This window comes from Prionailurus viverrinus, chromosome D1, assembly GCF_022837055.1.
Source record: "Prionailurus viverrinus isolate Anna chromosome D1, UM_Priviv_1.0, whole genome shotgun sequence".
NCBI lineage: Eukaryota > Metazoa > Chordata > Mammalia > Carnivora > Felidae > Prionailurus > Prionailurus viverrinus.
Window position 1 is genome coordinate 21588752 of NC_062570.1, and position 72089 is coordinate 21660840.

The following is a 72089-nucleotide window of genomic DNA, read 5'->3' on the forward strand; positions in this document are numbered from 1 at the left end:
GTAGAATTAACCAATGAAGCCATTGGGGGCTGACGATGTGAGTGTGTGTGTGTGTGTGTGTGTGTGTGTGTGTGTAAAGGATTACTTACTTAATTCAATTTGTCTAACAGATTTAGGACTCCTCATATAATCTATTTTGACCTAGTAATTCCTTACACTCTTCAGATCTTCATTCCCAAAAGAAAACATCTATATTTTATATGACAGTGTAGTTATTTACAAGGTGGCCATCTTGAAAAATAGCAATAGTCATAATTATCCTATTTTCAGTATTCTGATAATTTTTTGAATATTTACTTTTTCTTAGAGAACACAAATTTAAATGATGACCAATAGTGTTTTTAACAAAACTAAAACCAAAATAATCTTTCTGAGTTCTCTGAGAAGTGAACCATCTTCAAATCAATACAATACAGCTCTTTGACATATACAGAATTTCAAAGATAATATTTCTGAAAGGACTTCCAGGAATCCAAAAAAAAATGGCAGCTGCCTAGGTCTGCACCTGCCAATATGTCTGGTAAAGGTAACACACAACATTAAGAAGAACAAATAAAACACCATAAAAACAATATAGTCATAGCATTATCCAGAGATAGGAAATACCCAAACTTCAAAATAACTGTAAATTTGAAAAAGATGAAACTACAGTTCCCAGGGAGCAGTCTCTCTGAGTCCTACTCTGCTTCAAGCTTTTGCAATGAGCAAGGGCAGGTAGGGAAAAAAAAACTGGGGAAGAGAGAAGAGGGCAGTTGTGATGGATCTAATTGGATCTTTAACCACAGTCAGAAAGAGTAAGTGCACACTAATTCTGAGAAAGAAAAAAATGTGCCTTAATAGATCAGAGCAAGATATACAGGAAAGGAATGAAAAGGATATGCAATTTGATGTGGTACCTCTTGGTACTTCCAGAGAAGAAAAATAAAATAAAATTCTTAAGGTACCCTGTCTGGAGTAAAGAAATAATAGACGTTAGTAAGTAGACAAGTCAAATAACAAAATAAAATTTGTATTTTAATGGTTTACAAAAAATAAAAATCTTAAAGATTAGAACAAGGGAAAGGAGGAAAATAGGTAAAATCAAGAAAAGAGTAGGATTCCTCACTGGATTTGGCTCTCTCCATTTTTTACCTGAGAACAATATTCTATTGAAATCCCTCCCAGAGTTGTGCAGTGGAGGGTGGGTTCATTTTCTTGGTGTCAATCACACTTTAAAGATTCATCTTTTTCAACAGAAGACTTAAATTAAAAGTATAGGCATTGAGCAGCAGATATAGATGTTTTTTTCTTTTTCTCACTTTTCATTTTCCGCCCTCATTTTGGACTCCCAAAGCCCCAAATACCTCAGGGATAGTCTTGGATGAAGAGTGTTAAAGTTGATGCCCTGCCACATGTTGACAACTGGAAGTTACAAAAGTAGGTACCCAGATAAGAGCTACTCTCTTTTGTGGGATCTGAGTAGATGGGCAAGGGTCATAAAGCCCCAGAACACAGGCTAGTCTAATACAGTCTCTTGGTAAGCCATTTTCCCTTGAGTTGTGCCCCAACTCTTAGTAAGGTCTATTTTGAAATTTTAGCTAATATAAGATCAAGTAAAGGAACGATCTATTAATGACTTGAGTCAGAGTAATAAAAACAAAGATATAGTCAGGAGGAGCCAAGTGGAGTCTTCTTGTCTATACATGGAGAAAGTCTTTCCGAGAAGAAAGCCACGTAGAACCAAGCACATTCAAGAAACTGAAAGAGAGAGATACAACCTCTGTGACCCCTTGCATCTAGTCAAGTCTGAAGTAAAATGCATCCCTGGACTTACCAGTTAAATGAACTTTTTTTGTTTGAGTAAAGTTGATTTTACTTAAAATGAAAAGTAATTATCATAATGAAAAGGTTTTTAATCAATACTTGTCACTACTGTACCTTGTGTAGACTTCTATGACAGTGCTTACTCTTTTCTCCTGCATAGCATCGTAAGAGAAATTAATCTTACATTATGAAAGATCTGTATTTGAGTCCTGGCTCTGCCATTAGTTGTTGTGACTTTGGCAAAAATCATTTAACCCTACCTTTGGTTTCTTCACATGTGAAACAGAGACGCCTGTCTCAGGTAGTTGTGAACATTATAAAGGGCAAGTTAATAAAAGAATTTAGTATTGTGACTAACACCTGTTATCCATAAATTACACAATTCTCAGTTGCTTCTCTAATCAAACTGAGAGAACCAAGGGGCAGGATCTGTATCTTACTGCTTTTTGTGCTCCAAGTACCTTGCAACTTAAACCCTCTAAGAGATGTTTCTTGAATGAAATGAATCAGTAAAGTTCTAAAATAATCAGTTGACTTGTGTGTGGAGGAGTTTAAACCTCAGGGCCAATACCTTCTCTAAGCAGGGACACAGGTGCTTTTTGCCCATGGAATTATGCAGCCTTTGTATGCTCCCAGACATCACCTTAGGAATTCAACCTAATACTTACATAGCACTTTCCATATACCAATAGGGCTCCTGATTAGAGGTAGCAGATTGAGCCTATGTATTTAACCACTCTTACTTTCTGAAAACCCACTGGAATGATAATAAAGGCATTAGAAATGAGAAGCACAAGTATGTTACATAAACCCACTGGGACAAGGAAAACCGTAGGGGGAAGAAGGGTAGGAAGACATTTGGAAAGCTGGAAAGCAGAAGAATGATCAGTAACTGACTCAGTAATCCCCAGGAAGCTCAATTCTAAGCTGCATGGTAGAAACAAATATGATATGCTACGTCATCTTCCATATGCTCAGGAATGTGGTGGCACAAATCACCTCCGATGGTAGAGGTGAAGGAAAAGGTAAAAATAGGAGAGCTCCATGAAAGTCTTTAAAAAAAATAGTCAGATCCCCACGTGAATGCTTCTCACCAATCAAGAAGCAACTACATGCTATTTAGAAATACAGAGTTAAAGATGAGAGGAAAAGAAAAGGAGAGAAAAGAAAAAGGAAGGAAAGGGGAGGAAGGGAGGAAGGAAGGAAGGGGAAGAAAGAGATCTGCTAATAGCAGCATGGATAAAAATGAGTAAGATTGAACCCTTGCCCTCAGGAATGTACAGTCCAAGTGTAACGAAGGTACACGGGTGAGCTCGCTGTGTGTAAGTGAGGGCATGCACAAGCCGCCTCAGCAGCACACAGAGAAAGCACCTGAGATGCTGAGAGTGGGGACAGGGGAAGAGGTCAGAAAGGTTCTATCAGAAATGATGCCAGGCCTGAGTCTTGGAGAATAAGTAAATGGTATTCAAGTGAAGAAGAAGGGAGAAGGCATGTCAGGCAGAAACAACATGGAGTCAAGAAATCATCAGAATGTATGAGAGGAACTTGAGACGCCTCAGTATTACTGGAGAGTACAATCCAAGGAGTGGAGACATGGCAGATAAAGCTGTGGACACAGTTAGGAAGCGGACTCTAGAGAGCTCTCTGTGACGGGCTGAGAGGTTTGCACTTGTGTTGGGAAACAAGCGGAAGGGTTTTAGGCAAGGGAATGTTGCATTCTCTATAGGTAATTCTATATAAAATGTAGGAATAGATATCCAGAGAAGATGGTGTGGTCAGCAGAATTCTAAAACATGTCTCCCTAATGACTTTTTCCCTTGTATAATCCTCTCTCCTTTGAGTGTGGGTGGAACTTGTAAGTATAATGAGATATCACTCTAGTGACTGTGCCATAGTATATGGTATAGCTGACCTTAAAATAGAGAGATTACCAGGGTAGGCCTAATCTAACCACACAAACATTTTGAAGGCAGAGAGTATTTATCAAGCTAGTGGCAGAAGGGGATATATCAGAGAGAGAGTCAAAGCACAAGATGGATTCCTGTGTTAATTTATTGCTGGGTTGAAAAAGAGGGGGCTAGAGGACAAAGAACGCAGGCAGCCTCTAGAAGCTGAGGGTGACCCCCAGCGGACAGCCAGCAAGGATGTGGAGACCTCAAGAAGCTGAATTCTGCCAACAACCTGAGTGAGCTTAGAAGCAGCCTTCCCCAGAGCCCCGAGGAGGAAATGCAGTCCTGCCCACATACTGATTTCAGCCTGGGCAGAGAATCAAGCATGACATTCTTTTTTATTTTCTTTCTATAATTTATTTAATTTTTATAATTTACATCCAAGCTAGTTACCACATGGTACAACAATCATTTCAGGAATAGATTCCTTAAGCCCCTTACCCATTTAGCCCATCCCCCCCCACAACCCCTCCAGCAACCCTCAGTTTGTTCTCCATATTTATGAGTCTCTTCTGTTTTGTCCCCCTCCTGTTTTTATTTTTTATTTTTTGCTTCCCTTCCCATATGTTCATCTGTTTTGTATCTTAAAGTCCTCATATGAGTGAAGTCATATGATATTTGTCTTTCTCTGACTGACTGATTTCCCTTAGCATAATACCCTCTAGTTCTATCCATGTAGTTACAAATGGCTTCATTCTTTTTGATTGTGGAGTAATACTCCAGTGTGTGTGTGTGTGTGTGTGTGTGTGTGTGTGTGTGTGTGTGTGTATATATATATATATATATATGTATATATGTATATATATATATATATATATATATATATATATATATATACCACATCTTCTTTATCCATCAGTCGATGGGTATTTGGGCTCTTTCCATACTTTGGCTATTGTTGATAGTGCTGCTATAAACATTGGGGTGCCTGTACCCCTTTGATACAGCATACCTGTATCCCTTGGATAAATAACTAGTAGTGCAATTTCTGGGTCATAAGGTAGTTCTATTTTTAATTTTTTGAGGAACCTCCATGCTGTTTTTCAGAGTGGCTGCACCAGTTTGCATTCTCACCACCAGTGCAAAAGAGACCTTCTTTCTCTGCATCCTTGCCAACATCTATTGTTGCCTGAGTTGTTAATGTTAGCCATTCTGACAGGTGTAAGGTGGTATCTCATTATGGTTTTGATTTGTATTTCCCTGATGATGAGTGATGTTGAGCACTTTTTCATGTGCCTGTTCACCATCTGGATGTCTTCTTTGGAGAAATATCTATTCATGTCTTTTGTCCATTTTTTTCACTAGATTATTTGTTTTTTGGGTGTTGAGTTTGATAAGTTCTCTATAGATTTTGGATATTAACCCTTTATCTGCTATGTCGTTTGCAAACATCTTCTCCCATTCTGTCGGTTGCCTTGTAGTTTTGCTGATTGTTTCCTTCACTGTGCAAAAGTTTTTAATTTGATGAGGTCCCAGTAGTTCATTTTTGCTTTGGTTTCTCTTGCCTCCAGAGATGTGTTGAGTAAAAAGTTTCTGCAGCCAAGGTCAAAGAGTTTTATGCCTGCTTTCTCCTCGAGGATTTTGATGGCTTCCTGTCTTGCATTGAGGTCTTTCATCCATTTTGAGTTATTTTTGTGTATTGTGTAAGAAAGTGTTCCAGGTTCGCTCTTCTGCATGTCGCTGTGCAGTTTTCCTAGCACCACTTGCTGAAGAGACTGTCTTTATTCCATTGGATATTCTTTCCTGCTTTGTCAAAGATTAGTTGGCCATACGTGTGTGGGTCCATTTCTGGGTTCTCTATTCTGTTCCATTGATCTGAGTGTCCGTTTTTGTGCTGGGACCATACTGTCCCAGCTTGATGATTACAGCTTTGTGATACATCTTGAAGTCTGGGATTATGATGCCTCCCACTTTGGTTTTCTTTTTCAAGATTGCTTTGGCTATTCGGGTCTTTTCTGGTTCCATACAAATTTTAGGATTGTTTGTTCTAGCTCTGTGAAGAATGCTGGTGTTATTTTGATAGGTATTGCACTGAATATGTAGATTGCTTTGGGTAGTATTGACATTTTAACAATATTTGTTCTTCCTACCCAGGAACATGGAATATTTTTCCATTTTTTTGTATCTTCTTCAATTTCTTTCATAAGCTTTCTATAGTTTTCAGTGTATAGATTTTCCACCTCTCTGGTTAGATTTATTCCTAGGTATTTTATGGTTTTGGGTGTAATTGTAAAAAGCATGACATTCTATACCAGACGTCTCACCTACTACTGAACCGTGACTAATAAGTGGGTGTTCTTTTAAGCCACTAAGTTTGTGGTAATTTATTATACGACAATAACAAGCTAATATATAGGGTGATGGTGTGACCCCAGGTTAAGAAAACTTTTAGAATATTCCAGACTTGAGGGAAGAGAGCTGTATCAGAGGCAATGCAGTGAACAGGAGGGGTAAGAAACCAGGAATTTTAAGGAAATAGAATTATGTAAACTTTGAAGATAAGATGGTAATGGTTAGTGGGAATGAGGAGCCCTGAATAATAACCCATTTCTAGGTTAGCTAACTCGGTAAAGGATGGTGCCATTAACATATAAAAGGATAGCAAGAGGAGACCACAAGGGACCACAAGGAGATGGTGAACTCAGTTTAGTGGGGATGTCTAGTAAATAGTTGGGTACCTTGGGGAAGAGGACCATGCTATAGATATAGATAAGGATAAAGAGAAAGGCAACCTAATACTTACTTAGGACTTACCCTATACCAAGAATTTCCCTAAAATGTGCTAGAGATTATGCATTTAATCCTCAAACAATCTAGGAGGAGGAAGGTAGGAATTATTATTAAACTTATAATGTAATGAGGTAAAAAAGCCTCAGAGTGATTAAGTAATCTTTCCAAGATCACACACATACCAAGTGGAAGAATTTGAATTCAAGCCTGATTAATTTGACTCTAGATCTCATTCTTTTAACATTTCTCTATTACACTTTTCTAGAGATGTGAAAGACACCAAAAGTATTAGAGCTATGACACATACTATATCAATCAGAGAACAATAACAAAAAAAAGTATTGGGAATGGCAATGTCTCTGCCCCTGAACACTCCTCTTTTATAATTGAGCACGAGCTCTAGGATAACTAGGAGCACAAAGGAGGCTACTTCCTCCCTGCATGGAAAATTTGAAATTCTTAATGTGAGCTGATAACGTGGAGAACGTTGAGTCTCAAAGGAACCAGTGTTAATATATTGACAAAGGATGTAAACATAGGCTCAATAATTTCTTCCCTCAGGAGCCTGGTCAAACTTTGATGCTAAATGAGCCTTGTTTTCCAAGCTTCTAAACAAGTTGCTGAGATCCATGGAGAATAAGATAAATTCACAATATTAGCCGGCTGATGATTTGGAGACATAAAGTTGATGCATTTGCCTTGCCCCAAAGACATTTTATGCAAATCCACAAGCAAGGGATATTGGCTTCTCCATTTTCAGAGGCTTTGTCTCCTTCAGGAAAGTGAAAGGAAAACACTTAGGTTTCTAGCAGTAGTGAGGTCTCCAGGCAGAAGGAAGTTGGGCAGCTGAGTCTTTCTGTTCTCATGTTTTCATTCTCACAGCTGCAGCAGTAAAGAGGTGTGGGGAGACCACCTGTCCTTCCTGAACAATTTATTGTGATTTTGAGGTAAGACCAGATGAAGGGAATGGGTAGGAGACGTTCAGGACGATAGGGGAATTCAAATTCCTCCAGTTACTATGTGTGTGATCTTGGACAAGTTACTTAACCTCTCTGAGCCTTTTTACCTCTTAGCACTTTCATTAAGCCAGGTACTGAGTTTCTGAAAGGTAAAAGGGAGAAAGTGGGTTGAACAGTGCATGCAGTGGGTATCATAGTGACTTTACTGTCTCAGAGCCTCAAGAATTTTCATAGGAAGTGGTCCCACGTCCAACTGTCGCCTCCTTTGTTCTCTGTCTGTATGGCCTTGACCAGCCTATTCATCTCGTCAAGATACTGCTTTCACATGTGACCATCACTTCATCCTGGTTTGTGTCAGCCCAGGGGAGGTTAGGAGTTATGGGTGAGATCTGAAAACATGGAAGAAAAGGACAAATGAGAAAAGAAAAGTTAAAGGTGGAGAATCCTTGCCCTGGCTCTTCTTCCAGGGTGCTGTCACTACAGCCAGACTCAAGCTCCCGTAGAACAAAGCCTTATTCTAGAAACAAAGGATCTGAATCCTCTCCTGATGTGACACCCCTCTCCTTTTCTCACAGATCACACCCTGGCAGGTAATGGCTATGGAAAATGACTCTTCAGTGACAGAGTTCATCCTGGTAGGATTTACAGACCGACCTCAGCTCCAGTTACCCCTTTTCTTTCTCTTTTTACTGAACTATGTGGTCACTATGGTAGGAAATTTGAGCCTAGTTAATCTAATATGCCTGAATTCTCACCTGCACACTCCCATGTACTTTTTCATCTTCAACTTATCCTTCATAGATTTCTGCCACTCTTTGGTCATTACCCCTAAAATGCTGATGAGCTTTGTCTCAGAGAAGAACATCATTTCCTTTACAGAATGCATGACTCAGCTGTTTTTCTTCTGTTTCTTTGTGCATTCTGAGTGCTATGTGTTGACAGCCATGGCCTATGATCGCTATGTGGCCATCTGTAAACCTCTGGTATACACGGTCACCATGTCCCCTCAGGTCTGTTCTCTGCTCATGTTTGGTTCTTACGTGATGGGGTTTGCTGGTGCCATGATCCACACAGGGGACATGGTCAGATTGTCCTTTTGTGATTCTAACATCATCAACCATTACATGTGTGACATCTTCCCCCTCCTCCAGCTCTCCTGCAGTGGCACCTATGCCAGTGAGTTGCTGAATTCCATTATTGTGAGCACAGTTGTCATAATATCCGGCTTCATTATTTTCATTTCTTATGCTTTGGTCCTGTCCAATGTCCTCCGTGTCTCATCAGCTCAGGGTTTGCCCAAAGCCTTCAGCACCTGTGGCTCCCACATAGTAACTGTGGGTCTGTTCTATGGGTCTGGGTTGTTCACACATCTCAAGACCTCTCCTTCTGATTCTGTGGACCAGGGGAAGTTCTTCTCAGTATTTTACACCAATGTAATACCCATGTTGAACCCCCTCATCTATAGTCTAAGGAACAAGGATGTCAAATGTGCTCTGAAAAAAACCCTGAAGAGAATTGCAAACTAAGCAGAATCAATGTTTCTGAGTTGTTGGTGTGTGTTGTTTCTGAGTTGTTGTTGTTGTGTGTGTGTGTGTGTGTGTGTGTGTGTGTGTGTGTGTGTGCGCACATGTCCTCATAATTTTTTTCAGAACAAGTTTTTTTGTTTTAAATACTTAATCCTCTGTAAACATGTCAATTAAACGTGCAAACATTATTGAATTTCATGGTTACTCTCAGTCCCATACTGACTTGAACTTTATTCTTAACATCATGTTCTAAGACTCAGCCCAATCCATACTTCCTTTTTAAACCACCTCCCACTTTGCTTCTTTCTATGTACTTTTCATATATAAGCAAACATTATAGCGGTATGCTCTCTGATTAGGTCACCCCTCTTTGTTTTCCCTAAAAACAATTGCATATGGCCCTTCTGTTTTTCAGCATTTGGGGAATGTTTACTGTGTAAGTTATAAATTTCCCTGAATTTCAGAGTTCTTTTTATCCTGGTTTCTATACTGGATTTCCTAACCCACAGAGGAGATAGAAAAAGATTCCTTGTTGAGCTTTTGGTTTTTAAAAATGTTTATTCCTGAGGATGGCTAAGAATGGTCTAGGCTCACCAACCTTCCCACCTTCTTCAAACCCACCAGTGATAAAAATTACAGACATTTCTTTAGAAACATGGGTATGTTTCATAACATTGAGAAAATGGTTTGATATAATAGAGAGAAGGTTGCCACTGCCCTGGCTGCTGATCAGCTTTTTTCTCCTAATATTTTCATAATTCTTAAAAAATATTTTGACCATAATGAATGAAACAGAATTCATAGCTTAAGGAGTGTCCTTGGCCACAAAATAAAGTGTCAGGTTCAACATGAGGCTTCTCTGCCCAGATGCACAAAAAGAATTCCCCTTTGCAAAGGTTGGAAGCCTTTCTTATTCTGTTCAAGACCTACAAACAAGAATGAGCAGACCCTTCCCATGGAGGGCTTCATGCTTTCAATTTGTAACTTTCACTTTGGAGGAGACAGAATTAACATTTATGGAGTTCTTAAAAGGAGTTGTCTCTTTTCAAATGCTATCATAATCCAAGTCTTAATGCCCTGTTTTATAGATGGAGAAACTGAGATTCAGAGATTCAGTTCAATTAGTTCAGAGCAGAGCCCAGACTTCCACCTAAGTCATCTAACAACAAACCCTGTATTCTTTCCATATTATCATTTTGCCTCTCAGGGTGGAATTGAAGGAGAAAAATAGGAAGTATAAGAAAAGGGAGATGAAAATCTGGAGAATTATTTTAGAATCAGCTAGAAAGGGTAGGAATGACAGACACCCTTAGCCAAAAATCCCTATAGTGGAAGAATGATCCATTAAGGCTTTAACACCAAGCTGGAGAAATGCTTATGCTTCTAGAAATATTTAATATGAATTTTTATGATTTTATAGCATAATACTGATGAGGCATGACTGAATCTCTGTAAATACTTTCAAAATGAGACAACTAATTACAATAGTTTACATTTGAAAAAAGGGGAAAATGTAGTGTTTTCATACTACAAAATATCAAAAATTGAGCTCTACCAAATTTCTTGTTTTGTGTGAATACAGAGATACAATACTAATTTATTTTCCTTAATGATTCTCAGTGGGGCCAAAGAAAGACACTCCATACATGCTATATCAGTGACTATGGTATGCTCAACAAAGTTTCAGTAATATCTGTGAGATACTTATGCTTAGTCAAAGGGATTGCAAGTATTAGCTTATAAGTACCACAAAAAAAAAGAAAGAAAAAAAAGAATAAGTATGACATATGTTAATACCAGTTAGAAACTGAGAAAAATGAACCTAATTAACTTAAGTTGATTTAATCTGACTTGTTATAATAGCATTGGATATAAGATTTATAAATATAGATGATATAGATAGATACAGATATAGATATATAGATATAGATATATCAGACTGTCATGATTTTGTTTATATCTCTGTCTAATCAAATAGAATTTGACCACCTAATCTTCTTTCTTTCTCCTATGCATGGTTAGACTAAAATCTGGCAAAATAAATATTTATGTAATTAAATTTACATAGCTCTCTGATATGAATTTTTCTCTAAGGCAAATTAAAAGTTTATGTTAATAAAAACTTTAATTTTTTTTCCATAAAATTAGTTTTCTCTAAACCCATGGCTATAAATCTTCAAGACCAAAAAAAAAAGAGTCTGGTTTGATACAATGGAAAGAAATGCCATTCTTTCTGTTATAACACACGCGTCTTTCAAATTGGCTGATGTTCTAGGTAACCAGCACTCCCCACTTGCAAAATAACTTGTTTCTTCTGAAGTACTTGGAGCTCCTTTGAAACAAAAAAAGGAACTGTTTCATTGGATTACAGCACAAATTAGGAAAAGCATGCAATTTTACCTTCAGAAAAAAATGAAATAGGGTTTTGTTGTACTATTTATTATATATGTGAAATTTAAAACCTGTCTCCAAAATGCAACCTATGTCTATGTCAGTAGGAGCTAACAAAAGCAAGTGAATAAATTAGCTGTGTATGCAAAGTGGCTGTGGAATTTTTATATCACGAAAATTCATCATGGTAGATAAAATTTTGTCTCAGGGTGGCAGCAGAAACACAGTATGGACATCTGTGCTGTTTTTCACAGTCCTCAGGCCTGGCTTGAACCATGGTAAAAATTGATTGCATTTTAGTGTCCTCATTAGGACTGGCAGTTACCTTGCCCTAAATCCTAGGCTATTCGAATGCTAGGTATCAGATACCACACCAGGAAAGCAATGTCATTATTGGCTTTACCAGCAATGAGTCCTCTTTCATGTAACACCAACCTCATTTGCTACAGTAATGGGTTTTTGCCACTAAAAGCTATTAGAGGTAAGTTACATACAAATTTTGCTTCTATTCAAAACTGTAAGTTATTCTGGGGTGCCTGGTTGGCTCAGTTCATTAAGCGTCCGACTTTGGCTCAGGTCATGATCTTGCAGTTTGTGGGTTCAAGCCCTGCGTCATGCTCTGTGCTGATAGTTCAGAGCCTGGAGCCTGCTCTGGATTCTGTGTCTCCCTTGCTCTCTGCCCCTCCCCCGGTTGTGCTCTATCTCTCTCCCTCTCTCTCAAAAACAACTAAGCATTAAAAAAATATTTTTAAACTATAGAGAAGACAGGATTGAAAGGACTTAGTTTACCTAGATTATCTAATTTAGGCTACATCCAAACCATATTCTCAGGATATTTGGTGATAATATCATCATGGCAAGTTGATACCAGGCTAAATTCAACATAATGTTAATTTCACTCACTATGGACTCTGGAACCTACAACATTTGTTTAGGATTAAAAGTAGAATAAAAGAGAATTAATCAATAAGACAGCATGTGCCAGATAATGCTCATTGTCTTTCAGCTCTATACTCTTCTCTCTCCTGTGTATCTCCAAGGTTAGAAACCTGCTGCCTGCATATCAGAAACACTCCCACAATCTTTTTTTTTAATGTTTATTTATTTTTGAGAGATAGAGACATCATGAGCAGGAGAGGGCAGAGAGACAGAGGAGGCCCAGAATATGAAGCAGGCTCAAGGCTCTGAGCTGTCAGCACAGAGGCCGACGTGGAGCTCGAAACCACGAGCCGTGAGATCATGACCTGGGCTGAAGTCGGACGCTCAACCAACTGAGCCACCCAGGTGCCCACTCCCACAATCTTGATACAGCAATGAATAATTTGTCCCTTGTCTTTTAAGAGCTTAAAGTCTATACTAGAGTCTGACAAGCAGTTTTACACTTACAGTGAGGACAACAGGTACAATAGTGCCCAGCCATATGAAGTTGGTTTAGGAGGCTGGAAGATTTAATAGAGAAAGTAATGTTTAAAAGAAAACAGAGGAAGGACATGAGTTAACTGAACAAAGACAGAAATGAGCATTGTCTGATGAGAAGCCGGGTGGGAGCGTGGCAGGGAGGATGTATTCTAGAAGAACAGTATGAGGAAAGGGCCAAAGGTGATAGAGCATGACGCATTCCAGGAGGAGCCCAAGCATGCAAATGGAAGCGTACGTGGTGATTACAAATTAGGGCTGTAAAGAAATACAGCAAAATGTTAAATAGTGGCTGATTCTGGGTGATGTCTGAGGTGTGGCCTGGGATCTACAGTGAGGATTTAGTCAATCCAAGCAGAGGCTGGAATGTCATCAGGTTTCCAAGACTAAGGCTGGGCACTAATAGAGGAGCTGGGGGAGGTTGCAACAGGCCAAGGAGGATGCATATGCCCACCAAATACTGAGTTTAGGAATGCAAGCTAAGGCCCCTGAGAGATGGGCATAGGTATCCATATTGCCCATCTTGGTTATTTTCAGCTCAAACATGAATATGGATGAACCAACAGAACACAAACCTCAGAACTTGAGACTGTATATAACTGGGTCAGCATGGAGAGACTCCTTCCTCTCCAAGGTCACCAGCCTGAGAAATTCTTGTTGTGTACTCCTTAGCTCTGTTATTTAGAAATAGGACACTAAGAGAATTCACTGTTCTGACCTTTCTTGCAGGGATGACTCTCCTAAATTGCCTAAAGTAATAGTGGTTATCCTCTTGAGTTATTCATCCAGTCATTCCACAAAAATTTTTTTGAATACCTATCATAGTAGGTGCTGTGCTTGGGATATAATATAGAATAAAACAGAGTCCCCTACATTTGTGGAACTCACTCATACTGTGGTATAGAATGGTGGCTATGACCAGGTAGAAAAAATGTCCGATTTCCCTCAGTTTTGAGATGAAATATCAAACAGAGCAATAGGTTAAAAAATGTGGTTAAGAGAAATCAACCCAGAAGGGTGCCTGTACTCAGGTTAAGCATTCACCTCTTTGATTTAGGCTCAGGTCATGATCTCACAGTTTGTGAGATTGAGCCTCACATTGCAGAGCCTGTTTGGGATTCTCTCTCTCTCCCTCTCTTTCTGTCCCTCCCCTGTTTGTGCTCTCTCTCTTTCTCTCTCTCTCTCTCTCTCTCTCTCTCTCTCTCTCTCTCTCCCTCAAAATAAATGAATAAACTTAAAAAAAGAGAAATAAAGAAAAATCAACCCATGAAGAGAATAATGTGTGCAGCTGTGCATTTGAGTTCACTCAGAGGAAAATGACCCTTTTTCATTTGTGATTAATACTGTTCCTTTCTTTTCTTTCTTCAAATTTTTATTTAAATTACAGTTAGTTAACATGTAGTGTAATATTAGTTTCAGGTATAGAATTTAGTGTTTCATCACTTGTATACAACACCCAGTGCTCATCACAACAAATGCCCTCCTTAATACCCATCACTCACCTACCCTCATCCCCTGCCCACCTCCCCTCCAGCAACCCTCAGTTTGTTCTCTATAGTTAAGAATCTGTTTCCTGGTTTGCCTCTCTTTCTTCCCCCTACTAAATTCCACATATGAGTGAAATCGTATGGTATTTGTCTTTCTCTGACTGACTTGTTTCACTTAGCATAATACTTTCTAGCTCTATCCACATCATTGCAAATGATAAGATTTCATTCTTTATGATGGTGAGTAATATTCCACTGTGTGTGTATATATATATATATATATATATACATATACATATACGTATATGTATATATATATATACATACATACACACACACTACCTCTTCTTTATCCACTCATCAGTCAATGAATATTTGGGCTCTTTCCATAATTTGGCTCTTATTGATAATGCTGCTATACACATTGGGGTACATGTGCCCCTTTGAATCTGTATTTTTGTATCCTTTGGATAAATACCTAGTAGTGCAATTGCTGGGTTGTAGAGTAGTTCTATTTTTAACTTCTTGAGGAACCCTGATGCTATTTTCCAGAGTGGCTATACCAGTTTGCATTTCCACCAACAGTGTAAGAGAGTTCCCCTTTCTCTTCATCCTCACCAACATCTGTTGTTTCCTGAGTTGTTAATTTTAGCCATTCCGACTGATGTGAAATGACATCTCATTGTAGTTTTGATTTAATACAGTCCTTTTTTAATGGAGAGAATTTTTTTTTGTATATTACCCAATCTTTCCCAAATATCATCTGTTTACAATTGTGATCAGCAAAAGAAAACCACCAGATGGTTGATTTCATTATGAAAGCAATGATAATGGATGTTTGCCCTATGGAATTTGTGGTGGGATTTACCCTGACTCAGAGTCTCCTCATGACCATAGAAGAAAGTAAAACTCAGCTAATATCACCAAGAATACCTGCCTAGAAGAAAATTTTGATCTTCAGCCGTTTCTTTTATTTTTAAGATTTTAAAAAATTTAAATCCAAGTTAGTTAACATATAGTTAATAATGGTTTCAGGAGAAGAATTTAGCGATTCATCATTTACATATAACACCCAGGGCTCATCCCAACAAGTGCCCTCCTTAATGCTCAGCACCCATTTAGCCCATCCCCCCACCAATATCCCTCCAGTAACCTTCAATTTGTTCTCTGTATCTAGGAGTCTCTATGGTTTGCCTCCCTCTGTTTTTATCTTATTTTTCCTTCCCTTCCTCTATGTTCATCTGTTTTGTTTCTTAAATTCCACATATGAGTGAAATCACGTTTGTCTTTCTCTGACTGACTTATTTCGCTTAGCATAATACACTTTAGTTCCATCCATGTTGTTGCAAATGGCAAGACTTCATTCTTTTTGATCGCCAAGTAGTGATCTATCGTATGTATATACCACATCTTTATCCATTCATCAGCTGATAGACATTTGTTCTAGCCACTGTTTCTAAAACTTTCTCTCCTAAGTAGGATGGACAGAGTTGGAAGCAAAAACAAAAACCCAATAGTTTTAAGTTTGTTTAGTTGGTTGAAAGAACACGGATTTTGAGAAAATTTTCAGGATCTAGAGCTAGACATATATGTTTAAGACTTGACATCAAAGGCACAATCCATAAAAGGAAAAGCTTGTAAATTTAACCTCACCAAAATTAAATGTTTTAGTTCTGTCAAAGATTCTAGTAAGAGGATAAAAAGAGAAGATACAGAAGAGGGAGATATTTGCAAGCATATATCTGACAGAGAACTATTATCAAGAATATATAAAGAACTCTCAAATCTCAACAGTTAAAAAAAATAAAGGGGCACCTGGGTGACTCAGTCGGTTAAGTGTCCAACTTTGACTCAGGTCATGATCTTACGGTTCGTGGGTTCAAGACCCACGTCAGGCTCTTTGCTAACAACTCAGAGCCTGGAGCCTGTTTCAGATTCTGTCTGCTATTCCCCTGCGCACTCTCTCTCTCTCTCTCTCAAACATAACATAAAACATTAAAAAAATTTTTTTAAAAGAAAAGAGCAGTAAGTTAGAAAAAGACATGAACAAACATGTTACTGAAGAGGGCAGGCAGATGACAAATAAACACATGAAAAGATATTCAATATCATTAGGGAAACACAATTAAAACCACAATGAAATAACACTGCAAATCTCTCAGAATGGCTAAAATAAAAAAATAGTGACAGTACCAAATGCTGGCAATGATATAGAAAAACTGAATCACTCAAAAATCACTGCTGGGAATGTAAAATGTTACAATCTCTCTGGTAGAGTTTTCAGTTACTTAGCAATTGCACTCTGGAACATACATCTCCAAGCAAGGAAAATTTATTCTCACACAAAAACTATACACAAATCTTCATAGCAGCTCTATTTGTAATAGCCCAAAACTGGAAACAACCCCAATATCCTTCAGTAGGTTAATGATTAAACTGCGTATGTCTGGATATCATGTTTTCACTCTTATCTGGATCCTGAGAAACTTAATAGAAGACCATGGGGGAGGGGAAGGAGAAAAAAAAAGGGAGGGAGCCAAACCATAAGAGACTCTTAAAAAATGAGAACAATCTGAGGGTTGATGGGGTGGGAGGGAGGGAAGGGTGGGTGATATTGAGGAGGGCACCTGTTGGGATGAGCACTGGGTGTTGTATGGAAACCAGTTTGGCAATAAATTTCATATTAAAAAGTAAATAAACTGCATATGTCTGTCCACATCATGGAATACTATTCAGTAATAAAGAAGGAATGAACTATAGGCACATGCAACAACCTAGGTGAATTTCAAGGAAATTATACTGAGTCATGGACTATATTATTCCATTTATATAATATTAATTAAATGAAATAATTTTAGTGTTAGAGAGTAGATTATTTGTTGCCAATGTTTAAAGATGAAAGTGAAGTTTAAGGAGGGAGATGGATGTGATTAGAAAAAGACATGAGAGGTCTTTACGGTGAAACCGTTCTATATCTTGACTGTGATAGGTGACTACACAAGCCTACACATGTGATAAAGTTGTATATAACTAAACACACATACACACACACACACATACACACACAAATGAGAAAAAGTAAAACTGGGAAAATCTAAATAAAACCAATAGATTATATGAGTATCAATAATAGTTGAGATTTTATACTATAGTCTTAAAATGTTGCCATTGAGGGAAACTGAATAAAAGATACACAGTATTTCTCTGCATTTTTATAACTTCATGTGAATCTACAATTAAAATCAAAATTAAATTTTAGTTTTTTAAAAAAGATAAAGAGGGCCCCTGGGTGGCTCAGTTAGTTAAGCATCTGACTTCAGTGTATCCTTAATACATATTGTTTTGGGGCATCGTATGTGCATTCTATTCCTACCTACATGAATTTCCCCCACCAATAGAGCCACCCAACATACCAAGGGATTCCCAAGATTCAAACTGGGCCCACTAGAAATATATGTGTTAAATGCATATTTTGTCCCACATCAGTTCAGATTGATGAAAATTAAGTTATAGTCAAGCAGTTTAGGCTCAATATGTAGAAGCAAAAAATTGATCAAATATCCCTAATCTCTGTACATTTGTATTCTCTTTGGATGAATGAGTCATCCACACCCAACACAGCCCAAATCCACCTTTCTTCCCCACCTCCTTCCACTACTTCTGTATCCAGATATCTATTTTAGCTCTTCTGCATCTGAACTACCCTCCAGAAACTTTTCTTCAATTCTCTTCATCCCCAAAAGCATCTACATTCTTCCTTTCCAGGAAGCATTCATTTGATTGGGACTTCTGCCAGCTTTATAGCAACTAAAGCTTCATAAAATCCTAGGCATAACGGTAAAAAGGAAGACCAAGGCTGCAAAATATTCAGTTTCTGAACTTACTAAAGATTTAGGAACTCTATCATCTACATAGTCTGAAAGAGAGGGAGAGAAAGAGAAACAGAGAGAGAGAGAGAGAGAGAGAGAGAGGAAGGAAGGAAGGAAGGAAAGAAAGTGTACATATATTTTAACATGGTATGGAGAATATGTTTATAATCTGATTCACTCAGACTTTTATTGTTGTTGCTCTTGTTATTTAGATGAAACCTACAATTTCATCCAAAACTCAATGAAGATTCTGCTATATACTAAAGGTAGTAAAATAAATACTTTTTAAAAAGGAGTCCAGATAAGCCTAACAGAGGTTCATAGTGTCTGATGAAGTGGTGGGCTTCACTAATTAATGGTGAAATTACCTGTCTTGGGTCTGGATTTATTTGTTCGGATGTATGCTCCATGGTGTAGTGCTGTATCCCCAGTGCCAAATGCAGGGCCCAGTACATTATAGATGCTCATTTAAATGTTTCTTACATCAATATGTGCAAAAGGAAAAAAGCAATGGGAGTGGCCACCATCCAGAGCAGCAGATGTGTGTGGGAAGTGGGGAAATGGGGGATGAAGGCAGTAGAATTCTATGTCAGGAGCTGGTAACAGAGCTTCAGAGAATGTGTCTGTACTCCCATGGACTATTCTCTGAGCTCTGGCGAGAGGGGCAACAGACAAATGTGACAGAAACTCGGGGGCACAAGCAGCTGTTCTTTTCCTTAGAGAAGAACAAAAAGAGCAACATATCCTCTGATTAGTAAAGAGGGAGGTGGCAGGAGAGAGTAGTGTGCTGCCAGTGAGATGTCTGGTTCTTGAGCACAGCAAGATCTTTCTGGAGACTCCCAGAAATTCTTTTTTTTTTAAGTTTATTTATTTATTTGAAGAGCGAAAAGGAGGGAAGGAGAGAATCCCAAGCAAACTCTGTGCTGTCAGTGCAGAGCCTGACCTGGAGCTTGATCTTATGAACCCTGAGATCATATCTGAGCCAAAATCAAGAGTTAGATACTTAACCAACTGAGCTACCCAGGTCCCCCTCCCAGAAATTCTTGGGGGAATTTCATAAGACCTGAATTCTTACATTAGTTAGTGGAAGTACAAGCAGGTGAAAATTATCTATTTTAATATATCATTAATAGTTTTTAAATCTTAGAATTAGAGGTCTTCTAGTGCAACCACCCCTATCTGTGGTGAAATAGCTTTTCAGACGTTTCATTCAGCTTCTCAGATATTTGTAGCCATGGTCACTTGAAGGAAGAGCCGTCTCCAGCACCACAGATTATCAATGTCATGGATCCAACAAAAGTATTTTCCCCAGGCTCTGTTGAATGGGCACCATCACCTGGAAAGCCACAAACTTTTCAAAATGTTATAAACAAGCAAAACAAAAATTGCTTTTAATTCACAAAATATTAAATTCCTATAGGGATAAGTATTATATTTAAGAAGTGTACAATACTCTTCTTACCCGCTAGACATCAATTAACTTTGAAGGGAGACAAATCTTCTAGTCACATTGTTATTAGAGGACTAGTACAAACAGTATTTTGAAGCATCTACATTTGTTCAGCAAAAAGTTCTGTGAATTTTAATTACAATCGTTATAAAATCCTTATGTGATTTTTAAGTACAGAAGAAACTATTAAAAAGAAAGAAAACCCCAGAAAAGAAAGAAAATGGAATGGAGACAGAACTCACAAGAGAAATTTTAAACGCTAAACCAGGCAGTTCATGGAAACAGCCACCAGGCTGTGCTGGTGATTCAATGATGTCATTTAAACAAGCAAAAAAAAAAAAAAAAAAAAAAAAAGAATTTTACTTATAATTTATATTTTACATTTTTCTTAGGCCTCTAAATCTATTGCCATGGATTTTACATAACTCTAAATAAAAATTTCAACTCATTATTAAAACACATAAACTTTTAAAAAAGATGTTCTTGAGGGAAAAATTTAAACAGATTGAATATATTCAATTTTTAAAACTTACTGGGCACTTACAATGTCGTGTGATGAGGAGAGAATGGATAAGACATGGCGATCACACTATAAATAATATACACAAATATAAACAAAATGGTTCAGTAGAATGTTAGCTGCAAGCATCATTTTCGTTATTTTGCTTACTGCTCGATCCCCAACACCTAGAATATAATGCAAGTACAAAAAGAAATAGCTGTTGAGTAAATGAAAGATTTAATGAATCAATGATTATATAACAGATGTTTGTAGAAAGTGCTATGGATATAAAAATTAGTTATTGTATTCTCTAGTTTTAAATGCTTACCAATATAACATATGGTCCAATTTTATTCCTGTAAAACAGTGTTTTAACTATCTTAAGAGCATTTGATGAAAATTTAAATTTTGCAAATCCCTAAGATATACCACAAAGGGATAGCCTCATTTGCTATTCTCTAGAATAAATGGTGTCAAGAAGATAAATTCTATCTTTTGTGTAATAGCACCAGAATTTTTTGTATCACTAAATTGCATTACAAAGTTATTTGTCCTTATTTTAATTTTAATATACAAAATTATATGGCAATAAATCTTTTTTTTTAACCAAACACAATGTCCCTGAAAATTCTGACATATTCCCAGACTGAAGTTGATCTACCCCTAATCTTGTGAGAGTTATTGAAAATGAACCAAGGTTAAATGTTCCATTGTAACTGCTTTCTTCATCTGGTTCTGGAGACAAACTTTTTAAGGATATGTGCGAGTGACCATTTTTGAATCTAAACCAACACAGACTGTATCTCACTTACAGGATAAGTGTCTACCCTCTCTTCCATGTTAATTTGCAACCATTTCTCCAGATTGTCACTTTCTCTTCTCCTCTCATGTTTCTATATATATATTTCATATTCCTATTTCTTTCCATTTCTTCCTAGAAAGCAATGTGTATTAGTGCAAAAAAGCACTGGCGTTAGAGCCAGATAAAGTAGGGTTTAAAAATAGGATCTGCCAAAAATCATGATTACCTCCATAGATGCAGAAAAAGCATTTGGCAAAATACAACATCCATTTATGATTAAAACTTTCAACGTGGTAGATAGAGAGGGAATGTACCTCAAAATAATAAAGTCCATAGATGACACACCCACAGCTAGCATCATACTCAACGGTGAAAAGCTGAAAGCTTTTCCTCTAAGATCACAAAGAAGACAGGATTCCCACACTGACCACTTTTATTCACATAGAATTGGAAGTCCTAGCCAAATCAATCAGGAAAGAAAAAGAAATAAAATACATTCAAATTAGAATGGAAGAAGTAAGGGGTGCCTGGGTGGCTCAGTTGGTTAAGAATCTGACTTCAGCTCAGGTCATGATCTTGCCATCCATGAGTTTGAGCCCCACGTCTGACTCTGTGCTGACAGCTTAGAGCCTGGAGCTGGCTTCAGATTCTGTGTCTCCCTGTCTCTCTGCCCCTCCTCTGCTTGAGCCATCTCTCTCTCTCTCTCTCTCTCTCTCTCTCTCTCAAAAATAAATAAACGTTAAAAATTTTTGAATAAAAAACAGAAAGGAAGAAGTCAAACTGTCACTATTTGCTGATGATATAATACTATACATAGAAAAGCCAAACACTACACACACACACACACACACACACACACACACCCTGTAAGCATTAATAAATGAGTTCAGTAAAGTTGTAGGATACAAAGTCAATATACAGAAATAAGTTGTGTTTCTATACACTAATAACTAAGTATCAGAAAGAGAAATTAAGAAAACAATGCCATTTGCAATTGCATCAAAAAAGAATGAAAGACCTAGAAATAAATTTAACCAGGAGGTAAAAGACACTGAAAACTGTAAGACATTGATGAAAGAAATTGAAGAAGACACAAATAAATAGAAAGATATTCCATGCTCATGTAATGGAAGAATTAATATAGTCAAAATGTTCATAATTCCCAAATATATCTAAATATTTAATGCATTTCCTGTCAAAATTTGAATGGCGTTTTTCACAGATTCAGAACAAACATTCTAAAATTTGTATGGAACCGCAAAAGATCCCAAGTAGCCAAGGCAATCTCGAGAAAGATTAATAAGCCAGAGACATCATGTTCTGTGAATTTAAATAGTATTACAAAGCTATAGTAATGGAACTAGTAGGATATTAGGTTAAAAACAGACACAGTGATCAGTGGAACAGAATAGAGAGCCCAGAAGTAAGCCCATGCACATATGCTCAATTAATTACAACAAAGAAGCCAATAATGTACAATGGGCAAAGGACAGTCTCTTCAATAATTGGTGTTGGGAAAACTGGACAACAACATGGAAAAGAATGCAACTGAACCACCGTCTTCTACCATGCACACAAATTAACTCAAAATGCATGGAAGGTTTGAAATCATAAACTCCTAGAATAAAACGTGGGCAGTAAGCTCCTTGACATCAGTCTTGGTGACAATTTTGGGGGCTTGACAGCAAAAGCAAAGCAACAAAAGCAAAAATAAACAAGTGGGACTACATCAAACTTAAAAACTTCTGCCCAGCAAAGAAAATGATCAACAAAATGAAAGGACAGCCTACTGAATGGGAGAAAATATTTGCAAATCATCTATCTGATAAGGGATTAATATCCAAAATATATAAAGGACTTGGGGTGCCTAGGTGGCTCAGTTTGTTGAGCATCTAATTCTTGATTTTGGCTTAGGTCATGATTCTGGGGTTGTGGGATCAAGACCCATACTGGGCTCCATGCTAAGCATGGAGCCTGCTTAAGATTCTCTCTCTCTCCCTCTGCCCCTCCCCCCCACCAGCACACCCTCTCTCTCTCTAAAACAAAACAAAACAAAACAAAACAAAACAGAACCCTACAACTCAGTAGCAAAAAAAAAAAAATCAGACTGAAAAGGGGGCAGAGGATCTGACTGAATAGACATTTTCCAAAGAAGACATACAGATGGCCAACTGGCATATGAAAAGATGCCTAACATCACTAATCATGAGGGAGATGCAAATCAAAGCCGTGGTGAAATATCACCTCACACCTGTTAGGATGGCTATTATCAAAAAGACAAGATAACAAGTGTTGGCAAGGATATGGAGAAGAGGGAACCCTTGTGCAGTGTTGGTGGGAATGTAAATTGATGCAGCCACTGTGGAAAACAGCATGGAGGTTTCTCAAAAAATTAAAAATAGAACTACCATAAGATCCAGGAATTGTACTTCTGGATATTTATTCAAAGAAAACAGAAACACTTACTTGAAAAGATATATGAACTTGAATGTTCATTGCAGTATTATTTACAATAGCCAAGATATGGAAACAATCTATATGTCCATCAACAGATGAATGAATTTAAAAACTGTGATATTGTATGTATTTTTAACATATCTTACATGGTTTTATATATATACATACACCATGGAATAAATATACGGAATATATATATCATATAACATGATATATATCATATTTTACATGGATATATATACACACATATATATGTATATGTACATACACACACACACACGTATATCTACCTTGGAATATTATTAAGCCATAAAAAAGAATGAAATCTTGCCATTGATGACAACATAGATAGATCCTGAGGGCATTATATAAAGTGATACAAGTCAAAGAGAGAGAGACAAATACCATATAATCACACTTATATGTGATATCTTAAAAAAAATTCACAGATACAGACAGAGAACATATTAGTGGTAGCCAGAAGTGAGAGGAAGTTGGGCAATATGAGTAAAGGAGTTGAAAGGTACAAACTTCCAGTTACAAAATAGATAAGCCATGAGGATATAATGTACAGCATGGTGACTGTAGTTAATAATAGGGTATTGCATGTTTTAAACTTGCTGAGAGAGTTAATCTTAAAAGTTCTTATTATAAGAAAAAAATTCTGTAACTATATATGGTGACAGCTGTTAACTAGACTTATTGTGGTGGTCATTTTGTAACATACACAGATACTGAATCATGGTGTACACCTGAAAATAATATAATATATGTCAGTTACACCTCAACTTAAAAAAATAAGATCTGCCACATTCTGGTGATGTTCAGGAGATTTCTTTAACTCTGAAACAGTTTATTCCTCTGTAAAAGATGATAGTCAAGGGAATACACATTATTTCTACCTTCTAAGAGGCTAAAGACAAATGGGAATTGCGTAGAAAGGTATTCAGTCATTCCTAGGAAGTTCCTTTGCCACATCTGTTTCCTTTATGGAAGAGGAAAAAAGGATCTTGTATGTGCTAGGGAGCTATATTTGCACAGTTAAGAAAACAAAGAAATTTCATGCTATAGACAGCCCTTGGTCCTTAACTAAAGACAATATGCTTTGTTTTTTGCTCTTACAATTATGGGTCCCAGAATTTTTGTCCAAAACTTACATAGCTAGAATATAAAAGGAACTATATATAAAAATGAACAGGACAACGAAAATATCACATTTTACCTAATATAGCATGAGTTACTCAGGGCCAGGAAAGAAATTTGACAAATGTAATGTCTCTGTGAATTTTGTCCAAAGAGGGCAGGCAGTTTGATAAACATTATATGTTGCTAAAAATAAAAGCAAATGGACGGGTGCCTGGATGTCTCAGTCAGTTAAGCATCCCACTCTTGGTTTTGGCTCAGGTCATGATCTCACTGTTCGTGAGATGGAGCCCCATGTCGGGCTCTGTACTGACAGCACGGAGCCTGCTTGGGAGTCTATCTCTCCCTCTCTCTCTCTGCCCCGCCCCCGTTCACTCGTGTGTGTGTGTGTGTGTGTGTGTGTGTGTGTGTGTGTGTGTGTGTACACGTACATGCGCAAGTATGCACATGCTCTCTGAAAATAAACTTAAAAAAACAAAACCAAAAAACACTGGCAAACCCCTTGCTTAAAAAAAACGAATAGGGGTTTAGTTCTAGCTTAGAAGAGAGAGAGAAAGAGATCCAAACTTCAAATTGGCTCTATCAAGTCCTATTTTGTAAGGTGAATTTAATCAAGATTGTATGATGAATTTTCACTGTGGAGATGATCATATGATTTTTCTCCCCACTCAATTAATAAATAAGTTACATTTGATTTCCTAATGTTGAACCATCCATGCAGTCTGGACTAAATCCTACTTAGATGAGTTAATGATGGTTTTGTTTGTTTGTTTTTTCTGCTGCTAAAATATCTAAAATTTTGTTTAGGATTTTTAAATTGATATTCATAAGTAAGGTTGGTCTGTAGTTTCCTTTTTTGTATGCTATCTTGCCAGATTTTGGCATCAATGTTACGCTTATCACATAAAAATAATTTTGGAGCTTTTCTTCTTTTTCTAGGCTGAGGATCTGCTTAAATAGTACAGGAAGTATTTGTTCTTAGGACGAATTCTTCTGTGAAACCATTTGGGTTTGGGAATTTTTGTAACTCTTTGACAACTTTCTGTATTTATCCTATGGAATTGGACTCTAGACTGTCTATAATGTTTCAGCATTAGTCTTATGAAATTAGATTTTCCTCAAAAATGGTCTAGTTCATCCAGGCTTCTTAATTCATTTGAAGAGAGCTGAAACAAAGTAGTTTATTTGGTGGGGAAGGTTATTTCCTCTATTTCTATCTCCCCTTCTTTCTTAACTTTTGTATTTGTTCTCCCTCCCTTTTTTTCTGAATTAGAACAGATAGAAGTTGATCTGTTGTATCAGTTTTGCAAAGAATCCACTATTTATTCATTCTGCTATTGTGTTTTCTAATTCAATAATTACTGATTTTAACTATATTAATTGCTACCCTATATTTTATCTAATTTTATTATGCTTGTTTTCCTGGCACGTTAAGGCTTAATTCATTTATTTTCATTGTTCTGTTTATTGATACAGTATTTAAGGTTATGAGCTATTTTTCTGCTTTAGCTGTACACATATCCCATAAGTTGTAAAATGTTGAGTTTTCATATTCCTCTTCTGGAAAGTTTATAATTTTTCATGTTTCTCTCACCTGCAAGTAGCTTTAAGAGAGTTTTTAATAGCCAGCTTATAGAGGACTTTTGTGTTCTGGTTATGTAATTAAGTTTGGTTTTATTGCACAGTGATCAGAAAACATTATCTGTACTATATCCAATGTATGAAATTTATTGAGGTTTGCTTTTGTGACCTAATATCCATTCAATTTATGTGACTGTCTTGCCCTTTTCACAGTAGGCTGTATTTCTAATTTCTAGGACACAAAACTGCATACACACACACACACACACACACACATTAAATTTATATATATCATTGAAATGATGTATATATAAATTAGATTTATCTAACTGATTATCTTATTTAGACATAAGATTTTCTATCTTTTCTCTTTCTCTTTTCCCGTAAACTTGTTTTGCCATAGACTGACAAAGGTAATTTAAAGTTTCCTTCCACAATATGTTTTTTCTTCTTATAGCTCCTGATATTTTACTATTTGTTGAATGGAAGGTAACAACCATTACATACACATTGTTAATTTTACCCTATAACATTATAAAGTATTCTTACTTAACAGTTTTTGGCCTGATTTCCATTCTAGCTGATACCCATATTGTTTATTTGTTTATTTGTTTGCATTTACTTGGTACATCTTTGGCGGCCACCATTTTATTTTCAACCTTTTTGAATCATTTGGTTCAGATGTGCTTTTTGTATGCAACATGGACTTGTGGTTTGCTTTATGATTCAGCCTGAGTCTTTTTCTTTTTTTTTTTTTAATGTTTATTTTGAGAGAGAGACAAAAAGTGCAAGCAAGGGAGGGGCAGAGAGAAAAGGAGAGAATCCCAAGCAGGTTCCATGCTGTCAATGTGGAGCCTGACATGGGGCTCAATCCCACAAACTGTGAGATCACAACTTGAGCCGAAATCAAGAATTGGACACTTAACCGACTGAGCCACCCAAGCGCCCCAGCCTGAGTCTTTTTCAATTAATAGAGAGGTTAAGACATTTACATTTATTTATATATTATATATTTGCTTTAATTCTATCATAATATTTTTTATGGCTTTTTATCTTATATTTACAATATTTTAATCATTCACTAGATGGTTTGCTTTCCTTTCTCTTCATGTTTGTGAAATTCTGATACTTAAAAAGATTTCTTTTTTGTATTGGTACATGCTTTATAATTAAAACTTTATATAAAACTCTTACTATATTAGTTCCCTGCTATGATTTAATGATACAGTTTCCTCTTCCTATCCCCTCTCCTCCCTCTTCTCTACCATCCAGTTTTAGCCAATAATAAATCCTTCCTTAATGTTGACTTTACACTGTTGAAGATACTTACTCTTTTTCTTTTTCTTTGTCAGCTTGTAGATACTCTTGTCCCACTTCCAAGGAGATGTCAAGTTGTTCTAATTAGGAAAATGTTCTAATTTAGGATTCTCAATTTCAGAAAGCTGTATCAATTAATCCCACCTCAGTTTAGTTATCAATTAAGGCATGTGGTTGTGCATGTTAATGGAAACAAAAGACAGTTTCAAGTCTAATGATCCCATAAAGTGACATCTTGAACTCTTCACCTGTAACTTAGTAAGAATTTAGGGAATATCTGTTGAACCCATCAATGGTTGGGCAAATCCTATAAGATAAGCAAGGCCTTCTTACTTTCCTGTGATATTATGGATTCCTTAGCCTAATTTTCCTTGTCAGATTTCTCTGTTAGCTTTCAGTGAGTCCCTCTCTCTGTGACCCTATTTGAGTTGCATTTTGTATATTCTTAGGAACTTTGTTCTTGGTATGGTTTTGAAGGGTAGCAGAATATGCTACTCCAAAATATGCCACTTTGGCATAAGGATTATTTTGAGCTGAAGGCAATTTTAAGAAAAAGTAGATACAAGAAAAACTCTGTGCCTTCCCCCTATTTACCTAAAAACAAGATATACATTTATAAAGTTGTTCCCCCTCCCCTTCCTACCTCCTTCTGGATGAAACTGTAGACACTTAGCCCAGAGACTTCACCAGCAGAATTACATAACAAACCTTACTAGCCCTTATCTTCCATTAGTTTCCCCTCATAGTTTGCCACCCCTAGAAGTTCAAAGGACTTTTTTTTTATCTTGCCACTTCTCTACAAATTATTTTTCCTTTGTTAAGATACTGCTTAAGCCCAAGTTGTAACCACCCTTTGGAGTTACTCATCACTGAGTACTCCCTTAGGAATGCAGGATGCATGTGTTAACATACTTCTGTTTGTTTTTCTCTTGTTAGTCTGTCTTTTGTCATTCCAATTTTTAGGGCCCATCAAGGAATCTAAGGTAGATAGAGAGAATTTTGTTCTTCCCCTACAGTTTCTGATAACCCACCACAGATCAAGGGGGGAGCATCTCGAAGCATAAGAAAATGAGACCTTTGGTTACCAGAAGTATCTTATGCTAAAAGTGCAAAGATAACCATCATGTGGGAGATTTAGATATGTTAATCACTCACTCCCCCTCCCCTGTGAGATCTAACTGGTGAGAAAGTACAAGGAGCCAAAAAAGCGTCACAATACCATTACACCTTTATTAATAGCAAAGCTGATTAGGGAAATATGTCAGGACTCAAACTTCCCTCCCAAAACCTGGACTCTAACTTCACCCAGCAAAGAACAGGAGGAGGAGGACTTGAAAATGAAATAGCACAGATCTGGCTTGTTCTTGTCAAGACTTTGTCTTAATTCAGTACAAACAGGTCAGTGATCAAGAGAAACTGGGTACAGCTCCATCAATGACCAACTTGTCTCTTTTCTGGTCTTATCTGTCAGATTAATCTGTCTTCCTCTCATAAAGTACAGCAAGCAAGAGAGCAAAAATGGGGTGGAAAGTGCTCAGTTCTTAACTGTTCCCTCCTGGCAAGTGGAACCAACTCTGTTCTTTGGTAGAGATTACTGATTGCCTACCCGATAGCCATCTCCTCCTTGAAAGTAATTTTTTTTTTTTCCAAGATGGTAATGTTCTGAAGCTAAATACCAAGTTGCCCCATCTCCCTTGTAAGTAGGCATGGCCAGTAAGATGTCAGTGGAAGTCACTCATTAGATAGGTAAAGCACCCTCTTCCTTTCTTTGTCCTGTGTCTTCTTGCTGCTTGGAATGTGGACACGGGAGCTCTAGCAGCCATATGGAACCCATGATGCATCCACGAGAATGTAGCCACGACTAAGACATAAGAAGGAAGAGAGAGAGTCTGAGTCCTTGATGACTCACACTGCCATATCAGCTTTGGACTGCCTACTTCTAGATGCCTTTTATGTTAGAGAAAAACAAACCCTCATAAGTTTAAGCTACTGCAGTCAGACACATGTCATTAGCAGCTGAGGCAATTAGTAAATGATTTATTTCATTTATGGAAGTGTGAAGGAAGGGAGGGTGATAGGTTTCTCTATCTAACACATGGGCTGAGGGCCAGCAATGAGCCATAATCACAGTTATCTTCCCATATGCTCCACAGAATACAGAGAAACACCTGTCCCGGCCCTCCAAACTCTACCCAGAGTTCTTCTTGGACTCTCACTCCTGACACTTGATGTCTATCACTTATCTCAGTACCCCCCACCTATTTAGAATGTAGGAGAATGTGCAGATATCAAGAACAGTTTATTCTTTCTTATACTCCAAAAGTATTTTACCACCTAATCATTACATAATTCTATTTGGACATCAATGTTGATAATAGTTTTATATTTTTAACTTAAAACTGATTATAGATTATAATCATAGACCAAGACCAGAGTTATGGACTTAAGAGTCACCGTAAAAATGCATGGTTGTTGAAGCCAGAGGAGATGGAGAGATGCCTGAGGAAGATCCAAGAAGAGAAGTGAACTCAGGTCTGAACCCAGAGGAATCCCAGCTTTAACAATGCTTCCTAAAGGGGAAAACTTCCTTTCCTGAAAATGAAAATGTCATGATAAGATCAGGTGACAGGGTTTTGGTATTGTGGCAGAGGGATTCACCTGAGGACACTGGACACAGAGTATCAAATTAGGTCTCTCCGTTACTCTAAAGCAGAAGCCCCAAACCTATTCCTTTCTGTTGACCACTGAGAACCTACAGTTCCTCAACAGCGACCTTAAAAGAACAGGAAAGATGACTTATCCTTGGTTTGGGAGAGGAGTGAAGGTCTTTGGAATTTACAAAATGTTGTCTTTCCTGTAGGAGCAATAAATGTGTCTTATCTGACTATTGTAAGAACCAGGAAAGTACCTCTGAGTTTTGTCATTTCAGATCTTTAACGGGACTGCTTTCCAAAAGATCCAAGCCAGTATCTCCATAAGTCAAACTTATGTTTTCACCTCTGCTCACCCCAGTGCCATATGTAATGAGTGTAAGGAAGGATACTTTGTGGATTTAATGCATTTATTTCATAAGTATTCCTTTTCATTCATTCATTCACTCATATCCTTATGGTTCTGATTTATTCCTTGTTCCTACTCATTTATACCAATGGTAATTTTTTCTTTGTATCATAGTATACTTGCTCTTATCTCTCCCTATTCTCTACTCTTTCCTAATATCCCCAAGATCCCCACATATCCAGACACAGACAGTCCTCCAGAGGGTAGAAGTCAGCTAGGCCCAAAGGACCAACAAGCAGTTGTTCAGTATGGCATTAATATAATTCCAATGAGTTTAATGTAGGCAAGGTACCTTAAAAGTGCCCAAACATATAGTATATACTCAGTAAATGTTAAGTATGATTATCATAATCTAGGTATAATCCAAATATTTAGCAGATTTTTCTACCTTCTTTTGAGATCTCCTCACGTTAGCATATTTGGAGAAAATAAGGTTTGTCTTCTGTCTCCTCCTTAGTCAGTTCCATGCTGCAGGTCCTTCCCCATTCTGTTCTCAACTCCATCACAGTCTGGCATGCTTCTGGCCAAAACCTGGAACACTTGAACTACCTTTCTTCTCAGTATGATGCTGCTGCTTCCACATGAGTATCAGCAGAGAAGTAAATGTCAAGAAGGACTAACTTCTTACTGTCTTGTTTCTCATACCAATATAAACTGAGCAACTATCCAATTTTATGGACGAGGTAAAGAAATACAGGCAAAGAAAAATACATCAACTCAGTACTTTATATTGCTCTCTCCATATTCAAAAAAAAGTACCAAATACTCTTCACAGAGAGTCTTCTCAAGGGCACCCCAAGTTCTAGCCTCTACTCAGCCCCATTCTTCTAGCCACACTGAGTCTCCACCTGCCCATCTTTGCACATGGGTTGGTCTGGTCCTGGGTTCACCTTCCCGGCTACACTCAAGGAAGTTTATAAGGGTATATTCCTTGAAATCTGAACTATTCAATATAGCATAGCAGAATCTTCAGCAGAGCAGTACAAAGTGGACTTTGGCACTCAAAATCTGGATCCATTTCAAGTTTCCCTGCAAGCAGAAAGTGTAATATGACTCCTCTTTCTTCCTGATTCTCTAATAGTTAACTGTAACACACACACATACATATATCAATACATACATATTCTTAGAGACAGTAAAATCTAAATCGACTTTAAAGAATAAAAGAATTTTCCTAAATGCCCCATAATGTACACAGTATCTCCAGGGAAGTATAGAGGAGAGGTAGCAGTTAACAATCATATAAATCTGTGAAATTTCTTCTTTGTTCTTGCTTTCAGCCTTAGCATACAGAGCCCAAGAAATTGGCCCAATTACAAAACCGCCTACACCATGGTTACCATTCCAAGCCCTAAGTGTTCTGAAGCTTGGAAATGAAAGATTTTAGTTTTGATTTATCTTTACATTTCAAACCATGTAAAGAACTCTTGTGCAAGGGCTTCTCTTATGTGTACAAGTACGTACATTAAAGAGATGATTTATGATCTCCCTGGGCAAGCAACTTCTCAATGAGCTGGGAGACTATCTTACTTATGGCTCCAAGGTATCTACAGTGGTTTTGGTAAAGCTGCTCCCATACCTGAAGAAAACATAAGTTCACTGTCCTGGACCTTCATACCATCACCTGCTCCATCCCCCAGCCAGAAATGTTGTTTGGAAAATCCATTTAGCCTACCAAGAAAAGAATGGAAGGCATGGGGCCACATCTTATTCATCTATCTCTTGGGCCCCGTATAGAGTCTAGTAAACAGTAGACACTTAATAGATGCTAAATTGCATGCAATGAACCAATTTATTTTATTTTTTTTTTTAAATATTTAAAATTTTTTTTCAACATTTATTTATTTTTGGGACAGAGAGAGACAGAGCATGAACGGGGGAGGGGCAGAGAGAGAGGGAGACACAGAATCGGAAACAAGCTCCAGGCCCTGAGCCATCAGCCCAGAGCCTGACGCGGGGCTCGAACTCACGGACCACGAGATCGTGACCTGGCTGAAGTCGGACGCTTAACCAACTGTGCCACCCAGGCGCCCCTGAACCAATTTAAATCTTACAAAATAGCATAATCTTCAAGAAGTGTATAAGCAAGAGACTTGTGGTTAACTGGAAAGAAGACCTAGTTGAGAAAAAAGATGGAAAGTTCTACACCTGTAAATAAAAAGATACTTAAGTATGATGCTTACCAGTAATTAATTTATACAAACAGAACCATCAGGAGAGCACTGTTCTCAGGGTTTTACCCAGCGCAAGTTTCACATCCTTATTCCTCAAACTGTAGATCAAAGGATTAAGCATGGGAACCACATTGGTGTAAAAGACTGAGGCAAATTTACTCTGGTCCATAGATGCATGAAAAGAGCTTGTTAAATAGGTGAATGCCCCTGACCCAAAAAACAAAGCAACAGCAATTATGTGGGAGCCACATGTGCTGATGGCTTTGGATCTACCCTCAGCAGAAGGAATATGGAGGATATTAGAGAGAATCAAGGCATAAGAAATGAAAATGCTAATACTGGATATTGTGATGACCACTCCCACAACAATTAAAAACACTAGCTCATTGACATGGGTGCTGGTGCAGGAGAGCTGCAGGAGAGGAAGAACTTCGCACAGATAATGGTGGATGATGTTGGAATCACAGAAAGTCAGTCTCCATATGCTCCCAGTGTGGGCCATGGCTCCAGCAAACCCTATCACATATGAACCAAACATGAGCAGAGAACAGACCTGAGGGGACATGGTGACCATGTACAGCAGAGGCTTGCAGATAGCCACATAGCGATCATAGGCCATTGCTACCAACACATAGCACTCAGAATTGACAAAGAAACAGAAGAAAAAAAGTTGAGTCATGCATCCCACATAAGAGATGACATTTTCTGACAGAAAATCATTCAGCATTTTGGGGGTAAATACACAGGAATAACAGAGATCTATAAAAGACAAGTTGAAGAGAAAAAAGTACATGGGAGTATGAAGGCTAGAATTTAGCCCAATTAAGGTAATCAAGCCCAAGTTGCCCACCACAGTAAACACATAGATCCCTAAGAACAGGACAAAGAGGGGAAGCTGGAGCTCTCGTTGTTCTGATAATCCCACTAGGATAAACTCAGTCACTGAGGAGCTGTTTCTCAGAGTCATTCTCTTCCAGGGAGCTGTCTGTGGAAACAAACAATAAAATACATAGATTGATAATAGATATAAGCATAGCTGATGGAAGAAGGCTCTAGAAGATGAGCCAGTGCATGGATGTCCTTCCTTTTTACTTTACTTTCTTTTCTCATCTATGCACCGCCCCCCGCCCCCTACCCCCAGCCAAGCCATTGACAACATGCCTGTGACTATATCTGAGCTCCCCTGGGCTAGAGTGTGTTCTTGGGCACAAGAATTCTGTCCCTTCTTGAGAGATGAGGAGACAGAATTCCTGCATTTGCTGCCCAAGGACTAACAGAAGGACATCACAAGAGCCAGGAGTACAACCTGAGCCTACTGCCTCAGGCTCTGAGAGACAGGAGCTCTCATGTGACTCACTGTCTCCACCCATTCTCTGCCTCCCTCCCCTATAGAGAAAGCCAATAGTGTCCCCTACTGTCTCTGCACACCCTATTCTCTTCCTCTAAGCCCTCCACTCCATCTCACATCAAAGTCAGTGTTGAGAGCAGAGAAGAGACCAATATACCCTAGACCTCTTGGATGTGGGTTTAAAAGAAAACTATAAGGAAACATGGGATTCAGACATTCACCTTCCTTCTCCCTGGCCTCACTCAGTGCTGGGCTTTATGCAGCCTTTTTTCCATTAGCCCAAAGGAGAAAATGATGTTCATGCATAAAGGAGGCAGCCTCAAGTGTACTCTTCTTATTCCCTTAGTGTTGAGAATCAGACCTTTTACAGACCCCAGTCACCAAGGTGCTCTGGGAATAGACTAAGATTTCTGTTTGTGGATTTTCCCAGATGGTCTACATCAACTTCAGGAGCAAAAAAAAATAGCAACTCTCATTTTTACCAGAACCCCAGCTGGCATATCACAGAGAAGTTTATGCTACTTGATGATCTCAGGGGCCTGCTTACAGACAATTTCCCTGGGAATTTCTCAGAGACTTGTCTATGAGGAAGGACTTGCACTGTCTTTATTGACAACCTGGATAATGCTGCTTACCTGGCATCTTGGGACTCAGTTGTTCTACTCAAATTTCCCCATTACCCCAGGGATTTCATACCATTCATGCTGAATGTGGGGGCTCATTTTTCCTCTCCTTCATTAACTCTTGGTACTTAAGGTTGACTTTAAAGAAAAATGGCCTTGGGACACCTGGGTGGCTCAGTCAGTTTAGCATCTGACTTCAGCTCAGGTCATGATCTCACAGTTTGTGAGTTCGAGCCCCACATTAGGCTCTGTGCTGACAGCTCAGAGCCTGGAGACTGTTTCAGATTCTGTGTCTCCCTCTTTCTCTCTGCCCCTCCCCACTCACACTCTGTCTCTTTCTCTCTCTCTCTCTCTCTCTCTCTCTCTCTCTCTCTCAAAAATAAACAGTAAAAATAAATAAATAAATAAATAAATAAATAAATAAATAAATAAAGGGAAATGACCTCAAACTTATTTTAGCCACCATTTCCAGATCTTCAGCAGGAGTTTTGCTAATAGGACCAAACATTTTTAGATCAGAATTGTAGATGCTACAGAGAGCACCTCAGACAAAATGTTTCTAAGAGCCTGAGCTGTTCAGAACAGTGGAGACACCACACCACCACCACCACAAACACCACCTACCCTCAGCTCTATTAAGGGCCACAGGCAGGCCTTTGCTATATATAAGGAGATTAAAATATACCAACACATATGCAAGGAAGCACACACACACCTGCATAAAGTTACTCTATAGATGTGTGAAGGCCGAGATGTAACAGGAGATGTACCTGTTTTAGTCCTGTCATTCTCCAGATGACAAAGCTGCTTTCCATATGATCTGCTACATGAATATTCTAAGAAACATTCAAAGGCATGTAAGCAACTGCATTTGTAAGTTAACTGAGGCTGCCTAAAATAATCCCAGTTTTCCTGGAATAGTTCTGATTTACATCTATTATCCCTGTATAATTATTAATAGCATACTTTCTCACTCTCAAAAGTGTCTAGATTTGGAGAGGAAATTATATGGTCACCCTACTAAAAAGAGCATAAGCAGCTGTTCAGGTCCTCTGGCCCCTACTGTCTCTTAGACCCATTGACCTCCATCCCCATTCTGGCTAAGGAAGTATCTGTCTTTCACCCTTCTTGCCCTGAAAGTTCTCCTTAACTGAACTTACTCCTTCTGACCAACCAATACTGTATCTCAATAGATTCAGGTTCAAAAATAGGAAGAACACTTGCTACAAGCTGTTTCTGATTTATACCTAACCAAAATCTCCAAAGCAGAGAAATACAAACCTGAACTACCTGCCTAAAATAGGTGGAAGGGAAATAAGAGGGAAAAGAATCACATTGGTTGAAGGAATAAACATTAGTATAATTTTACCTTGTAACCATTGGTACAATGGAACAACGTTGTTGAATATCATGGCATATAGTACAATAAATTGATTAGTAATATTTAACAAATTTGGACATAGACATACATTTTGACCCATCAATTCAACTGCTAGGTCCATACCCCATAAAAATAAGTATACATGTTTACCTAAAGACATGTCAAGAATTTTCATAGCACCATTATACATAATAATCAAGAACTGAAAGCAACCCATATGTCAATCAACTGTAGACTGGGTAATAAATTGGTATTAAATAAAATAGAATTCCATACAGCCATGAAAGCTAATAGCATAGATAAAGGTCACAAACCTATTATGAAACAGAAGAAGCCAAGCACAAAAGAGTGCATACTTTATGATTTCATGTATATGAATTTCAAAACTAAGAAAATCACTCTGTGGTGTTAGAAGTCAGATAGCAGTTATTCATGCTTGGTCTCCAGGCTAGTGACTGGAGAGGGATATATATATATATATATGAAGGATGTCTCAGCGTTGCTGACAGTGTTCTGTTTTTCATAGGGATACTGGTTACATGGATGTGTTCAGTTGGTAAAAATTCATCAAGCTGTATCCTTGCTACACTTGAAATTAAATGTTGACTTAAAACGTAAATGGAGAACAAAAACAAATTAATATTTTAGCAAATCATCCTGTCAAGCTACTTTAACACTAAATTTACTAAGCACCTTTGATCCATAATTCCCTAACTTGTAAAATGGGAATTTACTGACCTAACAACTCAGTATGGTGGCACATCCAAAAGGACCATCATTTTATATTTTTTATCCATCTTGTATCTCTTAAGATAAAACTCCCTTTATTTCTTATATAAAGGGAGGGAATCAAGAGGTAAAAGAATTGATGCATATGGTGCAACTACAGAGTACCTGACATTATGCTGGATGTTTTCTAATGTAACATAATATTTATAACAACTATACAGTATACATGTATATGGAAGATGTTTTTGTTTTTTCCGAAGATGGCCATGCCAGCGCGCGTGCGCGCGCGCGCGCGCGCGCGCACACACACACACACACACACACACATCTTGCATCCCACATGTTCTTGGTACAATAGGACTGACATTCCTCAAATAAAGAGATGGGATTTATGTTCCCTACACTTGCATCTAGGCAAGGACTTAGGATTTTTCCAAAAGAGCACGGCAGAAGCAATGCTACGTGGCTTCCAAGATTCAGTCCTAACAGGGTACAGCTTTTACCTCTCTCTCTGTCTCTGTCTCTCTCTGTCTCTCTGTCTCTCTCTCTCTCTCTCTCCCCCTCCCTCCCTCCTTCCCTACTTCCCTCCCTCTTTTTCCACTCCTATTTCTTTTTTGGCATCTTCTAGACTTCAGGACAGTCATATTGGAACCCTCTGACCTTTCCTCAAGACATAGCACAGGGCAGCAAGTTTATGGCCATTTATCCAATATTAAGGGCACAGAAGCCCTCTAGGACCTGCATGCTAGTTGGTAGACATCAGGGGAAAATACTCAAGGGAAATGGCCAGAGGAATTTTTAGTACAAGTTTGAACTATTTGATCCAATTCCCCCTTACTACTCAGGAAATCTCTTTTCAGTTCTGTAGTTAGATGTTTTTAGGCATATTTTTATGAAGAAAATAGTTATTTGCTTTTAGTACACATAATTTCATATCCGCTACATTTCTCTCTCTTGAATAACAGTTTGACAGATGTATGGCAATGGCCCAGCAATGGAAGAATGGGAATGATCTCTATTTATTAGAGTAGAATCAACTCATTGATTCATCATCCAATAAGTATTTATTAAAGCCAGCTATTTCCAGCACTCTTGCAAATTTTATACTCAGAAAATTCTTCCCTGATAGAACAAAACTAAGAATTCTGAGTAAAATATAAAAATCCTCTACCTGTTAATGTTTGATGTGGCAGGAACTAAGTGAATTCCTGTGAGAGCAAAAGAAAAAAGATCTGTATCCAAGGGGCACACAAGCACTGGACCTGGAGTTTGCCCTTGGGGAACTAGTAGATTTCCTATGGCCCAGAGTTGGGTGTTAATTGAGTTGCCTATGCAGGACCCAAGAGATAAATCCTGGGATAAATCCTTTTATGACTGAATCCTGGAAGCCTAAGGGTTTGGAGCCATTATTGACTCATAATACTGGGTCCCCAGAAAGAAACATCTTCCATGGCTAAATTAGATGAATTAAAAAAAAAGCCCGCATAGGAAGAAGGCAAAGATATGTGTCTGACTTGGCCTCGGCTCTAGGGAAGAGAAAGAGATAAAATATCCTCTGAGAATTTCTAGCAACCTCTGTGTTTCAGGCAAATAAATGGATGGATGGATGGATGGATGGATGGATAAATAAATAAATAAATAAATAAATAAATAAATAAATAAATTTAAAAAATCATATTACATATATAACAAAAAAAATCATCTCTGGAAAATACAAGTTAGCTCCAGATATCAAAGAATTTCCCCAGATAACTATCCAGGGATCATGAGCTCTTAATGAAAAACACTAAACAAACACAAAATAAGCCACCAGAAATGAGAATCATCATTAAATGATAAACCACAAGCTATAGAACCAGACCTGCAAAATCATTAGGCTTATCAGGGACAGAATACAAAATAATTTATTTAACGTGTTCAAAGGGGCGGTAAGCAAATTGGAAGTGTAATGAAGGCCCCATAAAAATTGACAAGGCAGGTTTTTAAAATAATCAAATAGAGCTTGTAGAAATGAACCTAGTAGTTGATTTAAAGAAATCAACCTGGTAGTTGAAATGAGGAACTGTATAAATATGTTAGACAGCCTCTTAAACACAGGTGAAGAGATAATGGGTAAATTGGAGGGTAGATCTAAAGAAATTATCCAAAGTTGGCATCAGCCTGGGGGGTGGGGGGGAAAGACTATGAGTTAGAAATGTAACTTAAGAAATGTAAAAATAGTGAAGGTCCAATAGACAGATAGAGAGCATTTGCTACATTCTTGGGCCTGTGTTTTGCTCTGAGAATAAAGAGCAACCATCAAAACGGACACAATCCCTGCCCTTTAAATGTATAATCTAGATATATACCTAGATACCTAGAATAAACAGATGCTTATACATAACTAGGTAGAAATATTGACTGTGCAGCATTGGTACTCCTTCCATGTTTGGGAATCTGCCCTTGTGTGACCCATGGTTGAAGCCAAACTCAGCCTCCTACTGTGAAACTTCCCCAAAGAACAAAAGACTGAGCTCAGCCAGTCAGATGTTCCCAGGCAGGACTCTGAGTCTGGAATAAGTGACACAAGAAAGAGGAACAATTTATATTTCATTTTGTCAAAGACAAAGACAGAAAAACTACCAATTGATAACAAGTATTAGGTATTGGTGATACCCAGTGCAGCCTAACCAGATGGTTCTGCAGTACAGCTTGGCTGTGGTTCCACCACCTGGCTTCCCCTACATCCTGACTAGCTTCAGAAGCTGGTTCCCCAGCCTTCTCTAAGAGTCTGTTAATTACCCCCAATTTCTTGCCAATTAACTCCCTCTTTTGCCAAAGCTAACCAGAATAACTTCTGCTGTTTGCAGTCAACAACTCTGGCTTGTATAATAAGGACTGGAGATTCATGGGGCTGTACACGGGGAGTGGAGACAGAGAAAGCATTCAGGCTGTGGGACAAATTTATCCCTGGGATGAAGGCAGACACATCTGCAAAAACCACCTTCTTAGAGGGATGTAACAAACCCTCCCTCAAAGTTTTGCTCTGTTTTGAATGATTTTTCCCCTTTCATGGAAATGTTTGGATGTGGTTTGGAGGATAAATGAACAAGTATTTCCGATTCCACAGATCATTCTTCATACTCCTATGCAAAGTTTTTAAAACTTTCAATTCTTCGATGACTCTTTTTTAATGCAATACAGGCCTTAGCAAAAAAAAATAAAATAATAATAATAATAATAATAATAATAATAATAATAAAGAGGATTATATTTAACATCTAAGGCAGCTTATGGCACAATAACTATTTTTATTAATGATTAAATAACTAGTGTTTGTTTAAATTGGGCAATGTCATGATAGGGTTCTGTTTTTTGTGGACTCTATCTTCACTGTATTGCCTTTGATATTTTGTATAAAATCAATACATGGAATAGCTTTTTGTACACTTTTTAAAACTTGGGAAATCATTTTCCTCCAAAAAATCATTATAGAGTATTCTAGAAAGTATATCTTTGATTTTTTGTAACAGGTTATTTTGTACAAATCAAAACCACAATGAGATACAACCTGGCACCAGTCAGAATGGCTAAAATTACCAACTCAGGCAACAACAGATGTTGGCAAGGATGTGGAGAAAGGGAAACACTTTTGCACTGCTGATGGAAATGCAAACTGGTATAGCCACTCTGGAAAACAGTATTGAGGGTCCTCAAAAAATTTTGAAAAAAAAAATAGAACTCCCCAACAGGTTATTTTGTGCTAGATCTTTATTCAGAAATAGTTTCCAATTATTACATTGTTACTATGGAAATATGCAATCTATTTTATGATATGGTTTTAGAAATGCATTGCTATTAGGCTTGAATATAAGTAGCAGGTTACCAGCAGAGAAAATCAGGAGGACATTCTGAGCAAAGGGAGTCACAAAAGGAAATTAAAAGGCCATTAGAGGGGAAAAAGCAGTGTAAATTTGGGGAATGTCAAATGATAGTGAGACTTGAATTATTGTATACATGGCAGGGAGGGGTAGGAAATAGTTGAGAAGGGTTAGGGGTAATAATAATAAATCATATCTCTCTTCCATTTCTGAAATTAGACACAGATGTCAGACCAAAAAACAATTTCCAGTTTTATTGCTGATAAAGTTGATTGAAAGACCCCTGGATGTACAATAGGACTTTATAATTCCTTCATGGCCCATCACAGACTAAATTAATGAATATAGGTCTAAACCAAGCTGGTCAACAGTTGGTATTCTCCAATAAAGGAGAAGTGTTACAAATGAAAGAGATGATTGGGGATCTTGAGAATGTGCCTGTCCTAATCAGAAATGGGGCAAGGGGCCATAAGAAGGTGGCTAGGCCACACTGAGTCACATAAGTTCATTCTCCTAATTTTTCATGAGTCCTATAAATTGTTCCTTTCCTTTGGATTAGAGTGGGTAGGATAAGGGGGAAGAGAAAGGGTTGCTTCTTTAACTACCTGCCTGGCATGTAGAGTCTTCTTTATCAGGGAAAGAGAAATGTGAAGCATAAATAAGGCTAGAATCTCTAGAATTGCCTTTGACTTTTGGTAAAAGATAAGAAGGATGGAGACCAGGAAAACTGAACTAATGTAGTGGGAGGAATATGCAGAATTGACACTAAGAATAAATCAAAGACAAAGCTACTCTTAGAATTTAGAGAAGGAATTTGAGATCATCAGATGAACATATCACAGTTAAAAAAAAAAAAAACTCTTTGGAAAAAAGAAAACAATGTCTTTCTGTGCAGAAAATAGCAACATTTTGCATCATTCCACTGATCTTTTAGCTTTAAATGCAATGAATATAGTCATTGAAAATCCTGATTTTGATAAAAATTTAATCACATGGAAAGCTGTTTACAGTGTGTTACAGAATGAAAAGTAAAGTTACAAAATTGTACTTAATATGATCACATTTGTGTCTATATATATATATATATATATATATATATATATAGACACATAGTTTTTGCAAAAAAAAAACTATACTATAGTGTGTGTGTGTGTGTGTGTGTGTATAGTTTTTGCAAAATGGTCTAAGTCACCACAACTACCCACACAGAAAAATATTCTGAAAAAATATACACCAAAATCCTAAGAGTAGTTATCTCTAGGTAGTAGGATCATGGATTTTTTTTTATCTTTTGCTTATCTCTACTTTTATATATTCCCATAATACTTGAGCATTACTTTTGCAAATATAAGAAAAAATATTTTTAAAAATTACATTAAAAACAAAACACTAATTTAGTATTTTAAGGTCTCACTAAGGATTCGTTCAATATTTATTTAGCATTTTCTATCTCTGCATGTGTTAGATCATCAGGTTGAGGTTTGAAATACAACCTCAAATAAACATTTTCTACATGTATTACTGCCCAGTCCCTATTACAGTAGTTCAGCAGGTCCCACATAAGTTTATATTACTGACCCTACTAGTTTAGTGCATTAAATGAAGAGAAAAATCTTTACGGTCTTCCTCTTGACATACCTTTTAGGCACATTGTTTCCAAATGAGAGTGAATATATAAACTTTCTCAGCTCAAAGGCAGCAGGAACTTGGACATTGCACAAAATGAATATATGTGCATCACATGTGCTATTTCTTAGGCACACAGATTGAGCCTCTGGAAGGCAGCAAGTGTAAGAGTATAGGCTCTAGAATGAGACAGTCTAAATTCAATTCTTTACTCCACCACCTACTATCTGTACAATCTTAAGCAAGCTCCTTAACTTGTAGAGAAGATTACGCGAGAACTTGTATGTACAGTCCAAAGGGCATAAAGTTTCCAAGATGTCATATTGGGGTTTGAAAAACATGAGTCCCTTGAATGTGGAACTCTTGTCCACCTTCATTCTCAAGTCACGGAAGTCTGGAAAGTTAGGATAAAAGTAGGGGGTGCGTAGTCACTGCAAGCAAGATACAATATGAAGGAAGGAAGCAAATGGGACTAGGAGTCCTAGCTTTAAGGAAGCTAGACTGAATGGTATCAAAACCAAATTGTGTGGACAAGAGTCTTAGGACTTTTTTCCCTCCCACTCCAGGCCTATTTCTTCCTTTCATGTGGTCTCACCAGTCACTGATGGGAACCTAAAGAGATTGTCATGTGAGTTAGTAAAAAATGGTGAGAAGGGGACCACAGATGACACTCAGGAATCACTGACTTTGGGACATGGAGCAATGGCTTATTCACAGAGAACCAGGTCTATCACTTGTACACAGACAGGTATCCTCAAGGAAAAAAACATATAAATGAATATTTTATAAACACGAATATTCTCCCATTAAATACCTACTTGCAGAATTACATTAAATACAGCTCATTCCACCTACCATTCATATTTTGGTTTTAAACACCATTTGTCTCTAAATAGTGCTGGGGCAGGGAAGTTACAAAATAAGCCTGAAACATATTGTTTTTCTGTAAAGCAACAAAGTGCTCAAAATCTAATAGAGAGATATTAAAAGAACATAGGAACTTGCATGAAGAGGCTCCCACTGGACAAATCAGGGACAAATTGAGCATCAAAGTAAGCAATGACAATAATGAATCATAATCCATTACATAAAATTAGAAAGCATGAGTTCACAATAATATGAATGAATAACTAGATGAATGAGTGAATAAATAAATAAATACAGAAGGAAACGTTCTTCCTGACAAAGTGCCAACTAGCAAATGAAGGACTGATGGAGTTAAAAAATCTCTACTTTTCAACCATCAGAGTAGTATTGATTCAGGCAAGAATTATCAATGGATGCTAAAACTAGAATGTGAAAAATTGAAAAGGAACAAGACATTTCATAGTCTCAAAATATCTTCCCACAACTTTGTTTTCATTATAAAGGGAAAAGTAGTAATTTTCCTCAATAAAACTACTAGGAAATTGCGAAGTTCCAAAAATTATATCATCAAATGTTCCCAGAAACAATCTGACAGGTTATAGAATATATTCATTTGTGACAGTAAAGAAAGGAAGATTTGCTCTGAGAAAACAGTATTGTGCCCTGCAAGGTCAACAAGGAAGAATCGGTCTATGGTCTTGGTGACTTTTTCTAGTTTATCTTTGGGAGGCGCCTGGGTGGCTCAGTCAGTTAAGCATGGACCTAGGCTCAGGACATGATCTCATGTCAGCTGTGCTGACAGCTCAGAGCCTGGAGCCTGTGTTGGATTCTGTGTCTCCCTCTCTCTGCCTCTCTCTCTCTCTCTCTCTCTCTCTCTCTCTCTCTCTCTCTCTCCCCCTCAAAAATAAACATTAAAAAGAAAAATAGCAATATACTAATTTTTCTTTTGAACACAATCTTGCTGGCTTAATCTGATATTCTGGGGAAAATGGGAGCTTCTTACATGAATAATTTTTTTTCATTGTATAAGTTTTTCTTCAGTGTGTTGTCTGTGGGATATGAGTGAAAATGGAGAGTACAGAATGAATACATAATTGTTGGTATTTTATAAAATTTCTTTCAGAGCCAGTGTTCAATTGATAGTGATTTAGAGTTTGCTTAAGTTAATCATTTTATATTGACAACACTATACTTGACCATAAAAAGGAGTGGAAAGTTGGGGCTTACAAATCTAAAATAGAGCCTGGTTCTGCTATAGCCACTAGGTGTGGGTTATTAATCAAAACGGACACCAGGAACTCCCCTCACACAAAACTTACAGTCTAATTTGTAGTGGATATGTATACAGAAAAGTAAATCAGTGGCCCTACACTTTGACCAACACTTGATAGGTTAAGTACAGTATGCTCTGAGAACACAGAGAAGAGACATTGAAACCAGCAGAGAGGTGACAGAAAGCTATTCCAGAAAGTCATCTCACAATAGATCATCACAAAAGTAAAACTCCAGAGTATCTTCCCTTCCTTGGCTCACAAAAAGATTACTGAGTTATGATGAAGCCAACGAAAAGCCATTTTAAAAATAAAGGGATGAAGTAGAGTAGAATTTGCTACCCCAAAATATTTATCTTTGGCATAAGGGTTATCTTGATCTGATTAATTTTAAGAAAACAAAGGCATAGAAGAAGCTCTGAAAACCAAGTAGAAGTAGCCCTTTTGTGAGGGAAATTAATATTTATAAGGGAAGTCTCTATGTGTAAGAGTGTCTCTCCCTCTGTACCAAGAAGAGGGGGATGACTAAATCTCTAGAAACTATTATCTAGCAGCAACTTAAATCTGCATAACCACCATGCCTTCATTTATTGTGCTTTATCTGATAACCTTTCATAACTGATGACCCTCCCCAACAGCATCCTCTTTTGTCTTTAGCTGGAAATGGTATTTAAGGTCGTGGCTTGGGCCATTCTTCCTGAGTATCTCCCATGTATACAGGAGGTATACATGTTATTAAAGTTCTGTTTGTTTTTCTCCTGTTAATCAGTCTTTTCTCACAGGGGAGTCAGCCAAGAATCTAGAAGGGTAGAGGGAAAATTATTTCCCTCCCCTATAGGGAGTATATAAGGGAAAAAAAAAAAAAGAAGAAAGCAGTCTCAATTCTGCTCCTTCTTTTCTTCCTTTTCTTTTCTTTTCTTTTCTTTTCTTTTCTTTTCTTTTCTTTTCTTTCTTTTCTTTTCCTTATCCATTCAGACACCACAAGTAGTTTATGAAGTAGACAGAAATAAAAGGAGAAGACAGTAACACAACCCCAGCACTATCAAAATTAAAGGTAATCAGTTTTTATGAGTGGCACCCTTACTAGCACAGAATCTGGCCAAGAGTAGACAGTCTGAGTTTGTTCATACTGCTAGTAAGAGTGTGAATTGCGATAAACTTTCAAGAAGGAGTTTTGAAATAATATTCAAAATCTCATGTCATTCAGTAATTCCCAATCTAAAATATGTATCCTCATTAGGGAAAACTCAAAGAGTCATTGAATAAGTATGCTAAGCATTATTGGTAATTTGGAAAAACAAAATAATATACAGTAGTAGAAAGCTGTTAATGAGATATACCCCCATATATTAGAATTTTGCAATCATAAAAATCAAGTTGGAAGAAAGAGAACAGAAAAACCAAATTCTGTGAGCTGTGTCTTGGGGCACACACTTACATAACCAGAGCTGACATTCCCTTGCTTTCACATTATGCTTTTCTCTCTGCCTCTTTTTGGGTACCCACAACCCTTCATATATTCCTTTTCTGCTTTTTTATTCATTTATTTATCTAATAACAGCCCCTTCTCCCCCTTTTCATTGGTAGTTACATTTTAAAGGAACTGCTCATAGACTTTGAAAACAAGGAAAAGATTGTGTGTATGTATGTGCAGGTGTAACTGAACTCAAGAGGCTTGCCACTTGGTGTGCACTGAATTGAACAAAACTCAAGAAAGGGCTGAAAGCAAAGAGCTTTGTACTACTTGTCACAAGTAAGGAGAGAGGAAGATAGGTCTCAAAGCACTGTCTCCCTGTGGGGCTAGTACAGGAAGCTTTTATTCAGTATATTAGGGGCAGGTAGCTTGCATATACAATAAGGAACTTAATATAATCTCTATTACTTGGGCTCTTTGGTTCAACTGCACATGTCTGGCGTGTCAACATGCTAATGAATACATTGTATGTTTAAAATAGGGTGGAAAACTGCCCATAAGAGGAGATCTTAGTATTATAATGAGTTAAAGGTAACTTCAGGACAACTTGGGGGCTCCCGCACAGGTCCTCAGCTCCAGACCAGCTCAGAGTGGCCCAGGCAAGGGGCTACCAGGGGAAACACCTAGCCTGGCCTTTCCTTGTCAGGAACTGCTAGTTCTGCAAAACAAAGCATATTCCTTCCCTGCTTTTGTCCCTTCCCCCTCCTCCCTTCTGCTGATAGCTTTCAGCCCTCTGATCTGAGTAACTCCCTGTTGCATCTTGGCTAACACAGGCACTGTGCATAGAAAGACTCTCTTAAAACATACAACCAACAAGCAACAGTGACAGACCCTGGGGAGGATACAGAAGGACAAGAAAAGTAGAGTAAAGGGAGACTTCCTTTCACTGATCATTTTTTGGTAATAATTATAAATACCATGAATATGTACTGCCCAGTCAACATACAAATAAATACATATTGTAAATGGGATGTGGAAAGAATAGAGAAATGGAGAAAGAAATAATTAATTCTCTTAACAATCCTGCGGAAACTGTTTTAAAAAGGAAGAGACATCAGGGGCGCCTGGGTGGCTCACTCCGTTGAGCGACTGACTTCGGCTCAGGTCATGATTTTGCAGTTTGTGAGTTCGAGCCCCGTGTCGGGCTCTGTGCTGACAGCTCGGAGCCTGGAGCCTGCCTTGGATTCTGTGTCTCCCTCTCTCTGCCCCTTCCCTGCTCATGCTCTGCCTCTGTCTCTCAAAAATGAATAAACGTTAAAAAAAATTTTTTTTAAAGAAAGAGACATCAACTAACTCGTGTGAGGTCACAGAACTGCTGAGTAAAAGTGAGGGTTCAGATTTTATTCTACCCCCCAACTCCTTAGTCTGCTTTTTCGGAGACTTTATGCTGTTCTTCTCGTCTCCCCTGTCCCAGTCATTCCAATTCTGTGATGGTTCTCTGTTCCATGCCATCTAAACACAGTTCCCTGATTCTACCACAGTCATTCTTTTGAACTCACTCTTAGTGATCTGTACCTTCCTTAATGATACAACTCTATATCCATCCAGACTTCATTTTTACAAATAGAAGAGAATTTTCCTAAAAAGAATCTCATAAATCAAAAGTATTTTCAGAGCATTTCACGTATTGTTGCTTCTCAAAGAGATATTTACTACTTACATTTTCCTTTTAAACCAAAAAGCAACTCTACCTCCCTTTACACAGTACCATTAGGCTGTGGATTTGCAAACCTAAACTGTATAATCCTTTCACCCTTTGCTGGAAGGTGTGTCAATCAGAGTCCCAGCAGAAAACAGATGATCCCCTGAAACAAAGTAATTGAAAAACATAACAAGGGCACTATTTGCATGGGTACAGGCAAAAGAGTGGTTGAGAGAAACCCCAAAAGGATGGTAGAGGCTAGTAGAAGCAACACTACCACCCCTTTGAATGAAGAGACAAAAGAGGAAATAGGCATTCAGTGACTATAGCCCCCTGGAAGAAAGTCAGGGAAATAAATATCACAGTATCATGCTCCTCTTTTTCTCTGGTTTTCTCTGCTGATGCCGCCATTGGCTTAACCCAACCAGAAACCAGATGGCCATGGAGCCCATTGACAAGATCCATTAGGGAATGCCTCCCAGGACTTGGAGCAAGGTACACAGAGGCAGAAAGTTGATCTAGAGAGGCACAGAGAGAATACCTCACGTAGTCTCTGTCATATACATTACCATAACAGTCAGTCATCATTTCTTCTGCTGACCGGCAGCTGTGTGGTGCTAACCTAATTACTGGCTTGTAACACAAAGTCTTCTCTATGGTTCTGAAATATTCTCCAGATTTTTAGCTGACCACCCTGAGCTTCAGACTTCTCCACCCAAGTGTTAAAAGCACAATTTGAAAACAAGGAAATGGTTGTGTGGGAAAAATTCCTCAAATCTGTACTTCATAACTTTGATACTTTCTATAAGGTCTTCCAACCAGCATGACCAAATCCTTTCAAGTCCAAGTCCCTGAAGCTCCACACTACTGTCTGAGGAGTTACCATGCTTGCTGCTCTCTGGGTCCTAGCATACTCCCCACCATGTACTCTGCAAAATTCTTGAAGAATTTGGTCATTTAGCCAAGACCATCTCAACAAAGTTTTGTACCTCCTACCTTCTCTGCAAAAATGTGGTATTTAAAATTAGCCCTTGAAAAGTTGCATGAAATTTCTGTAGATAGAACTGGATCTTAACATCCTAGATCAGTTCACATTTGAAATGAAATCTTCCAGGGCTGATGGAGGAAGAAAGTGAGCCATAGTGGAAGGCCACTAGAATTAGAAATCAAGAGCCTACATCCTAGTCACAGTTCTGCTGCTGAGTAACTGAATGACCTTGGAGAAGGTACATAAACCTGGACCTATCCTCAGAAATATAAGCGAACTGAATTAAGCGATTCTTAAGATCCTCTAAATATTGAGTACCTTATAGCTTTAAGGATAAATAAAATGGGGAGGATAAACTTCGAGAAAGATTTAAAATTTCCTCTATGTAACCAATGGAACCTGAATCATATAAGGAAAGAGAAAAAAAACAATGCTTTCCTAAGTATTGTCCCTTTCTCAAGAGAATGTCTTTTTGCTCAATGATTTCTTCAGAGCAACTTTGACGTCTTTATTTCTTAAGCTATAGATTAGCGGGTTGAGCATGGGCACAACGGTGGTATAGAACAAGGAGGACACTTTCCCCTGATTCATAGGTAAAAGAGAGGATGGTTTGAGGTACATAAATGCCCCTGACCCAAAGAAAAGAGAAACAGCAATTATGTGAGAGCTGCATGTGCTGAAGGCTTTGGACCTGCCCTCAGTGGAACGAATATGGAGAATGCTGGTGAGGATGAGGGCATAAGAAATGAAGATGGTAACTGTGGGCACGCCAATATCAATGCCCACGACAACGAAAACTACCAGCTCATTTACATAGGTGCTGGTACAAGAGCGCTCAAGAAGGGGAAGGATGTCACACATGTAGTGGTCAACCAGATTGTTGGCACAGAAGGTCAGTCTCACCATGCATGCCGTGTGGGCCATGGCCCCAGAAAACCCCATCACATAGACACCCAACAGAAGAAGCGAGCAGACCTGAGGAGACATGGTGGCTGTGTACACCAGTGGGTTACAGATGGCGATGTAGCGGTCATATGCCATTGCTGACAGGATGAAGGACTCAGAGACAACAAAGAAAAGAAAAAAGAAGAGCTGAGTCATACACCCTGCGTAGGTGATGATGTTCTTCTTTGAGACAAAACTCATCAGCATCTTGGGAGTGATAACAGTGGAATAGCAAAAATCTATGAAGGACAAGTTGAAGAGGAAGAAGTACATGGGGGTGTGCAGGTGAGAATTCAGCCCAATCAGGGTTATCAGACCCAGGTTCCCCATCACAGTGACCACATAGAAACCTAGAAACAGGAAGAAGAGGGGCATCCGGAGTCCGGGCTGGTTGGTTAAGCCTGCAAGGATAAATTCTGTCACAGAGGAGTTCTCAGCTGCCATTCTCATTAAAGGCATTCTGTGGAAACAAGAGGAAAAAGTCACTTAGAAAGGGAGACAGAGACAGAGGCCCCTTCTTCCTCCCATTCTTGAAAACCTGATCCACACAAAGAGATTTTGGACTTGCAAAAAGGCCTTTCAGGATGCCTATGTGTCTGTTCTCACAGCCCCCTAAGGAGTCTGCCACTAGAGTACCCTCTGGAGGATGGACCTTTCTCCATGGTGAGGGCAGATGCTGCTGCGAAGAAGGGTCTCAAGGATGAGCTCAGGAGTCTTCTGGGCCTTTGGTCTATTTATTGTGTCCTTCCAACTCCAGCTTATGCTCAGGATTATAAAACCTCGGGCCAATACCTGAGGAGAGTCCGCTTAAGAGGTGGGAGCCAGCCCACTGTGCCTGGAGTTTCCACTCCATGGTCACCCATGGGAGAGGGTCTTCCCCAAAGCCTTTACTACCTGAGGTTGGGGACTTAGGAAAAGTTCAGCCCAGATTCAGTCACTCACCCTTCTTCAGCCCAGAGCCTCAATTGTGCCTTTCAGTCCCGTTCTTATCCTCAATCGTTCAGACAGATAAATGGCTATAATGCTAACACAGATAAAGGAACAAAGCACAGACCATTTTAGCTCCTGTCCTGTTTGAAGGATCAGAATTTGGATGGCCTTAGAATTTGTTCTGAGCTAAAGAAGGTGATATTTCATGGAGGCTTTGCCCCAAGGCTATTTTCCAGTTTGTAGAAGGGAGACAGGATTCTTACCTATAATCAGTGCCAGCTGGTGACAGGAGACTGAGCAGTGTTTTTCTAGGTTTAGAGATCTGGGGACCTGATTAGAAGTAGAAAGTCAGAGGATCCCCCGGGATCACAGCCCTGGAAACTAACTTTTTAAAAAAATGAATATTTGCTTGTACCCTTGATAATATTTGAATGAGCTTTTAGAAAAATTATTCATTTATCCAATTAACATCTACTCAGTAAAATGCAAAGCATTGTGCAAAAATAATCACTTACCATTTATTGAGAACTTATTATATATACCAAACATTCCTAGCACTTCTGTACCGACCCCAGCAGTCCAGGATCCAAAATCATTTCACAAACAATACTTCCTTTTAATTCTCCCCCAAATCCTATGAACTGGGTTTAATCACTCCTGTTTTAGAGGTGCAGTAATTCACCAGATGTTAAATTAAAAAGGCCGTATTAAATCTAGGTCCATCTTACTCCAAATCTGGTGTTCTTAGTAATTGTGTTTAACATCTGCCTATGGGAGATAATAAAATATGTAAACAGGGTTCTTGCCTTCAAGGGTCTGACAATCTCTTGGAAAAGATAAGACAGAATACACTGAACTTAGTATGCTGAAAAAGATATGATAAAATACAGAAAAGGTAAAAGTAAAATGCTATTCAAGTTCAGAGAAGGGTATTCCATACACCACTTAAATTTCAGTTTATCACAGAAATCCCATAATATCTAGTTCAGGGAGAAACAGACTTTCCTTGTAATCCCTTGGAATTGGAGTTTAGCAGTAAAGAAAAATCCCCATCAGTTAAGAACTATTTTTTCCAAAATTGCTAAATTGTTGGAATTTTTGATGGTCCCTGCCCTCTACCCTGTCAGCTCTCTTTCAGGAGGCTCCCAGTGAGCTCATACTGACTCTGATGACCTCGTAGCTTGAACTCCCTTCTTCCTACCAAACCACCAACGTTTATGTCCCTATTTTGCTTACTTTGCTCTTTTTCTAACTCTCCCTCATGACAGAAGTTATCCCACTGTGCCTCAGTATCTCAGTGTCTTGCTTGAGCCCAGTGACAGCTAATTCACACTTTTGGGGTCTCAGATTTGAAGCAATATTAAAAACCATCTAGTCCTAACAGTTGAGTTAGATGAGCCTATGCATATTAAAAGTGCATTTACTGCTGCTCCAATGCAAACATAATAAATTCAAATCCCAGAAGTGGAACTTCATGATCTGTTTTTACCTCTAAATCTGTCCCTGGTGATTGGGGTGTTTAGCCAGGTTTGGGATTCACTGATCTAGCCCTCCAACCCTACATCACCCAGACAGGAAAACTGAGGTCCAGCTAGTCACACAGCTGGTTGGTGGTGGAGTCTGGAATCAAACTTGAATCTCTAACTTCTCCAGTTGGAGGGGTTTTCCAGCCTTTCTAAAAGAAGCCCACCTGCTCTTTGACTTGGCTGAGTACAATGCAGAGCACAAGGAAAGGGCATAATTGGACATCAAACTTAGAACAGCACCCCAGGGTTATAGTAGGGAGAGACTTAAATGCCATGTCAAGAAATGTGTATGCAGTGTGAATCCATGGAACATTTTGAACAGAAGAATGGCATGATCAGGGGAATGACATGATCACATGTGCTGAGGAAGACCAATTAGTCTAACAGGCTACTATCAGACATCAGTGGCTTAATACAGCAGTCCCCCCAGGCAATGTTCTATCTTGTAATTCAGACAGGATGCTTTAACTCCAAGGACAACAGTAAGACAAAGGACAAAGTATGGACTTTCGAAAAAGAGTTAAATGGAGCAAAAGGCCTTTCTAAACTTTTTGGCACAGTAAAAATCACATAATGTGGCCCCTGCCTTATAGCTGTGGTATCATCTACCCTCTGCTCTGAACAATTTTGCAAGGCCCTGTCCCATCACCAGGCTGTCTGTGTTGGACATTGTTTCTGCCTCGTTTCAGCCCATCTTTTTGGCTTCTGCTGTTGCTGTGGCAGCTGGCTGCACGCAGTTGTAGTCAAGAAGCACAGTTCACCAGCTGCACCACTTTGGACTGCTTTGGCAGATATCTCTGCCACCACACAGACTGTCTGCTGGAATCCCCCCAGCCGCTCTGGTGCATGTGCAAACCTGCAGGTGTGAAGGAGTTAACACCCCTGGGAGTCAGTGGATAAATGCTCTGCTCTTCTGTGTCTCTAGTGCTCCATTCCTCATGGATTCTCAACGGGGCCTCAGAGAGATGGGTTGTGAATTTCCCATTGAGGCAAACACCGTAATGGCCTGCCTTGGACTGGCTTTCCATCCTTCCCTGCTTCACTCTTCCTCTTCCCTTAGATCACTTCCAGAAATAAGCTACCTCCATATAAGTCCTTGTCCCCAGCACGGCTTTTCTCAGCTGAAGTGCTCCCAAAACAGTATTTGGAGCAAGTTTGACCAAAATGTTCCTTACTCCACCTGGGAGGAAGCAGCCTCACCCAAACCTGTTTGATTCCAGGTCAGGGAAATAAATATGAATCACTAAATTTATCAAGTACCAAAAAATCCACATATCAGAGAATTTTTATTTCTTGAGTATGCCCTAACAAAATGCCAAAATACTAGAAGGAACAGGATCTCAAATCATTACCAGCTCATACCCTAATGGACATTAGCCAGAAAGTCCTAGTATCTTGACTTAGATCCATTGAAGCTCCTCCTGACATCTTGCTGTCTTTGTGACCATCCATATACCTCCCTGAGCCGGGACAGGTAAGAACTAAGTTTATTCATGTTTGTATCTTTAGAACCAAATGTCAGACCTGGCTTGCAGCAGCTCAGAAAACATTTTTTCATCTCAGATTTTCACCCTTCCTCATCTGTGAAATGGGAATAATGATAATAATCCATAAGACTGTGGTGAGGGATAAATTAAATCATAAGAGCCTAGCAAAGAGGCTGACACAAGGAAAAACCTTGATAAATGTTTATAGAAACCCCAGAATTAGACCCACAAAAGTATGGCCAACTAATCTTTGACAAAGCAGGAAAGAATATCCAATGGAAAAAAGACAGTCTCTTTAACAAATGGTGCTGGGAGAACTGGACAGCAACATGCAGAAGAATGAAACTAGACCACTTTCTTACACCATTCACAAAAATAAACTCAAAATGGATAAAGGACCTGAATGTGAGACAGGAAACCATCAAAACCCTAGAGGAGAAAGCAGGGAAAAACCTCTCTGACCTCAGCCACAGCAATTTCTTACTTGACACATCTCCAAAAGCAAGGGAATTAAAAGCAAAAATGAACTATTGGACCTCATGAAGATAAAAAGCTTCTGCACTGCAACAATCAACAAAACTAAAAGGCAACCAACGGAATGGGAAAAGATATTTGGCATATCGGACAAAGGGCTAGTATCCAAAATCTATAAAGAAGTCACCAAACTCCACACCCAAAAAACAAGTAATCCAGTGAAGAAATGGGCAGAAAACATGAATAGACACTTCTCTAAAGAAGACATCCAGATGGCCAACAGGCACATGAAGAGTTGCTCAACGTTGCTCCTCATCAGGCAAATACAAATCAAAACAACACTCAGATACCACCTCATGCCAGTCAGAGTGGCTAAAAGGAACAAATCAGGAGACTATAGATGCTGGCGAGGATGTGGAGAAACGGGAACCCTCTTAAACTGTTGGAAATGCAAACTGGTGCAGCCACTCTGGAAAACAGTGTGGAGGTTCCTCAAAAAATTAAAAATAGACCTACCCTATGACCCAGCAATAGCACTGCTAGGAATTTACCCAAGGGATACAGGGGTGCTGATGCATAGGGGCACTTGTACCCCAATGTTTACAGCAGCACTCTCAACAATAGCCAAATTATGGAAAGAGCCTACATGTCCATCAACTGATGAATGGATAAAGAAATTGTGGTTTATATACACAATGGAATACTATGTGGCAATGAGAAAGAATGAAATATGGCCTTTTGTAGCAACGTGGATGGAATTGGAGAGTGTTATGCTAAGTAAAGTAAGTCATACAGAGAAAGAGAGATACCATATGTTTTCACTCTTATGTGGATCCTGAGAAACTTAACAGAAGACCATGAGGGGAGGGGAAGGGAAAAAAAAAGGCTAGAGAGGGAGGGAGCCAAAGCATAAGAGACTCTTAAAAACTGAGAACAAACTGAGGGTTGATGGGGGTTATGGGGGGGAGGATGGGTGATGGGCATTGAGGAAGGCACCTCATTGGAAAGAGCACTGGGTGTTGTATGGAAACCAATTTGACAATAAATTTCATATTAAAAAATAATAATAAAGGCAAAAAAAAAGAAAAGAAAACTTACATAAAATATATATAATTTAGGGAGGGAATGAGAGAGAAAGAAAGCCTGCTAAGAGCCAGATGAGCCTGTAAGGGCAAAAGAGAGGCTAATATAGGGAGGAAGTGAGGAGAGCTGATTGACAGAAATAAGAGAAAGCTGAAAAAGTGTTTTATTTCTTCAGAAGTTTAAGGCCCAACTCTCCAATGTAACTTAATCACAGACAGGATCAGGATCCTTGAGTATTCCACCTGTCCCTGCTTCCTGTCCCACCATGGATGCCCTATTTTTCTTAGAACCACACTCTACCACACCACAGAGGCCAAATTATGAGGTCAGGTGAGGTTTCATTCACAGCCTCTGATCTTTCCTTTTTGTGCCCATTTCTAGTCTCAGTAAAAATTCCCCTTCCCCAAACAACTCACAGTCCTAATGCATGCTCTACCTTCAATTGTCAAAAGCAGTTCTCAGGAAAGAGCTCACAAATTCATCAACACAGTCCGCTAAGGACTTGTTGGGGATCATCCATTCCACACCCTCTTCCAGGCATATTTTTTTTTACAAAGACAAAATCTATAACCAAAAAAAAAAAAAAAAAAGAGAGAGAGAGAGAGAGAGATCTCTACTTATGAATTTTGAAACAGCACTCAATTGATGAGAAGTGCATTTTGGTGGGGAGTCACCTTGTACTGGGTTTATAATCAGAATTGCTGGGGTGCCTGGGTGGCTCAGTCGATTGGTCATCTGTCTTCAGCTCAGGTCACGATCTCATGGTTCGTGAGTTTAAGCCCCACGTCGGGCTCTGTGCTGACAGCTCAGAGCCTGGAGCCTGATTCAGATTCTGTGTCTCCCTTGCTCTCTGCCCCTCCCCCTCTCACACTCTGTCTCTCTCTCTCTCTCTCTCTCTCTCTCTCTCTCTCTCTCTCTCTCTCAAAAATAAACATTTTAAAAAATTAAAAAAAAAGAAGAATTGCTTTGGCACCTGTCTGTTCTCCACTTGGCAAGCTAATTACAACCCCTGTATCAGTCCTGTGTATGTGTGTATGTCTTTTGTGTGTGAATGTTGGGTGACTTTTGTGCATTCCCAGTGCTTGCCTATCCTTCACACGAGGGATATATGTTTAAATCACTTAAGACCTTAAGCACAAATCTTATACTTAGAAATTTGCCACTGCTGTGGTGATTACAATAAATCCCAGTCCCTGCTCTCATTCCTTCTCTAGTCAACTCACAATTAAAGAAAATAAATCATCATCACAAACCTGAAATAAGACCCACAGGAAAAGGGCTCCATGGAGCACAGACAGCAAAGAAGACCCAAGCTTCATTAAAAACTGACTTTTCTCTAGAAGCCTGAGAAGATTCTTGTTTGGATGATAGAACAACCAAGAAAAGTTCCTTTGGATTTATGTCACCTCGGAGCTTGTTGCCATGGGAACTACATCTCAAAATCTTCTCAACTGGGGCTTCACTAAAGTCATGTTCCTTGAAGAGCAGATGAAGCCCAAGCAGGAAGCAGTGTAGGAAGAACTATTCTTAACTGTATTCTTTTGTTGCGAAGTTGCCCTCTTTCCAAAACTTGCATCTCTATATAGTGCTTCTTTCTTTATTTATTTCTATTTTTTCCGTCTTTTTTTCCCCATTATAGTCTATTTGTATCATTCTATGCATGGTACCTGTAAATGCAATACAATGTCTCTCACGCACATGCATTAACCCACAGACTTCTGGTGGCACAAAGCTGGTCCCAAGTGCATTGACCATCACACACCAGAGGAGGCCAAGCACAAGTAACACTTTCATAAGAAGAGATACAGAACCTCACAGAAAAGAAAAGATGGCGGCTCAAACAAAGATCTTGGTTTGAAATAGCCACAGTTAACTTCTAAGCAAATATCAAGAGTTACATGGTTCTGTACGTATTTAATCTCAATTTACTTTCAGCAAGCATTTTCACCTACTTAACATACAAATCTCTACATAAATAATACACATATTTCACGTAGAATCCTAGACCTTGGAGGTCTATATGGGAGAAGGGGGGGGGGGTGGTAATTAACACATAATGAACGCTATGTACCAAGCTAGTAGTTTTACATACACTATGTCATTTATAGGTAAATGAATAATCCTCCCAAAGTACAGATTGTCATGCTTAAAATAATCATTCAATGGATTCAAGAACATTAATGCTAGTATTAATATTTTACATTTTTAAAATGCTCACTATGTGCCAGGAACTATGCTAAGTGCTTTACACAGTTAGTTTTTACAAAAATTCTGTGAATAGGTGTTATTATCCTAGTTTGCACAAGAACATTTCCTTGAATCAAAGGAATCAAACTTACTTATCTTGTAGTTAGGACAGCCCCGTCTCTTTGAGCCTCCAGGCATTTGTAGTGATGGAGGAATTAGCAGGATTTGCTAGATTAATGATCACGATGGTGAGAATAGATGAAAGTTCAAGTATCGAATGTGACTAAGATTTCAATTCCAGGACACAGAAAAGGGAAGTAAAGAGGGAAAATAAAGAGCTAGAATTTAGACCTGAATGTCAATTGCTGGACGTACATCTAAGAGGGATGGTCAGTAAACAGCTGTCACTGTGAGATCAGAGCTTGATAGAAAATCAAGACTTGTATTGGGAAATCATGGAAATAGAGGATCACAGAAACCACAAGTCAAGGGTAAAGGACAGAACCTTTCAACACAAGTGAGGAAGAAGTCATTAGTAAATGTGTCGGTGAAGACAAATGTGGTGGCCCCAAGCAGGCTTTGTAGTCAAATGACCTGGGTTCTGATCACCTCACTCACTGGCCAAGTAAGCTTTATGATGTTTATATCTCAGTGACCCCATGTATAAACAGAGATATTAACACCTAACATAGAGGACTGTTCTGAGGATTAACTATCATATGTTTAATAAGTACAGTTCACCTGTGAACAACACAGGTTTGAACTGCATGGGTCCACTTTTATGCAGATTTTTTTTCAATAAATACACCACAGGACTATAAATGTACTTTCTTTTCCTTATGATTTTCTTAATAACATTTTCTTTTCTCTAGCCTACTTTATTATAAGAATACAGTATGTAGTACATATAACATACAAAATATGTGTTAATCAACTGCTTGTGTTATCCATAAAGGCTTCTGGTCGCAGTAGGCTATGAGTAGTTAAGTTTGGGAGACTCAAAAGTTATACACAAATTTTTGACTTCCCGGGAGTTGGTGCCTAACTCCTGCGTTGGTCAGCGGTCAATATAAATTTTGAATTAATGAAGTATCACAGGGCCCTTATTCTTCTATTTCTCTTCTTACCTACTTGATCAAATTCTGCCTTTCATCCACTGCTTCAGGAGTCAATTTCCCCAGCCCAGCCCCAATTGTATCACAAGCTACTGCAAAACACAATCATATGTTGAAATACTATTTAATTTACACACCCAGTATGGAACACAATGATGAACACACATATTGTTCATTAATATTTACTAAGTTCAGTAGAAGGAAATATACATATGGTTCCATAAAAGCCCAGATGTGCAAAGTGATAAATTCAGGGATATATTTATTTTTCAAATACTGAAGGAATTTGCTAGAAGTTTCCTATATAAATAGTTTTGTAAACCTTTTTCTAAATGGTAAATAAATAATGTAGATTATATGTAACTGGTTTCACTGTAAATATGTTTGACATTTTAAATATACTAATGTTGACACTGAATTGACAGTCATGCCTGGTGATGTGTGCTTATTGGGTGTGACCTCCAGGATTAAGATATTTACAGAATAGAAGAAGGCTACCAGCATTTTGAGGACTGGCAAAGGAAAGTTACCCAGTGACAGAAAGAGCTACAAAGCCTTCCCAAATTAGGAGCTGCCCGGAGCTCAGTTTCATCATAGCCCACAGTTTGTGGCTCTTAAAATAGGAATCCATTTTTAAGTGACATTTAACTCAGCAATATATGTGCTATAAAAAGCAAATTACACTAACACTAGCAGTGTAAAATATATGATTCCAAGGTATGTTATGGACACACCATGTTCCAATATTGTGCTGGGGGGGGGGCGCAAATACAAGGAGATAATATGGCCTTATTTAAAGGCAGTTTGAGGGAGGGGAGATTATTCTAGCCATTAATGGGAATGTCTCAATTGATTTTAAAAAAATCCTATAAATGAAGATTCACTAATATAGGAAGCAACAGACTTCTTTCCTTGTTGGACAGAGATGTCTCAGAAATCCTAATTGTAACATGGTGAAGATTCTATTTTTTAACATCTGGTCAGGGAAAGCCACAAAACCTCTGTAAGGATTTTTTTTTTTTTGCACTTTTCAAAGGTTTCTCTAGAGAATGTTTCTAAAGACTAGTTTTAATCAAGAAGCAATGTGATGTAGTTGAAAGGGCCAGATTTAGGAGTCTAAAGATCTGTTGTGTGGCCTTGGAAACCTAAAAATGTCTCTCATTCTGGGATTTCTTCTTTTGTACACATGAATATCAAAACCTGCCTTATTAACAACAACAGCAAAAACAAAAACAAAACAAAACCAAAAAAACCCTGCCTTATTTACCTCATGATGTTATATATACAGTATACCAGATGTCTTCTTCCCTGCCTGTCATTAAATGTTGAAGTACTTGAAATTTCCAACGTCCTCTCTCTTATCCTACAATTTAAATAACATCTATTGATGGTTAATCATCTGTTAATTGCCTTAAGTATTCAACTGCTAAAAGGGCTCACAAGCTTCAAACCTTTTATATACTAATAACAGCTTTATCTCAAGTAACGTACAGCAATATCAGAAGGGTATACAATGAAAGGTGTCCAGATATTTCTGTCTGGCACAGGCCTCTTTGCCCTCCCACCACTGGGTTGCACAACATGCACTTTGTCTTCAGGTCTCGAACCACCACCAACATATATGAGAAACTTCTTGATACCAAGAAGTCCAAAGTCTGCTACTCTTAAAATGAGCTGGTCTTGTAGATATAGTAGACCTATGTGACCAGCCTGAACTGTTGAAACTCCCAGGCTCTGCTGAAACCTGATGCAATTATTATTATTCTTGAACTATTATAATCCAATTATTATTACTAGATAATGTTTCCAAGTTGTTGCATCCTACCCCAAAGCAGTTCAGAGACGTGGTTATAAAATACCATTTATCTTTAGTAAACGCATTCCATCGGATCGGCTAATGGTCAGTACCTTGCCCTAGGCAGCTCTGGAGATAAACATGCAGTCACTCCATACATACGTTCTATACAATTGATAGCTGCCAAATGTATTTGTCTAGTTTATACTTATGTCCTGCACTGTCAACAGATTATCAAACATCCCCACCTGAATGTCTTGAATACACATCAAAAGCTCAGCCGTGTGAAATTGTCTTCTCCCTAAAATGTTCTTCTCCTATGTTCTTTAATGAAGGCAAAATAAAAAATTAACAACCAAAATTAACACAATCTTCTTATTCTTGTATGACCTCTCCATCCAGCCTCACATCATAGCTAAATTGATTATTTAAGCTGAAACTCAACTTCTCAGTGGTGATTTGTGGGGAAGGAAAAATTATCCTCCACCCCTCAAGGTCTTCTGGCTGGTCAAAGAATTAAATTGACATGAGACAGCTTAACAGGAAAAAAATTAATTTTGTATGCATGGAGCCCAATAATAAAATTGAGACCCAAAGAAATAACCAAGACATGCAGGTTTTATACAATTTAGACCCCCCCCCCAAAAAACCAAAAACAAAAACAAATAAAACACATATACAAACACATAAATCTGTGAGAAATTCAGAGGACAAAGAAAATTTCATGTTTTGAGGCTTCACTTAGTAAAAAACTCTAAACAGAATTTATGTGGGGGTAGTAAGTTAGTAAAAGCAACAAGATTTGTTTATATAGGCTTCTTTGGCCCTGAATTCCCTGTCTCTGATGGTAAGGATCCCTCTACCTCTTGGTACAGGGAAGGTACCATTCACATGGGAGATTTATTTCTTGCTTTCAGGGGGACAAAAAGGGTCAGATTGTTCATTTTGCACTGGCTGATTCTTAAATAACTTGAATTTAAAATAAGCAGTTTGCCAAAGTGGCATATTTGGGGGCAGCCTGCCCTAAACTCTGTCAGATTAAAAAATCCTGTCACTCATTAGTTAGTTACCGTATGCAAAACAAAACTAGCTATTCAGCATGGATGATCAAAGAGCTGTAGCTTTCTTTTTGATCATTTACTTTCATACATAATATATACCCGCATACATATGCATAGCTTTGCTTTAGAGCATAAATGCAAACGTGTGATTTTTGTGAATGTGTGCGTGTGATCTAAGACCTAAAATTAAGGCCCAACATTATGTGTTATCTCAACATCTGGGGGAAACCAGAAGAGCCTCAAATAGCCTAACTATGCATTCTTCTCTCCACTCCGGTCCCACTGATGAGGTCTCCTACCCAAACAACCCTTCCTATCAGAGGGACCAAGCACATTCCCTGCTAACCCCTGAGTATCCCAGAGTTTCAGTGCCCTGTCAGTTTGAGAAACTATTCAAATAAGCCAGTTACCTTCTTACGTTGGAAGTAGTGGGTACTTAGTCCTCTCAATGCTAGAAAGCCTGGCTCCCCCAGCCCTTGGTTGTTCACCCTGTTCCTGAATGCAACCCCTTGTGGACCTGCATCAGGTGCTGTGCCCTGCACTCCTGGGTTGTAAGTATATGTGACTATTAACCTTCTGTTACCCTGTCTGTCCACTGCTGAGTGTTGTGTGCTCAGCCATCCCCATAATCATAGGGTGGGGATGCCTCCCTCAACAAAGTGAATAGGATATGATTAAACTAGAGCAGCCTTTTTGAAACCTTTCTGAGGACAGCCTGGCCACGATGCAGATATTATAGATGTGTCATATAAAACAAGAAAAGCTTTCTATTATCCCCTTACTCCATTAAAGCTGATAACTTCAGATTCTAAAATGTGGCACAGGTATGAAAAAAAAATGCTTTCACCCCGATTTATGCTCCCTGCTTCAGTTATTAATAACTTTCTCCCTAAATTGACAGAGGCCCCTGCCATATTGGACGAAAGAGCTTAAGCTCAGGGGAAAATAAAAGGTAAACCCAAATGCCTGGATGACAACTCACACTTCAATGGCATATTAACATTTGAAAATTATTTTCATATATATTATCCTATATCCTCTTTAAACCACCCCTGAATTTGTTTGATTCTTCATTTTACAGATAAAAAAAAATTGACTTCTCACTTGGTAAAAGTTAAAACAGATTCAGCGGCTAGTCACCTTGATCCAAATGCCAGGCTCTATCAACTGCATCACAAATTACCTAGATTTGGGACCATGCAGCCTTATTCTTTCATACCCTGGCATACATTTTGGAATTGCCCAGATGAAAAGGGATATTTTATTTCTGAAGTGAACTAAATTCACAAGGTCAACTAATAGTCTGGTTTTCACCTCTTAGAATATTTGAAAAAGTTGTAAGTTGTAGCTCCAAAGTTCTCAACTGTGGCTGCATAGCAGAATCACCTGAAGCTTCGTATAAATTCTGATTCTCAGGCCAGAGTACAAACCAACTAAGTCAGAAGTTTTGAAATGGGGCCCCAGCAGCAGTATTTTCCAAAGTTTCTCGGACGATTTCAAAATGCAGCCAAGGTTGAGATCACTGTTGTAGGCAGTAAAAGCTCCAGATGTTGGGCCCCCTTTCCTCCTACCTTCCTGATTTCTGAAATCAAGAAGACCTTGGTTGGTTTGATGGAGAGGAGGAGTTGCCATAATAAGTTGTCTCATTTCTGCTCAGTATCTTCCATCTAGGTTGTTCCTTCCAAAAATTATTTTAATAACGTTAAAGAAAAGTATATCCCAAACATGGAGGAATATAAACAGATGATTGATTAGATCTTTGTTATTGAGCTTAAGCATTTTCCAGAATACCTGCTTAACCCTAAACTGACAGTCTAAGAGAGTATCTCAGTGTATTTGACTAACAATTCACAACTGATGAAGGGGCAGGCCTTTTAGAGCCTTATAACTTTAGCCTTATAACATGCAAGTTTTGCATATATTGATGTCATTTCAATTGGTATAGTTCAATAAAAGAGTTAACCCTAAAGATAATATGGTTTTATTGCCCTGTAAAACATTAATTAGCCATACGTCTAACACAGCAATCTTATTTTAGCATCCTTTTCCTACATGTATGTGATTTTATATGCACCTGTATAAAATTGTATATGTGTGTGTGTGTGTGTGTGTGTGTGTGCTTCACCTATACTTCACATGCTCTTAGAATCAGCTTCTTTGTCTTCCTACTGGTTTTCTCATTAATAAGTGAATCTAATTTTGACATGTGCTAGAAACACATTAATATTTAAGCAGATTTTTCAAATTATAGCAATAATATGAATGATCAACACTTCTTTTTTTTTCATTTTTTTTAATGTTTTATTTTTGAGAGAGAGAGAGAGGCAGAGTGTGAGTAGGGGAGGAGCAGAGAGAGAGAGAGCGAGACACAGAATCTGAAACAGGCTCCAGGTTCCGAGCTGTCAGCACAGAGTCCGACGTGGGGCTAGACCTTGGGACCAGCGAGATCATGACCTATGCCAAAGCTGGACGCCCAACCAACTGAGCCACCAGGTGCCCCTGACTGATTAACATGTCTTAGATGCTTAATTTAAACCAGACATTGTACTGTTTATATACTTTATCTCATTTAATTCTTAATGAAATTGATTCTTATCCTGTTACTTGTTATTTGTTATTATACTAACTTTAGTATAAAATTATACTAATTTTACAAATGAAGGAACTGAATTTTACAGAAGTTGCTAACTTTTTAGAATTCACAGAAGTAGCTAGCGCACCTGAGTGGCTCCATCGGTTAAGTGTCTGACTTCAGCTCAGGTCATGATCTCATAGTTCATGGGTTCCAGCCCCGTGTCGGGCTCTGTGCTGACAGCTCAGAGCCTGGAGACTGCTTTAGATTCTGTGTCTCCCTCTCTCTGCCCCTCCCCCTCCCATGCTTGGTCTCTGTCTCTCAAAAATTAATAAACGTTAAAAAAAATTTTTTTTAAGAATTCATAGAAGTGAGAACCCAGCAAGCAATTCCAAATTGTATTACTCTAGTAGCCAAATTCTTAGCCATTGATAATCCATTTTCTTTGAGTTTGTGGTATCTCTGTACATTGGCCTAATGGTTTTGCCATAAACAAACACTTCAATTTTAATACCTCCTAAAAAATAACTTTCTCAGGCCCCCCTCCTTGCACTACCTGCCCCCACTCCCTCCCTTTGGAGAGAGCTTCTGCCATATGACTAAGGAAGGGATACAGTCCTGAGCAAATAATCAGAGTCTTCCTGTCTCTGAGGATGTATTCTCAATATCCTGGCTCCTCATCATCCAGCCTCAGTAAGTTCAAAACCCACATTTTAGCAAGAGCTGACACTTGTACCTCAGTGTATAGTTTGAAACCCACTTTATACCCTATCTTAATAAATTCTTGCAATTCTGAAGAATGTACTATTTTCCTAATTTTACAGAAAAGACAACTGGGGTACAAATACTTTAAAACCCCAGTGGGGATCTTTTGCCTCCAAATTTCAAAGTTGATGATCTTTCTAATATATTCTTTTCTGCCAAGCATCCCCTAGCTTTTCCAGAACTTTGGGTCTAAAAGGAAACTCTAACAATGATATTAAAACGTTATGGAAAAAGACCAGAGTCAGGGAGGTAAAACATGTACCAAATGCAGAGCAGTTTTGGGAAATAAATCAGGGCTCAGAGCCAAACATCCCTGGGACAAAGCATACTATAAGTGGAAGCAGTCCTAGCTGAGTTTTGGATCCCTATTCCTACCCCAAACAACAAAATGCAGGCCTTCGATGCATTTTTTAAAAAATCAAACCAAATTCCACACCAATTAAATGGGTGGCCTGGTCCCACAGTACTCCCTCTCCCCACACACCTCATTCATGAGAGGGTAGCATAAAACCACAGGGCTCTGCCTCCTACTGAGAGACAGCTGACTGGCACCATTCCAGGTAAAGTCCCAATCTCTGCATTCTCTACCAACAAGGACATATTCAAGCTCAGGTCTCCCTATAATTACCAGTGTCCTGGCCCCTAGCCTGCCATGTTATTCAGAGAATCATCTCTTGCTGCTAGCACAGATACTCCCAAACCTGGAACTGCAAACACTCTCTGCTTGGAGCCAGCTGTGTGAATCCATTGTGTCCTCACCCTACTTATCTTGGGATTCCATCCTGACAGCTGTGTAAGCCCACACTCGGCAATATCATATCACTTGCACACACGACTGCAGAGCACATGCTCACAGGTCCTCCACTGCCTCCACAGAGGCCCTCCCTCAAGAGATTGTTCCCTGCCCAGTAAACTCCTGGGATCTGATGATCAAGTTCATAGCTGTGGGCTTTCTGCTGTTGCTGATGTCCCTGACATTTTCCCAAGAGTTCTGCACCAGTGCTTTGTTGTCATGAGCCACTTTTGAATTGTCCACAGTTTGAAAAGCACTTGTCTGAAGAATACATTTTGAGACCAAAAAAGCATGGGGAAAAAAAGAGAGAGAGAGAGACAGTTCAGCTTAAACTATTACCACTTCCATGATTTTTCAATCAAAATCTAGAAACAAGCTATTTTATCTACAGGTTAATTTTTATTACTTTGAAAAATTAAGTTTCCAATCATGTAGATCTCATTATTGAGGCACAGTAATTTCTTCAGAGACTAGAACCTCTAAAGTTCTGAGGCAAGAGAATTATTGGTTTTGAAATGTTTCACTCCCCACCTCCAAAGCTATTGATTACATAGTGCCCACCGTTGCCTGGTACATAATATGTGCTGGATAAATGTTGCTTCTGTTTCTTCTCTACTTTTTTTTCCATCCAAACCATGTGTTGTTTTGGGCTCTCGATTTATTCACCCACTTCACAATCTCTATTAAAGAGAATGTGGAGGGACGCCTGGGTGGCTCAGTAGGTTGAGCATCTGACTCTTGTGTTCGGCTCAGGTCATGATCCCATGGTCATGAGATCAAGCCCTGTGTCAGGCTCCGTGCTGAGCATGGAGCTGCTTGAGATTCTCTCTTTCCCTCTGCCTCTTTCCCCACTTACACACTCTCTCTCTAAAAAAAAAGAGAGTGTGGAACCCCTAGGATGTGGCAGACCTGACCCCCTATTTTTTGTGATGCTGTTTGATCATTTAAATTTTCCATTGAGAGAGCCTCAACCTCATCTTGCCTGTTTCTTCTCCATTAAGTGGGAAAAAGCATCAGTTTGTCTAATGTCTTTTTCTAGGAAATGACAATGGGAAAACCAATGCCAAATGCTTTCCCACTGCATTCACTTCTTTCCTCCAACACCACTTCCAACCTGTACCACTCCCCTGCATCTAAACTCAGCTTGAAACAATAAATCCTCTAAAACATACCACCTACCCCAGGAAGTAGATATCAACATCAAACTGTATGAGTGCTGGTGCCGACATGCATGTTAGTTACCAGACATGGGCCACTGCTGGCCTGTCTGGGTCCAATAACTGTTGGGAAAGAGAACTCCCAGACTGGAAGCCTGAATCAGTGCATTTAGCTGGAATGAATGCAGTTCCTTTTCCTATTATGACACAGCAAGGGCCTCCCCTCCCCGCCAGAAAACAAACAAACAAACAAACAAACAAACAAACAAAACCCTTGGGCACAGTGCCTGTAAAATCAAAAATTTGGAAGGAGGCAAAGAAGTAGCAACCTGAAGAATTACTGATAGATTGTGTTCCAGCTCTCGTTTTCCATTCCAGCAGAGGGCTGCCTTGAGAATGCATTCCTGTTCCAGGGCTTCCTATCAGTTTTTTAACATTAACTTCAGTAACCGGCAGAGTGCCTTTGTGGTCAACCCATTTAAGAATCCCCCAGCTCACCACAAGCATGATGAGACTGGCCAATACAAGTTGTGTTTGCCTGCATTAGATCCCTGCCTGTCTATCTATCTGCCTCTACATATCTTCTGCCGTGGAAGGCATCTGTGGCAAAACATTCTCTGTTTCATCTGAATTCCTTTTATTCATGTCATAATCTTTCTTCAAGTGCTCAGTGATCCTTGACTATTCTCTTGAAACTGAGTTGATAGGACACTCAACAGGCTTGGGCCACACTTGGAAATTGGAAGACTTCACTCTTTGGTGATTCATGTAAGAACCCCAACTTCAGTATCTACAGGTCTTTCCTCATAGGCTGGGCAGTTTCACCAGAAAGGAGACCCTGGTCTTCTAATTTAAGAGGTGGAAGGAAAGTGCCTTAATAATGATGCTGCCAACATTCAGAGAGTTTGGTGACTAACTCCAAGAATTTCACCTAATCCCTGTCTTTTCAGTTTGGTTGGTCCCCTTGCCTAGTGTCTAGAGTCCAGGGGCCCTGTGGTTCAAACTCTTCAAACAGTAAGCCTTAAGATTTCAGCCAGGCTGGAGAAGGGCAGGAAAATTGTGAAATTGTACCTGTTAGGGGAGAGAGAAGGTAAGGAAAATAACATACAATAATGTCTCAACAATTTTTCTGGCATATTAGCTGTAAGTAGCAAGTTAAAGTCTCTAAGCCTCATTTACTTCATCTGTTAAATGGGGTAGCAGAACCCACTTCTCACTGTTAAGTCAGGAAACAGATTCCTTTTTTGGTCCTTACCCATCATATCGATTTTCAAAAGTAAATTTCAATAAATTGTAAGTAGAACGTGAAACTTCATATTTCCTTCAGAAAGGAAGAAAGCTAGGGGAAAAGAGGAAGTTTCTGGCATTATGCAAAGTGCTTTCCAGAAATTGTGTCCATTATTCTTAATGGCAGCCAAATGATGTTTATTTCTTTTTACAGGTAACTAAGCTGGGTTTAACAAAGTGAAATAATTAGCTGAAATTCACATGTTAGTAAAAGAGAGAGAAGAGGTGCAAACTCATGTCTACCTTCTCTCAAAAATACTAATGCGCTGTGCTGCCATATATCCAGAACTTTATATTGGAAACTCTGATTACAACATTGTGGTTACAAATTGGGTGGGCTCCAGGCAGGAATTAATTCTCTTATTCTCAGAGAAATTAAAACTGTACAGCAATGTCATTCCGTGCAAAGTATATGGGATTTATGGCCAGTCAGAGCTGGCTCAAACTCAAACTGCTTCATTTGCTGTGAGAACAACATGAACTCTGCTAGGTAATAGGATTTCTTCTGCAAGTTAAAGGCATTGGCAGTGTCAGTCTCCCAAGGGAGAGGTAGAACCACAAACAAACGTTGACACTGAGACCCTACATAGACTGAGGAGGGAGAAGTCGATCTCCCGCTTTATCTGGACTTTGAGACATACACATGTCCAAGTGAGACCTTCAATGCTGAGGATGAGAGAGGGCTTCTTCTCCAGGTACAGGGAGGAGAGTAACCCCTGTGGGGCATGTACTAAAGATGAGTAATGACACCCATAAGACATATTCTCCACAAGTGTTCTGTGTTTTGTTTTATCTAGCCTTTATTTTCTGGCCCCACAAAACTGTGTGTGTGTGTGTGCATGTGTGTGTATGTGTGTGTCTTTTTTATTGAGATTTAATGTAGAAACAAGAAAGGGCACAAATCTTAAGTGTCAATGAATGTTTACATATATGTACATCTATATACATATAGCCCAGGTGCTCCCCAGCCTTTAAAAAAGAAAATAGCAGGGAAGTCATTTTGGAAGTATTATTTGAAAGTCTGTGGCCTTGCCACATGCAGTCATTTTTCCCGTGTTGAGCACGGGAGCATAGGGAGTAGCAACCCTATGAGGCCTGCATCCCATTGGGCAGCACCTATGTGATGTCAGCATCAGGCAGAAGACACAAGGGCAAGAGAAGGAGGAGTCCCCAGTGAAGAACCTATGGCACGTGGTCCGATAACTACTCTCTACCCAGAGAATCTCCTTCCAGTTTCAACGTTGAATGTTCTACGGCTGACTTTTAGGAAAATTCTCTCCCCTTTCAGCAGGAAGACTCTTACCCACTGCTTTCTTCACTCCCTTCTGAGATTCAACAAATGTAAAGCAATGGCCAAGTCACTACGGTATAAATTACAACTTTCATTCATTCATTTACTGTCTTATCACTCATTTATTCATTCATTTTTAAAATCTAAAATTATGTATGGGGCAGCCATTTGGGGCCATATAGCAGTTGGAGCATGCTATAACCCAGTTGAGCATGCTGGGTTAAAGAAAAATGCATAATTTTGGTGCATGGCTGAGCTGCCAGGAAAGTAAAGAGGTTCCTGGGTGGACAGAAGAGACAGGAAAGCAAGAACCATACAAAGCAGGGCAAGGGTGGAGCCTATACGTATCCTGGGGAATCTTCGAGACCAAGTGTTCATATGCGAGGGACTGGAGACAAAGCCTGGGTCCAGGCAGCCTTCCTTCCCAGTGAGTGAAGTAGAAAAAAAGTGTCCCAGGCTCTTCTTAGCATTGGCTGTGGATGAAGCAGTAACACTCCTCTGGGAAATCCTAACTGCAAGCCCACACTTGGATGTATTTGGGGCTGGAATCCACATTGCATGTGACGCCTGAAAATCCCAAGCCAAAAAGTTTCAAAGAAACGAAAGCTTGTGATAACAGGATAAATCAGACTGAATCTCTTCAATAAGGAAGTGAAATTTGGGCAGAAACTTGAGCAAGGTGTGTAACTAGCTGTCCTATTTGGTGGGGTCTTCTCTTATGTAAGTCTTAGCGGAATCTCCACACTATGGGAGAAACCAGGATACCTACCGTTAACACTTCCCAATAGTGCTGTCAACCCAACCTCAGGCATTCAGATGCTCCTGCTCAGGTCTATGCTACTGAAGCAATTTAGAGTTCATAATGCTAAAGTCAGAGATGATAACCTACCAGCTCCCTGCTCTGGAAGGTGGCAATATTAAGGGGTGCCACCAGCAGTGCTCAGTTGTCCGTGGAAGAGATATCAGTAGCTCCCACCATGGTTCCAACTAGACAGTAGGGTGATGTGGCCGAGTTTCCAGCTGGCTGCCTTCTCCTAACCCCACTGGGTTCCCAAACCTGGTTCTTTCCAATAAACTCCCTGAAGTTAGCCACAGTCAGATACAGTTCTTTGCACCTAAGAACACTGCTGGCTATACTGGAAGTTAGCCAGATGGGAAATCTGAGGAAGGGGGTCGGGAGAAAGAGAGCAGGCAGGCTGTGGCGCCCTTTCTTAAACCTCTGTTTCTGCTCATAAACCCCTTCTGCCACCATCTTGGTAATGGGATAACAGACCCTCCTCTTGCTTCCCACAAAAATTGCTCTCTGTTTAGATTCATTTGTTCCCTTCCAGGGTAATCAGCCTAGTGATGAACGCAACCTACAAATGACGCCCAAAAGAATAGAGAGAATAAAAGGATAAAATATAAGCTTCCCAATATCCCGGCGTGAGTGTCAGGAAAGCTGAGAGCAGCAAGAAGACATCTAAGTGCTCCAGGAGGGTGAGGTCCATTGAAAACTTCCAGTTTTTGTCAGAATTGGAATGGGGCCAGGATAAATGAGAAGGAATCAAGTGTTTCCAGCTCTGTCTGGGAAAAGCAAAGTTAGCAGAAACCACGATACCTACCATTAACAGAAAACAGGCCCATTGCCTTCCATTGCAAGGGGAGTAATTGATTCCAACGGACAAAACAAACCCCCCCCGCAACATGTAGAACCTAGAGACCTAGAGAAGTACAGCAGACAGAGGAAATGCTCCCGAGAAAAGGACAATTCAGATGTGCTGTGTTCTGTTGTTGTTTTTCACTAATGTCACAGCAGTGACATAAAAACATGGCTGTCAGTTGGGAAGGGTACCACACACTGGCAGAGTGCTTCATGCATCCCCCTCGGATCCCTTTGTCAAATGTTTACGCACACCAGCTTCAAGTAAGCCTGTCGTAACATCCCAACACCTGTCCCTGCTTCGCTTTCCCAGCGAGCTTGCCTCAGGATGCTGGACACTGGTTTGTCTGCACGGAAGTACAGAAGTACCTGGGAATGCGCATTCCTTTGAAGGCAGCCCGGAGTGAATGACCGGTTAGTGTGAAGGCACAAATACTCCAGCTCCCTTAGGATTAACGAAGACAAACTCCGAGGCACGTGAGATAAACTGAAAGATTGCATGGGGAGAGTGGACGGAAACATTGAAGTAGAATCTCCACCTTTCCTAAAATGCCGCCCTAACAAGGCTCATTTTGGACGGTGTGCTCTGTACACGCCACTGGGGCCCGAGTCACGGTAGGGAAGGGACACTTCTCATCCAGAGACGGAGAGGCTAAGCCCTCCAGCCTGTGCCCAAGATGAAGCAGCCAGAACAGAGCATAACTCCTGTGGGGAAAATTCACCATTCACTTCTGTTTTGAAGCTCTGTATGTTCTCTTCAAATGTGTCTAAAATCACGGGCCTGGAGGGGTGCTGGGAGTGGCTCAGTCGGTTCAGCGTCCGACTTTGGCTCAGGTCATGATCTCGCGGTTCGTGAGTTCAAGCCCCGCGTCAGGCTCTGTGCTCATGGCTCAGAGCCTGGTGCCTGTTTCAGATTCTGTGTCTCCCTCTCTCTGAGCCTCCCCCGTTCATGCTCTGTCTCTCTCAGTCTCAAAAATAAATAAACGTTAAAAAAAAAAAACTTAAAAAAAAAAAATAAAATGATGGGCCTGGAAATCAGACACAGCCTTTTAAAAAATCATCTTCTCAAACTCCCGGAGTCTTCATTCTTTCCTCCACTAAGTACTTATTAAGCATCAAGGGTACGCCAGTTACTCTCCTAAGCAGTTTTGAGATAACTGGGCACCATAGACACTGCCCTCAATGAATTCATATTCTTGTGTCAGGATGAGCCCCACAGAAATAGGCAATTGCTCTATGGTGGGGTAAATATTCTAGCAGGTTAAGTGAAGGGTTCTGTGGAGGAACATAATGGAGGCACCTAATCTTAATGGGAACAGGAAGATATGGGGATTTAAGTCACACATCTCTAAAGAATTTATCTTAAACAACAGAATGTCTTACCTGCTTCACAAAGACCCATATTTCTCTCTTCCTCCAATTTCAAGGATGCCAAAGTTGTGGTAAAATTAATGGGACCGAGCTTAGTGCACACAATTTATGTATCCAGAGGCAAAAGCAGAGGAAAAAGATGTGCAATGGCTCTTCCCTGTCATTGGAGTAAGACATGCAAAG

The 72089-nt window shown here is 39.0% G+C and overlaps 3 protein-coding genes across 4 annotated transcripts; 1 reads left to right on the forward strand and 2 right to left on the reverse strand.

The window, feature by feature from the left end:
• Window positions 1-5963: 5963 nt before the first annotated feature.
• Window positions 5964-8967, forward strand: LOC125176717 (olfactory receptor 143-like). 2 transcript variants are annotated; one of them, XM_047878519.1, is made up of 2 exons: window positions 5964-5975; window positions 8032-8967. In XM_047878519.1, the coding sequence occupies exons 1-2, from the start codon at window positions 5964-5966 to the stop codon at window positions 8965-8967; spliced, it is 948 nt and encodes a 315-aa protein (XP_047734475.1). The 2 variants fall into 2 exon arrangements, with proteins under 2 accessions (XP_047734475.1, XP_047734476.1); XM_047878520.1 differs by lacking the exon at window positions 5964-5975 and having other exon boundaries at window positions 8008-8967.
• A 23686-nt stretch (window positions 8968-32653) lies between these two features.
• On the reverse strand, window positions 32654-33598 carry LOC125176533 (olfactory receptor 8B4). The gene has a single exon (XM_047878134.1). The coding sequence runs from the start codon at window positions 33581-33583 to the stop codon at window positions 32654-32656; it is 930 nt and encodes a 309-aa protein (XP_047734090.1). The 5' UTR covers window positions 33584-33598.
• Window positions 33599-48881: 15283 nt separating this feature from the next.
• LOC125176534 (olfactory receptor 145) lies at window positions 48882-49829 on the reverse strand. The gene has a single exon (XM_047878135.1). The coding sequence runs from the start codon at window positions 49827-49829 to the stop codon at window positions 48882-48884; it is 948 nt and encodes a 315-aa protein (XP_047734091.1).
• Window positions 49830-72089: the final 22260 nt, after the last annotated feature.

Coding starts and splice junctions, on each gene's coding strand:
- LOC125176533 (XM_047878134.1), bottom strand. CDS start 33,583: ATGACTCTGAGAAACAGCTCCTCAGTGACTGAGTTTATCCTAGTGGGA.
- LOC125176534 (XM_047878135.1), bottom strand. CDS start 49,829: ATGCCTTTAATGAGAATGGCAGCTGAGAACTCCTCTGTGACAGAATTT.